We start from the raw sequence: 72089 nt of genomic DNA on the forward strand, positions 1-72089 counted from the left end.
AAAACATCTCCATCAATCAGTAGGCATCTAGATTCACAAAATCCCAGGGCTGGACTGGAATTCAGAGTTCATGTGGTTCAGTGATTCTTTAGCACATCAGGGTCACCTGAGGAGTGTTTTCAGAATACAAGTGTCTGATTCCTTCACCATAGTCTGGGTTCGTAGATCCAGGGTGGGATTTGGAAGGAGAGTAGTCAAACCTGGTTTGTAGCCTTTCTCAGCCTCAGAGAAGTCTGAGGTTTGACCCTCAGTCTAATCTCCTTTGCAACTAATTCAAAAACTATATAGGTGTACACTGCATCCAAGATACATGACAGTCCTGCTAAAATGGCTTTGCAGTGACTCGAGCACTTGTATGTGTTTGTTAAAATTGGTTATGGAGGAATCTGTAACTGATGAGTAACCTGTATTTGCTGAGATGCAGCTGCACCAGAAAACGGGTGGTAGTCACATACCTCTGAGGGGGCTGTCAATAAGCACGGCATAGTGCCTAAGGAACCCCAGAGCTGAAGATTCCCTGAACACAGGTGGTCCACACCACTCAGCACTCTCTCTCATGACCATGCACTTTCCAAGTATGGAATGATTGGGATATTTAGAAGGTGTGGCTGGGAATCATAGGACCTTTACTCCGCTGTCACTGTGTGTGTTGTGGGACTCTCCTGGTTTTTTTCATAAAACTCTCTTAAAACTTGATTCTTGGTGTATCTTGTGAGTTTAACCGCCGAGCTAAACCCAAGACCCTTGCAGCTGGTTGAGTAGAGAAGGCTTCACAAGGTCTGAGGATGTGAATTTTGAAAAAGTTCCTCCAAGTAATTCTGATGTACACCCTCACTTGGAAGCAACTTGGACCAATGGCCTCATTTTATAGATGAGAAAATAGGCTTAAGAGTGTGAGCTGACATGCTCAAAGTCTCACAGCTACCTGGGGACAGGGTCAGAACCAGAACTGATGTCTTCCATATGCATGCTCTCTGCTTTTCCATTGAAATAACGTTTATGAAAATGTGGTTTCACAACACTCGACCCATGAGCCACTCTGTGATGAATGAGGCTCTGTATGATTGAATGAGTTTAGTTTTCAGAAATGCTGCATACCATCTTACCCTCCTGGAGATTTATACTACACTAAAGGCTCTGAGAAGTTGTCTAGGTAAGACATTTTACTTCATTTAACTCAGACTTGCCCCAAACTATTTGAATATCAGATCCTTCATTTTTATAACTGTTAAACATCTCACTGAATAGTACCTTGGTGAAACAAACTTTGATAAAAGCTGACCTAGAGAAGTCTAGATTGAATAAAGGAATTAGTAATAATTGTCTTCAAAGCTGTAAAAGCTGGACTGTAGGTACAACATGCACTTGTTATTGTCTAAGTTATAAACACTTTGCACCAAAGATTGTAGTAACATAGATTATAAAGAGGTGTGTCATTGTTGTGACTTTACTATGGGGGTTAGAGTTCTTGCTTCCAAGAACAGAGCTATGTGCAAAAGCCCCAATGCCTCAGAAGTTGGAATAGAAGGCAGATATCTGAAAGTTCATCAAAAGCTGAACCATCACAACTATGCCACAAACTTTGGGCGGAATCATCCATCTGGTTATAGCGATAAAAGGAATTTAAATGCCTAGGGCATCAAAGGGAGGAAGATTTTCCTACTGATGAGCTTCCTCAGAGCACATTTCATGTCCTTGTTCCTCAGGCTATAGATGAAGGGGTTCACCATTGGTGTCACCACAGTGAACGCTACTGCACCAATCTTATCTCTGTCATCATGGTGAGTGGATGAAGGGAAAAAGTAAACCCCTACAATGGTTCCATAGAAGAGCAATACAACTGTCAGGTGAGAGCCACAGGTGGAGAAGGCTTTCCACTTTCTCTCTGCGGATGAGATTCTCAGGACAGCTCTGACAATGCAGATGTAGGAGAAGAGGATGAGGGCGAAGGGGAAGGTAATGACTGATAAGCCCACAATGAACAATGCAAGCTCATTGATCACTGTGTCTGACCAGGACAGTTTGAGCAGAGGGGCCAAGTCACAGAAGAAATGTGGGAGAGTATGGCTATCACAAAAAATCAGTCTAAGGAACAGAAGGGTGTGTGTCAGGGCAACAATATTGCTGAGGACCCATGGGATGACTGTGAGAAAAATGCAGATCCTAGGTTGGATGATGGTCATATAGTTCAGAGGGTGGCAGATAGCCACAAAACGGTCATAGGCCAGGACCCCCAAGAGGAAATTGTCAATGACAACAAACACAATAGCAAAGTACATCTGTGTGATGCAGCTTTCATAGGAGATGGATTGACTCTTGGTGTGAATATTCATCAGCATTTTGGGGACTGAGGTGGAAATAGAGGAAATATCAGCAAAGGATAGATTGGCAAGGAAGAGATACATGGGAGTGTGAAGGTAAGAATCCAAGCCGATGGCCAGAATGATGACCCCATTCCCAACCACAGTGACCAGGTACCTACCCAGGAAAAGCACAAAGAGGAGCTTCTGCTGCTCAGGTTGGTTGGAGAGTCCCAGGAGAAGGAATTCAGAGATGGTGGTTTGGTTTCCTTGATGCATGTTTCTGCTGATCTGAGGAAAGGAACACAGGTCTTCATACCCCTACAGGAAACCCCAATATGGTACCATTCAGTTGCAGCGATTGCAAGGAGGTTGGCATTCCTTCTGGGATGAAGGAGAATGAAGGGTGGAAAGGGACCACTTAATAAGGAACTATGTCAACAGTGCAGAGACTCAGGAAATGCTTTAGAAAGAAAAGACAGAGACACGATAGATACTTCTCATTGAACAGGTTTTAAACCTAACATGATTCTGAATGTGATTTTTACAGTTGGCTCCAAATGTAGTTAAATGCCCCAAATTGAGGACAATAGGTGAGGTGTACTCTGTATTCTAAAGATACTAGATACCTGAGGAGGAAATACTAAAAATTACCAAAATGTCCCTAAGACTTTTACCACCATTCACCTTCATCTTTTAAATCTAAGAAGATAGAAATTTGAAGAGTTATTAATGTGAAGAGTTTGTGGAAGTAGAAACAATGGAGGGTTAGTAATGCATATAGGAATATACAGTTGTGTGGTGCTTCTTCCCACTCAAGTTAGTGGGAGGACTCCAAAAGAATTGTTTTTGGAAAACATTCAAGAAGAGGAGACCAGAATTTTACTTCCTTTACGGCTAGATGTTAGGTAAACAGAGAAAGTTTAGGGGACATACAAAAACCTAAAGACTTGTGTTTGCCTCTCAGTTTTAAAAGTAGAAGCCTCACTGGATTAGCCCACTATGGCAGGGGTATGAGTAAAACCTGGTAGGGCAATCCTGCATCCTCATCCATAGCATAGTATGAATATGTGAGCTTCCTATAGGCGAAGTGAATGCTGTAGAAGGTGGTTGGGCTCAAGCCACCTTGTTAGGACTCCAACCAAGGAGCAGCCTGCTAGAGTGGAGGAGGCTGTAGCAGTAAGAGGTCATGGAGCGGTTCTCTTATGAAAGAGAGGTCATAAAGAGATGAGGGAGAAAATTCATTGCCCTTGTCAGGGAAGTGCTTAAAGGAGCAGTCCCCTGAGAGGGAGGCTCTGAAGAACCCAAAATGGTTTCATGACAGAGTACGCATGTCACACATAACTCATCGATTGCTAGTATTCCATGGCAACAGACTTGAAGACTTTAGCCTTTTTCCCCACTCCCATTCTTCTTCATTACTGCTGCACATCCCCAAGCTACCCTGGCTCAGTAGGGAGGACACATGTTTTGAAGGATGCAAAATGCAAGTTTTAAATTGGGCTGGGCTTTTGAACACCTGGAAGTCGCTCTTTAGCACCAAGGCAAAACTTATTTTTAAAACTAAAAGTGACCAGAAAGTTATGGGGACCAGCCAAGCTGTTGCCTGGAGGCAGAGAAGGGATATTGGGCCAAGTATGGTTTTCCTTGAGGCTTATTGGAAAGAATATTGGCTTGAGAGCCAAGATGTTTTGGTTTCTGTCTTTGTACTCTTCTGGCTTCGTCTCCTTCTCATTTTTTTCTCTCTCTTCTACATCTCCAAAACCAGTTTTCTCTCAAAGATTAGAGATAACCAAGTTTCCAAAGGGCATTTCTTTCCATGAAGAGGCCAGAAAATAGGAAACCTCCACCTCTGGGATTCTGGAAAACTGAAGGCAGTGGAGACTGGTGCAGTAGCTCTTGAGGTCTGTTTGCCCCTGAGAAACTTGGCTTACAAATCAGAGAAAGGGGAAAACTTATATGAAGAAGGGAGATTCCAAGGCAAAACTAAAATGAGATAAAGGATTGGCAAGCATCTATATCTAAACCTCAGGAAAAGATACAGACTGACCTTAGAGGGTCCTGTGATCTCTAAGTCCTGGGCTGACTTGGGATGGACCGGTATGGGAGAGTGAGTATTTTCGAGTGACGATTTCTAATCTTACTTTTCTGTCCCACCTCTCACCATACCAGCAGTCCCACAAAAATTCTTCTGTGTCCCTGATGCATCTGCCTCACTGTCTAAGAGCAGCACTGAAGTCTAAACAGGCTCACCTCTGCAAGGTGGGAAGATCTCAGGAAGTCACTGGAATCTGGACCCAGTAGCTTAACTTGTGGTTGACAGGGTAGCAGGGGGGAGACTGAAAGCAGCTCTTACATATTTTTCAGACCCAGAGTCTTTTCTCCAGCACCAGAGTTAAGAGAATCATGGTGCTGGGCTCACATGGGAGGCTTCTAACTCCTTTGGGATAACATCCCTGAAGAGCTTTCCTCAAGACAGGCAGTTGTCTTCACACCCCAGTCTCAATGAGGTAAATGGGGAATAGATGGGCAGCTCTGCTGTTTTCTTTGCTTCTTCATATCAGATGCCTCTTCCTACTTGTGATTTTCTGTTTGTAACTTAGTTGGTTACTGCTCTAGGTAGCAAATGAGTTGTTTGCTGTGTGTCTTATGTTCCCAGGGAGAGAGTAAACATTTTGAGAGTTCCTTCTCTGTTTTCTCTCTAGTGCCTAGTAGTGGGGAGCAGCCAGTAAACACCTCAAGAATTGAGTTAAATTCCTGCACTAGGGATTGTGGCTCCAAAAAGATGCCATCTCTAGTGGAAGGGGATCGGTTACAGCCATCTGTACCACTTGAACAATTGTCAGCATTGGAAGGTAATCCGGAGACCCAGTGATTCAGCACTCAGGGCTCTTAGTTGCAAACTAAAGAAACAAATTCTGGCTTTTTAATATTGAAAAGAAACATACTGAAATGATATTGAGTGGTTCACAGGGACATTGTGAAGGCTAGAAAAACAGACCCTGAAATAGGCAGGAGCAAGGGGGGCTGTATAGCCAGAGACACATCCAAAATCAATACCTCCCTTCTTTGAATGCTTACATGTGCTTCATAATATAGTGCAGTTATTTCTCAGGCAAATCAAGAAAACTCACCCCATTCTCAACAGGAAACTACTTAACCTATGGACTAACTGTGTAGTTATTCACGAATAATATTTAAAATACATGGGTAATGGAGAAGAAAGAAAAGGTAAGTTATACTATCTATCTATCTAGTCACAGCTAGGAAGAAAATGTGGGTGGAACCAGAATCCTTATTTCTGAAACTTGTCCATGAAGCATACTTATGAGTTCCTTCACCTACTACTGCTATGTTCTGAATGTTTGTGTCACCACCACCCCCAATTCATACGGTATTAGGACGTGGGGATTTTGGGAGATGATTAGGTCATGAGGACAGAGCCCTCATGAATGGGATTAGGAACATTATGAAAGAGGCCTGAGAGGGCTCCTTTGCACTTTCTGTCATGTGAGGACACAGCAAGAAGTTGGCCATCTATTAACTAGCAGGACGGCTCTCACCAGATGCCCAATCTGCCGGCCCCTTCATCTCAGACTCTAGGCTCCAGAAATGTGAGAAATGCATTTTTGTTGTCTATAAGCCACTGAGTTTTTGGTATTTTGTTATAGCAGACTGAAGGAACTAAGACAACTACTGTCTTAGCGTGCTTCTTCTAGAAAGCAGAGCCTGAAGCAAGAATTTATATCTTGACATTTTATTTGGAAGATAAAACCCCAGGGAGGCAAAGAGGAGGGCAATAGAGGGAATTGAGGCTAGGCTAGATGCAAAACAATGCAAAATTGCATTACTTCAAAAGTGATTGTTCACAAGCACGGAAGAGCCAGAGATTACTTATCAGATATGGACACTCAGCAGGTGGGATTCTTCTGGAAGGAGAAATCATGGCTAGGAGCAGTTCAGGGAGGAGAGAGACTAAGGGATACTTATACGTCCTGTTCCTTCTCACCTCTTGCTTCCCATCAGCCAAGGTTCATCCCATGAAGACTTGATTCTTCTGAACTTCCAGGTTGCATCACATGGCCCCTTGGTGGCCACACAGGAAGTCAGTAAAGAAGTTCCACAATATGGCTATTAATCTGAGCCTAGAAGAGGAGGGAAACTTTCTGTGGGCAGGTTTGGCACATAGGTTCAATGTGGATGTCTGCTAGCTAAGAGACCTTAGAAATTGCAGCAGAGTTTGGGAGGTGAGCAGAGTCATTTGAAAGAAGGAGATAATAAAAGGTTTACGTTTAATACAATTCACTTCTTGTGCTACTCAGATCTACTCATGCCCTCTCATTATCTCTAGATTGTATACTACAGTATATTCTATTCTATTCTATACTACTATACTGCCTCTATTTTTCCAGGAGAATGAAAATACTCTGAGGAGAAAAGTATAAGTCCAGTTGATCTAGAGTAGTTTTTCTCAACCTTTTATTCATTATTGCCCAGGCAGCCCCTTAAGGATCCTTTGTGGATACTTTATCCTCAATTCTCTCCACCTAACATGAAATTAAATACTCTGGAATACTATGGATTTTGTCACATAGGATTGAGCTTTAAAGAGCCAAAAACCATTAAAATATCTAAGATTTTTTTTTCGCCACCCCCCCCAACCAAGTACTAATTTTTGCCTTAATGAGACCCCTTCAAAGTTGCCCTGAGGTTTTGGGTAGGTTGTTGTAATTGCTCATTACAGTATTTCCTCCAAAGTTCAGAATTACCCTGGTTCAAGGTTTCAAGAATAGGAAGCCCATTTTCCCTACCATGCTGTGAAATTGTGGAGATACAGCCTGAGTGCTGGCCCTATCTAAAGAGAAAGACTTGGAAAAATCTCCTGAGTCTCTGACTGAATTTTATCTGTCCAAAGTTTATTAACGAAACATTACTTAGGCTTTACTCTATATCCTGTTCTAGCCTAAGTTTAATGGGGAAGTCATGAGGGCTAATACTTAGGTTCTATCCTCCAAGAACCTCACAGCTGACTTGCAGATATAAGATGTAAACAAGAAGTAAGAGCTTGTAGTTTCCAATGGCAGGTGGAGATAGGTGCAATGGTTGTCGTCAGATATCAGGCATGGTAGACGAAATGCCACAAGAATTCAGGCTAGAGAAAGATATCTGTGGATGGAATAATAAGAAAATATTTCATTAAGGAAGGGATCTAGAGCCTTTGTTTTAAAATGAGTAGAGTTTATGTAGGTGGGGAGACACAGAGAAGGATTTTGAAGCAGGTGGACGGTATGAGCAAAGACAAAGTGGTAGGACCACACATGGCACTTTCTGGGTTCAGTAAAGAGACCAGCATTGTTAAGATTGCGGTTCGTATAAAGAAGTAAGAAATAAAGTTGTAACTTGGGCAGATGCTGGTACACTACTAATGTCAAGATAAAGTATTTGGCTTTGCATTTATCAGTTCCCTACCAAACACTTCCTAGTCATTCATAAATTATATAATATAGAGTAATTCCATGAGCAGAGTCATAGAATCTAGAGCTGGAGGGCACCACACAGGCCAACGAGAACATCACTCATTGTACAAATGGGTAAATTAATCCCCAGTTGGATGGGTGACTTCTTAACATCAGTTGATTAGTTTTGGGAGAACCAAAACGAGAACCCAAGTGAGTTGCTCCTGGTGCACTACTCTCTGGTTCATGCTTTTTCAGGTTGATGTAGTAGAAAGAGAAGGGATTTTGAAATGAGACAGACCTGGGTTTGAAATTCAGCTCTACCACTTAATGGGTGTGTGACCTCGGGCATTTCACTTAACTCTTTAGAGACCTGTTTCTATACCAATAAACTGGAGATGAAGTTTGCAAAACACCTAACTTGGTCCCTAGAAAAAAGCTAGCAGCTTAACAGATATCAGCTTCTCCTCTTTTGTTTACTCCAGAAGGGTCATCCTCCTATGGAGTATAATTTAAGAGCTCCACAATCCCAACCTCCTCTCTTAGCTGGTTTGAGGTAAACATGAATAAAATCACTAAGGGCTCAGAAAACAAAATATCTCCAGAAAGACCTGGTTGATACACAGTTGTGTTAGGATATGGAACAGCGAGGGATGGGAGCAGAGAAGAACTGGATTATGGGGATCAGTCAGATCAGTCAGATCACTCATCCAATGGTGAGCAGCCATTTCATGCATCAAGCATGAAGGACCAAGAAAAAAGAGTGTGGAGGAGACATTAAAGTCAGGCTCACATTGGATAAAGAAACTGGGTTAACAAATTGTGGTATATTCATACAATGGAATACTATCCAGGAATTGAAAAGAACGAACTGCTGTAATACTCAACCACTTACATGAATCTCAAACACATTGTGTTAAGTGAAAGAAGTGAGACTAAAAAGAATACATATTGTATGAGATCCATTTACACGATAGTCCCGAACAGGCAAAACTCATCTACAGTGACAGAGGTCAGAAGAGTGGTTGATTGGGCAGGGAGAAGAATTGGTTGGAAAGGAGCACAAGAGAACTTTCTGGGGTGATGAAAATATTTCATTATTGAATATAATTGCCCAAACACATCCAACTGAACCAATTGAGATCTATGCATTTGATTGTGTGTTATTTACACTTCAATTAAAATATAATAAAAGCAAAACAAGCTCACCACTTTCTCCTTTTTGTTTCAAGTAGAATTTGAATCTATTAGCACATCAACTAAATGGAACATCTTTTCTTGCCTTATCTTTTCTCCCAGATAAGCAAAGGTTGAGATGTTAAATCTTTGCTAGGATTCTGGAAGCAGAAGCTGGGAGGCAAAGCGGAGCCAAGGATGTTCCTACATATCTTAACATCCAGAGTGAAGCTGTCATCCTCCCACACAGTCTAATAGGAAGTTAATCCACACTAGACAAGAAAAGAGAGACCAGATATCTGGCCTTTCTCAGGAATACATATTTTTCAGGATGACATATGTGGCGATACTTTTAGGAAAGAATAAGCCAGTGGGGGACACTTATGTATAACCACAGAGATTTACTGGGAGCTTGTGGCCTCATATGTACATGTGGGATGGAGTTGTCAATTTAGACATTTTGGAACTAGGGTTCCGAAGACCTCATCTGTCATAGAAAAAAGTGTAAACCCTTTTAGAGGAACACACAGAATAACTTACCAAAACTTATGTTGAGGAAGACGATGACATATCTTACACCATGATCTTCTTGTATATATTATTCTCATCTACTCTAGATAAAAAAAGATTGACTTATAATTGTTTTGTGTTTATTTTCCCAATAGTTTTTAGACTTGAAAGCAAATATCTGGTGTTTTTTTTCTATGAATTCCAAGCAGATAACCCAGCGCCTGGCATATAATATGATCTCTTCCTCATCCTCAAGTCACTATCCTTCAACATTTTCCTTCTTATCCTAAATTCATGCACACCCCACCACTCTTCTGCTTATTTTCATAGCATTTTCCTTTTTTTTCATCTCTTAACCCCTCGTGAACATTGAATCCAGGGAGTCAGAGATTTTGGTAAATAGTACTAGATTCTGTTTGAATATATGTTTCAAAATGAGTAAATATACAGCATGGTAACTACAGTTAATAATACCATATTGCATATTTGAAGTTGCTAAGAGAGTAGATCTTGAAATTTCTCATCACAAGAAAAAAAATTCTGTAACTACACACAGTATAGTGACGAATGTTAACTAGACTTATTGTGGTGATTGTTTTGCAATATATACCAATATAGAATCATTATGTTGTACACCTGAAACTAACATAATGTTGTATGTGATTTATACCTTAATAAAAAATACATAAATGAATGTCCATAATAAATATTTATTGAAGGAATTGTTACATTATAGCATAAAGAGGTCTTTATAAATAGTCTAAAGATGACCAAATATGTTGTCTATGGTCTCTGGGGATGGTTATACAAAACTGTCCCCCATCTCTGTTGAGTAGCCTCTTTTTACCAGTGCTAGGAGCACCATTATTTTTCCTTTTTATGACACTGGATTGGAACCCAAAAGAGGCAACTAGGACAACTCTCAAACTAGTGAGAGTGAGAGCTAGTGGGCAAAGAGAAGCCCAAGCAATAATCACCATCATATTTCAAGCTTCTACTGGTTTTCACTAGAATCTGTAATCTTACAATGTGGTTTTCAAAGTCACTACTGAAAGAGAGAGAGCAAGAGACAGAAAAAAGAGGGAAGGTCGTCATCATAATGAAAATAATTGTTGAGATTCTTGATGATGTGGCATTGCAGGTTATTTTTGACCCATCGAATATCCATAAAACAAGCTGTCTGCCCAGCATGTGTTGTTGTATAACAATCTCTCTCATTCTATCATTTCCTTATCTAGCCATCTCTCCATCTACACTCACTAGTTGTAATTACACAACACAAAAATGCACACACACACTCCCCATATGGTTTCCTTAATCTTCAACATGTGGGAATGAAAAATAAGAATTCCTGGGAACTTTCAGGAATGCATGAAATTATAAGTTACTCTTAAAATATTTTCAATGTTCTTTGTACTCTTTACTCATTATTATAAGTATCCAAAATCTGTTTGATAATTATAAATGTTAGATGTATTAGTACATACAAAGTACTGAAGACTACAGCGAATAGCCAAACACTGGAAAGCACCCAATGAACATTATTGGGTAGTATTTGAACAACTAAACATTCAGATCCCCCAATAAGATTAATGATACTACACAGAAGCACATATCAAAATTCCCAATTTATGGAATTATTTGCTTCCAAAACTTGTTATTTCTTGGAACATCACCCAGAGGATGTGTATAAAGTATCCTAGGCATATAAACTTAACAATATTTATTTTACTTGCAAGAATGACTCACTGTTAGCAGCAGATGGGGCCATGAATCCATAGCTGGAAACAGCTACAAGAAAGACTGATTAGCTCATGACTGCTTCTCTCCCAGTGCTTCTTGTCCTAGTTCCAGAAGTGTAGACTTAACCTTTGACTCCACATGTCATGTTTCCTGCTCTAGCTTTCCTCTTGACATGAGTGGATTCCTCTGAACCAGTAACCTCTCTATGTTGGTTAGTATGCTTTAATTTTTGCAGGAGAATTATAGCACTTATTCTAATTTTTCTGATTTCTCAACTACTTCCTTCTCAGAATTTGGATATCAAAATAAATTATTTGTTGAGAAATGCTAGGAAGTAATTCCCACATGAAAACATTACTCCCACTGCTGTTACTAATCCATCCTTTCGTCCACCAGTTAAATAGTAAGGAAAGAAATGGAGAAATCCACCATCACAACTTACCAGGGATATTTTCGTCATGTATTCTGGCCTTAAGGTACATGTTGATTAGCAGTGGAGACATGTGCTCAATTAAATACATTACCTGATAAGGTATATTTTAATAAAATTCAATGAGAGAGGCATAGACAGAGGATGTCAGTGGGGAGAGAGGTTGCTTTCTGGGCAAGTTCGTCTCTGTAAGGCAGTCGATACCAAGGACAGACTCACAAATCCAAACGGCTGCATGAAGCGGATGAGCAGGATATTGAACGATGTGGTAAAGACGCAGGAGAGGAAAAGTGGAGGAAACCTAACGTAGTTTTACAAGTTCTGACTTCCGTTTATGCTACCAGGAGGCTACCTTGTTAGGAGAGGATCATCGTTTTCTCAAGGGAAACGTTGATTGACATTTCAGTGCCATCATTGAACTCATGATGTGCTGATATTCCACTCAACAGTCTAATTCCAGAATGTAATCATTACATGGGAAGACTCTTATATTAAGAGAATAACCTTTCATTAAGAAGGAGGAGCTCATTCTATGCAGGTAAAATATGTACAGGAAGATACCTGGGAGAGCCCAGTAATTCAGTTGAAAGGATCAATCAACCCTTTAGAGCCATCTTCTCAAAAGAGTAACATTTCACCCACTTCTTTGAGAGTTCTGGGATAATTTTCCGTATGATTTGTGACATTAAATAAAAATGAAAGGAGGCATGAAAATGCAGTTGCAAACTTTCCTTTTGTTGGCATTCCAGACAATGTTTAGCACAGTGAACATTTAATTGATTGATTATGTTCTGATGTGACTTGGCCTGGATATGTTGATAAGCAACTTGCCAACCAGAGAGTTCTGTTCCTCTCCTCCAACAGTTAGTTGGAAGTGAAGGCATTTCAAATATATTGTTGAACCCATGACTGTTCCCAGAATAAGCAACACTTTGTAGTTCCTCTCCTTATCCCATGTGAAATCAACTCAAAAAATTAAAAGCATCAAATGTAGTTTTAAAGAGAAAAAGAAGTAACCAAAACAAAAAATGTTAATCTAGGAAAAATATGAAAAGTGGAGGAGAATCAGGCTGTGAGAATGGGAGGTTTACATACCAAATAAATCTATATGAGCCTCAGAATCCTTTGAGAAATTATCATTTTTCTGATTATAGAAGTAACATAATCTTATCTTAAAAAATGTGGAAAATGCATAAATGCATAAATTCTAATCCTAATTCTAAAAACCACAGATAACCACCTTTAATTTTTTGGTGTATCTCTATTCATCATTGTGTGTGTGCATTTTTACAAAAGTGGGCTCCTATTCTAAATAACAGTTTGTACCTTGCTTTTATCCTCTATAGTTATGACAATAAATATTGCCCCTTATTACTAAATATTAATTGAAATATGATTTCAAGTATGCTGTATTATATATCTGATATTGGCAGTTAGATTTTAATAAATTTTCATTTTATAAATAAATATAAGAAACAATCATAGATTTTCAGCTTTGTTTGATTCTGTTAATTTTTTGAGGTCATGATTTTACAATAAGAATTATTGAATCAAAGAATAGAAACTTTTCTAGGCCTTTGGTATACTTAGCTATACGACATTCAGAAGGGTTATACCAATTTCTTAGATCAGTTTTCATATCCACTGGCAGATACTCTCACTCTTTTCCTGGAGTCGCTAACTAGAGTCAGTTTTATGGGCTGGATCCAGACCCATGCCTGATAGGTTGTACCACCCTCTAGTGGTTCTGGGAGATTTGATTCCTGTTAAGAACTGTCTCTGGAGCCCTCTTCACCTCATTGTTCCTCAGGACATAAATGAGAAGGTTTAGCAGTGTGGTGTCAGCTGTTATCACCAGAGAGGGAAGCCGATTCTACTTGAGGATTTATCTGTGGTTGGGGCACAGGTGCAGGAAGATGTTACAGCCATCCAGCAGCGGATGGGAGGAACAGTGGTGTCACCTGTTGAGTGGATCTACGAGCAGCAGCCATTATGAAAGCAGGAAGAGGTGAGGAAGGAGGAACAGCAGAGCCTTATTGAAAGCCACCAGCAAAGACGGCTCATGCAGGCAGTGCTGGCAGCAACCAGAGGCAGTTTTCAATACTCTAGCATGGCCGACACATAGTAGGTGCTTAGTCAATGAATGCTAATTCCTGACCACTCCCTGACATGGCAGAATGAAAGAAAATGAAGGTGATCAGTTGGGATATATGGAATGAGGGAAATTGATGCACTAAATAAGCTATTGTTTGCCATATATTGAAATCTAAAACAATAATAAAATATATTTCTTTGAGTAAAGTATATGTCTTTATGAATAGTCCTTATTTAAGGCACTTTTCACAGACTAAATTAATATTACTGTCTCCTCAGAAAGCAGGATTTCTAAAGATAACAACCTTTATTCTCAGGGTGTATGGGGTGTTCCTAGTAGAGCAATTGCCCTGAGTGTGACCACGGTGAGCTGTGGTCTTTAAAGTAGCGCTAGGACACTAGAGTCCTGCATTGGAAGTTTTGTCCAAGTTTCAAATCTTATTTAAAGCACTTCAAGAAAATGAGTGCAAATTGTGGACAGGGGACACATACGGCAAAACAGAAATATCAACTGCAAAGTGTGGTAAAGTATTATAATTCTGTATTTGTTATTTGAGTTTATTATTATGGCAAATGACAGACACCCACCCCAGGCCCCCTAAGCCTTCAACAGGTGTCAGAAGCTGCCTTACCGATGATGGCATTCCTCAGAGCGGCTTTGACATCCTTGTTGCGCAGAGTGTAGATCAGGGGGTTAAGTAAGGGGGTGACAAAGGTGTAGACCAGAGCAATTTGGCGGTCCTCGTCCTCTGAGGTGTTTGACCGGGGACGCAAGTAGACCAGGCTGCAACAGCCGTACTGCAGCAAGACCACGGTGAGGTGGGAGGAGCAGGTGGAGAAGGCCAGGTGGCGGCCCTCAGCAGAACGGATACGCAGGATCGCGCAGGTGATGAACACATAGGAGACACAGATAAGCAGAAAGGGGACAGTCAGCACCAGGATGCCCACGACATAGAGGACAGCCTGGTGCACACGGATGTCGGCGCAGGCCAGCCGCAGGACCGGAGGCACATCACAGAGGAAGTGGTTGATTTCGCGGTGGTGCCCGCAGAAGGGCAGGGTGAGGATTAAGGAGGTGAGCTGCAGGGAGAGGAAGAGGGCCAGGCCCAGGGCGCTGGCCACCATCTGGACGCACAGCTTCTGGGTCATGACGAAGGTGTAGTGCAGTGGGTGGCAGATGGCCACGTAGCGATCGTACGCCATGACTGCCAAGAGGAAACAGTCCGTGCTGCCAAGGGTGACAAAAAAGAACATTTGGGCCCCACAGCCCACCAACGGAATGGGCTTCTGGGCCCCCAAAATGTTAGAAAGCATCAAGGGCACCACAACGGTGGTGTAGACGATCTCTACAAAGGACAAATTAGAGAGGAAGAAGTACATTGGGGTGCGGAGGAAGCTGTGTGTGCACACCACCCAGATGATGGCTGTGTTGCCGCAAAGGATCATCAAGTAGAGGAGGAGGAAGAGGAGGAAGAGGAGGATCTGGAATTCAGGGACAGCTGTGAACACACGGAACACAAACTCAGTGGGGCCGGATTGGTTGAGGGCAGGGCTCCCAGCAAACATGTCTCCTGCAAAAGAAGAACAGAAAAGTGCTATATATCCATTTACTGTGTTGCTTTATCGCCTGACGAAAAGCATGCATTTTAAATTCGATGTTTTATCTGGAATTACCCACTTGGTATCCAGTTTCCGATCTCAGTGCTTGGAATGAATTCACAATAGAGGGTATGGTACATTTATCTGTGGAAATCTTCATGAATAGGATAGATACTCATCTGCAGAAGTTTCTGCTGGCAAACACATGTAGATGTTCCCAGAGAAGTGTGTTTTTTTACTCTGGTATTTTAAATCCGCTTGACATGGGCTAATTCTTTGCTTGTATTTAATTAAACTAAAGAGTTGTACAGTTGTAGATATATTCAAAATGAGATAAATGGATGTGTTGTTCACTTCTTGGGTAAACATTCTTCTTGAAATATGCATACAGAGAAGTTCACAAATCCTAAGTGTACAGCTTTATATATTTTTTACACGGTAAATACACCAGTGTAACCACTACCAAGATTTAAGAAATAGAACAATTCCAGTAACCTACAAGCATCCTTCATGTCTTCCCTCAGTCTTTTTCCCTCTTTTGACTTTTATCACTGCAGATTAGATTAACTATGCTCCAATTTATATATGTAATAATAAAGTATGTACTTTATTGTAACTGGCTTCAACATCGTGTCTGCAAAGTTTCGTCTTGCTGTTCTGTGTAGCAAGACTTTGTTCTTTCCATTGTTTTGTAGTATCCCATTTTATGACTATACTATAATTTGTTCATAAGTTATTCACTTTTCATCCAGTTTTGAGTCCATTTAAAACTAGGCACTTTTTATTCCAATCGTTTCTTTTTCTTTTTTTGTGAGGAAGACTAGCCCTGAGCCTACATCCGATACCAATCCTTCTCTTTTTACTGAGGAAGATTGGCCCTGGGCTAACATCCGTGCCCAGCTTCCTCTACTTTATACGGGATGCTGCCACAGCATGACTTGACAAGTGGTGCATCGGTGCCTGCCTGGGATCAGAACCTGCGAACCCCAGGCCATGGAAGCAGAGCACATGCATTTAACCGCTGCACCGCTCGGCCAGCTCCCAATCATTTCTGATATATACTCTTTATACATTTACTCTCATTTGAATTTTTTTTTCTAAATTTCCAAGCATGTACCTAAACGTAGGACTTTGACAGATTCAAATGAAAGAAACCTATAAGAGAGTCAGGTAAAAATGAAAGTAGACCTGCCTGAGATGAGAAAAGACAATAAGGAACCTAAAAATGCAAGAGCAGAATTGAAATAGACACTGAAACAACCAGGTGAATCAGAAAGAATTTTATAAGCATCTGGGAAGGGAAAAATACCTATAAGTTAAGCACTTCTACATGTCGGACTACAACTTTATTTTCAATATAAAAACCCAACACACAATACAGCAATGACTACAGAGTTTTAAAAGAAACAAATTCTTGTGAAAGAATTCTATACCCAGGCTTTAGTGATTTATGTTTAAAAGCAACAGAAAGACTTTCTCAGATTTACAAGAGCTTAGGAAATATGTCATTCTAAATATAATTAAAACAATTCCTCAACAAAGACTCTGGGTTACTGAGTGATTAATCAGAATGTATAGTTCAAGATTGCAAAAATTGTAATGTAAAAACTTGATTTGAAAAATCAAATAGTAAAATATGTATTTAACACTAAATGGTTAATTCAAATGTTATTAAAAGCAAAAAAATCCAAAAATAATTCTTGAAAACATACATAACATAAAATGCAAAAATTAAAGTAGATATGCATATTTAAAACACCAAATTATGTCATTGGAAAATTTATAGAGAAGGATGGGAGAAATTAAAATATACTAATTTCCTCAATCTATGTCAGGAAGGATCCAGGAAATATTTCATGTAGATGTGACTAATTAGAGAAATATCTATTCAAATGTTTATTCTGAATAATCATCATCAGTAGAATAAAACTCAGCATATCCATTCCAAATGATCTGATTTAAAAGAGTAAATTACTACAGAGAGCAAAAGGTTGAAAACAAAGGAAACTGTGAGCAAGTATATAAGATAAAATAACAAAATAAGCTAAGTAAATTTCATTTCTGAAAATAAGTTTAAATGAGGTTTATGTTCTATTAAAGACAGAGTCTCACATTTACATAAGAAAAAATCCAACCAGGTGTACGCATAGTGATGTAGAAAGGCTGGCATCACTTCTGTTTAGCATTGTGTTCCATGATGTAGCCAATGCAATAACACAGAAAAAGGATGCAGAAGGTTTGATTGGCTAACTGAAAACATAACAGAACCAATTGAAAAATTAAGACCAATAAGATACTCATTGCGGTGGTTAGTTCAAATGAAATGTAGTAGAGGGTCTCTTAACTAATCTTCACTTAATGGATGTGTCAGATTAACCAATGCTCCTCATTCCCTCTGTTCAACAAGCTAAATGATACATTGAACGCAAGAGACCTAGAGCTGACTCTCTAAAATGTCTGAGCATTCCTATACCCAGAAGTTGAGTTCTATGCCTTTAAGTCAGCTGGATTTACCCCAAATCTACTTATCCTATTTGTATTCATTTTTGTAACTATGTAATTTTAATAAATATTACAAAATATGATAAGATGTTATTGTAAATATAAAGGTATTAATGAAAATTAATAGTTGAGTGTTTGAGAAATACTTGATAATTATGAGTTGCTAAAAACCTCTGTAACCATTGAGATGATCATGTGATTTTTGTTCTTCATTTTATTAATGTGGTGTATTACGTTGATTGATTTGCGAATGTTAAACCATCCCTGCAGAGGGGAAGGGGGGAGGGAGGAGGGTGAAAGGGATAATTGGGTACATGTGTGTGGTGATGGGTTGTAATTAGTATTTTGGTGGTGAACATGATGTAATCTATGCAGAAATAGAAGTACAATGATGTACACCTGAAATTTTTACAATGTTATAAACCAATGTTACTGCAATAAACAAAAAATTAAAAAAAAAAATAAAAAAAATAAATAAATAAAAACCTCTGTAGAATAAGATATGAGTCAGACGACTATAAATGACTAAGAGGAAAAATGATAAAACTTTGAGCAATTTTACCTTCCTATTTGACATGGGTCTAAATGTTCACTCCATGTCACAAAAGCTAAAACTGGAATTAATATACGAGGCATGAAAATAAATGTTTTGATTTCAGGCAACAAAAATTTAAAGTAAAGCCCTTGGCTTTATATCAAAAGGTTGATGAATACATGTCCATTTGTATGTTTTAATTTAAAGTAAAATGAATAAGTGAGTAGTTTATGCTTTCAATCACAGGGCTTTTTTTTTTTTTATCAGTGATACCAGTTTGAATGCCCTTCCCCCAAATAACAACCAAAATGAATGAATAATAAATAACATGCCAGTGAATAAACTTATTAATGAACAAATAGGAACACTTTCAAAAAACTACTAAGCTTTGTTACATATGTGCCTGGATGGAAAATCCGAATATTTTAGTGTTAATTGACACTGAAATAATGTGTGATTTCCTGTAATTCCTATCAAAATCCCTAGAAGAATAAACAAGTGAAAAGACAAGAGAATATTAAAAGAAAAAAAAAAAGAGTGCCACATTGGAGCAAAACTTGCATCACAAGACATTAAAATATGTCACAAATAATTATATGTTATAAAATATATTATATATTATATCATAAATCAACATAGTGTGCTAGAGATCCAGCACACTAGAACAGGAAGAGTCATTAATAATAGTTAATTGTTCTATAGCACTTATTGTGTCAGACATTATGCTGTGCACTTTACATTTATTAATTCATTTCATAACAGCCCTGTAAAAAGGGGCTCATACATTTTACAGATGAGAAAATTAAAAAACAGAGAGGTTAAGTAATTTTCCCATGATCACACAGCTAGCAAGTGTTGAGACGGGAATTTAAATATAGGCTGCCTCCAGAGGCCCTTGCCTTAGTCACTGCGTTATATTGTTTCTGTCTACTATGTGCATCAGTTTCATTATCTGTAAAATGGAACTGAAAAAATGTGTATCTACGTTCCCAGTTGTTGTGAGACTCACGTTATTCTGTGAAAGTGCTTAGAACAGTCTGGGCATAGAGTACAAATTCAATGTATATTAACTATTGTCACTATTTCAAATCAATTAGAAAGAATCAGTTTTCTAATATGGTGCTAGGACAATGGGCTAACCATTTTTTAAATTAACTCCCTAATGCATTATACATCAAAATTTATTTCTGACAGACTTAATATTCAAATATTTTAAAAAGTAGAAGAAAACTAGAAAACAGTATAAATGAACATTTTTCAGATCTCAGAGTACAACCAAATGACTTACATGCAAATGAGCAGAGTCCATAAAAATATTGATATTTTGACGAGAAAAATTTAAAAACAAATAAGCAAACTAAATAGAAAATGAAATTTTAAATCCAGCAAAAAAAAAAACTCCATCATTAGAAAAAAAGGCAATTCAAAAAGGAAATATGCAAAAGCAAACAAATATATAAAAATTCAAATTCATTAGTATTCCAATAAATATAAAATTAAACAAAATTGGATACTATTTCTGTTTAAAAACTAACAATAATGGGAAAAAAAGATAATACTCGGTGTTGTCAAAGTTTCAAGGAGAGATATATTCCCAAATACTGGTCCTGGGAGGATAAAGTGCTATAAAAATGTGTGGAGTGCAATCTGGTAATACATAATGAAGACTTGAAATGCAAACACTTTGATTCAGCAATATTGTTTTAAGGAATTTATTCTTATAAACTAACTATGAGTATGTGCATAAAATTGTTGACAGGAAGGTTCATCTCAGTTTTCAATATCATGGTGAAAAATTGTATCGACCTAATATCAATAATAAGAAAATGCTTAAATTAATTGTGGTCTATCCATATGAAGGAACATGTAATCATTTAAAAATGATGTTGCAGAAAAATGTTTAATAAGATTAGGAGGGCTAATGAAAAAGCAGACTATAAAGAAGCATTATTTCATAATTCAATTTAAAAAATGATTATATCTCTTCATAAAAAATAAAAGAATATACCTCAAAATGTTAACAATGGGTATTACCAGGTTGGTGTGATTGTGGCTCTTTTTGTTTGTGGCTTATGCTTTTCTGTATTTAAAAATTCTAAAATGAAAAAACACAATTTTGCAATCATATGATAAAATTATTTCTTTATCTTTGGTATTTCAACATAGTGTAGAGAAGGAAGAATGGTAGAGTGTCAATCATTTGGATTTTTGTAGTCGATTAGATCTGAATTTGAAACCTAGTTCCCTTATTTTCTAATTTTTTTTTATATTAATTATGTTATTTGATGAGCCTCGATTCCCTAACGTGTGATTGCAGGTGTGACTATGGAGACTTATACGGAATTTATGAAGATTAAATGTTTCAAATATAATATCGTGTGTCTGACACACAACAAGTCTTCAATGAACATAACTGCCCTCCCCTCTCTTATCCCATGAAGCTGAGTTTCCCTTGGATATTTACTTTTCAATTCTTACCTTTCCCAGAATGGGTGATGAGGCTCCTCTAGAGCTATATCCTCCCTGGTCTTGCAGTTGCTCTGCCAAACCTTGAATAATGATAAGCATAAAAGAGAAAAAGAAGAAGAAGAAAACAAAATGGAAGACAGATTTCAGAAAAATAATTGTAATTATGTGTCATCAAAGCCAAATAAGATAGACCTTGACTCAGGAAAACATTTAAAAATGATTCTGTCTTGAGAGGAAGTCAAGATGGCGGCGTATGCAGACTCTGAACTCACCTCCTCCCTCGGACACAGCCAATTTACAACTACTCGTGGAAAAATTACCCCTGAGAAAGAACTGAAAACTGGATAAGAGGAACTCCTGCAACAACGGACAATCCTAACTGAGGTAGAAGTGGCAGAAACTCCCTTCTGGAGAGGAAAAATGCCACCTTCACAAGCCGCCAGTGTCACGGCCGCCTGGGAGCAGCCCACAGGTACGCAGCCCTCCCTGGAGGAGCAGGGCGCTGAGCTGGGGAGCACCCCCATTGTGGGCATTTTATGGACCCAGCACAATCTAGACGAGTGGCAGAATATCTGACTTTGCCTGCTACTAAAACGTTGGTGAGTACCCCCAGAAAAGCTGGTTCACAAAGAAAGTAAAACCAGTTCTTAAAGGGCCCACAGGAAAACTCACCTATTTCAGAAAGCAACCTAAAATCACCAGAAAGAAAGGTGCACAGTGCTTTGGTGAAAAGAGACTCACCTGATAGGCCCTGAGTGCATCTCGGTGAGAGGTGAGACCTCTCCAGGGACGGGGACATTGGCTGCGGCCATTGTTGTGGCCTGGTGTGGGTGTGCTGACACAGACACCATTAGAGTTCTCCCTGAGGCCTGCTAGCAGGGTCTGCCCCACCCACTAGAGCACCTATTTAATCCAGCTCAGCCAGGGCAGGCAACCCACCCTAGAGACTAGCCCCACCCAACAACAAGCCCTCAGGCAACTTGTGGGCCTGCATAGATTGGTGACTGGATTCTCTGAAGCCTAGCAACTGAGTCGACTTCAGTAGGGCAGGGCGTGCACAAAAAGCAGATGGAGAGTGTGGGGCGGTGGTGGAGTGTGTGGGGCTCCCGCTATGGAGACACTGGGTTCGCATCGGGAGGTTGGGGCATGCACACGGGGCAGGACTGTGTTGACTGTGTGTGTGGACCTGTGGACTGCAGGGCTTGTCAGCTGCAGAAGACTTGTGCTTCTCAAAGACCCACATAGAGGGTTTGCCCCACCTTACAAAGCCTGAAACAATTGGGTGCTCCCATGCCCGAGGTGAGCCGCACCCAGCTGCAATCCTCAGAGAGCAGAAAGAGACCTAAGGGCTGGAGGCTTAGGCCCTGAGCCTAACACCCTGTCACGGTGGGGGCCTACTCACTTAAAAGAAATACTGCAACACAAACGTGGTATTAGAACTTGCAGCCAACTGTGCTGGGGCTCCCCGCACCTGATAAAGAGACTGAAGGACCCACAACAACTACAAGCAGCTGAGCATTACAACAGCTGGCCAGGAGCATAACTCAGTCTCCCTGGGCGCCTACAGGGAGAGCAAACAGGCCACAACAGAAGGACACACGTAGCCCACATAGGGGTCACCCCTGGAACATTGAGAACTGAGGGAAGCACACTGCAGGCCTCCTAAGACATCAGTTACATAAGGTCACCTATCCAAGAGCAGGAGACATAGCTGACCTACCTAATACGTAGACACAAGCACAGGGAAAGAGGCAAAATGAGGAGGCAAAAGAATACATTCCAAGTAAGGGAACAGGACAAAACTCCAGAAAAGGAACTAAGTGAAACAGAAATGAGCAACCTACCAGACAGAGAGTTCAAACTAAGAGTGTTAAGGATGCTCACTGATATGGGGAGAAGAATAGATGAACTCAGTGAGAATGTCAACAAAGAAATGGAAGATATAAAAAAGAAACAATCAGAAATGAAGAATACAATACTGGAAATGAAAAATTCACTAGAGGGACTCAAAAACCGAGTAGAGGATACAGAAAAACAGATCTGCAAGCTGGACGAAAGACTAGAAGAAATTATCCAAGCTGAAGAGGTAAAAGAGAAAAGAATTAAAAAGAGTGAGGACAGTCTAAGGGACCTCTGGGACAACATCAAGCACACTAACATCCGTGTTATAGGTGTCCCGGAAGGAGAACAGCGAGACAAAGGGGCAGAGAATCTATTTCAGGAAATAATAGATGAAAACTTCCCTAACCTAAGGAAGGAAACAGACATCCAGGTACAGGGAGCACAGAGAGCCCCAAACAAGATAAACCCAAAGAGGCCCACACCAAGACACATCATAATCAAAATGTCCAGAATTAAAGATAAAGAGAGAATCCTAAAAGCTGCAAGAGAAAGACAAGTTACATATAAAGGAAGCACCATAAGGTTATCAGCCGACTTCTCAGCAGAAACCTTACAAGCTAGAAGAGAGTGGCATGATATATTTAAAGTGCTAAAAGGAAAAAACTTACAGACGAGAATACTCTACCCAGCAAGGTTATCATTCAAAATGGAATGAGAGATCAAAAATTTCCCAGACAAGCAAAAATTAAAGGAGTTTGTCACCAAGAAACCAGTGCTACAAGAAATGTTAAAGGGACTGATTTAAGGCGAAAAGAGAAGACCACAAATAGGAAAAATTATCTATTTCCATGATGAGGGTAATGGATAACAATGCACACAAAAGATCTTAGATATGTATCAAAAACATAAAATGAGGGAGGAGGGGAGTATAAGAGTAGAGCTTTCAGACAGAGGTCAAACTAAAGAGACCATCAATTCTGCATAGAAGGAGAAAGGAACAGAGAAGGACTACTAAAACACTGAGGAAAAAAACAGTTAAAAAATGGCAGTAAGTACATACTTATCAATAGCTACTTTAAAAGTCAATGGAGTAAAAGCTATAATTAAAAAGTATAGGGTGACTGATTGGATAAAACAGCAAGACCCATATATATGCTGCATACAAGGGACATACTACAGACCTAAAGACACTCACAAACTGAAAGTGAAGGACTGGAAAAAGATACTCCACGCAAATAGCAATGAAAAGAAAGCTGGGGTAACAGTATTCATATCAGACAAAATAGACTTTAAAACAAAAACTGTAAAAAGAGACAAAGAGGGGCGCTACACAATGATCAAGGGAACAATCAAACAAGAGGATATAACACTTGTAAATATCTACACACCCAATGTAGATGCACCTAAATATATAAAGCAATTATTAAAAGGCATAAAAAGAGAAATAGACAGTAACACAATAATAGTAGGGGAATTTTACACTCCATTTACACCAACGGATAGATAATCCAAACAGAAGATCAATAAGGAAACATTGGCCTTAAATGACACATGAGAACAGACGGACCTAGTAGATATATACAGAGCATTCCATCCAAAAACTGAAGAATACACGTTCTTTTCAAATGCACATGGAACATTCTCCAGGATTGATCACATATTAGGCCGCAAAACAAGTCTCCATAAATTTAAGAAGATTGAAATAATACCAAGCATCTTTTCTGAACACAATGGTATGAAACTGGAAATCAACTATAGGAAGAAAATCAGAAAAGCCACATATACGTGGAGATTAAACAAAATGCTACTGAACAACGACTGGGTCAAAGAAGAAATCAAAAAATACCTGGAGACAAAGGAAAATGAAAATACGACATGCCAGAGTTTATGGGATACAGCAAAAGCGGTTCTAAGAGGGAGTTTTATAGCAATACAGGCCTATGTCAACAAACAAGAAAAATCTCAAATAAACAATCTAACAATGCACCTAAAGGAACTGGAAAAAGAAGAACAAACAAAGCCCAAAATCAGTAGAAGAAGGGACATAATAAAAATCAGAGCAGAAATAAATGAAATAGAGACTAAAAGAATAATAGAAAAAGTAAATAAAACCAAGAGCTGGTACTTTGAAAAGATAAAAAAAATTGACAAACCTTTAGCTAGACTCACCAAGAAATAAAGAGAGAAGGCACAAATAAGTAAAATCAGAAATGAAAAAGGAGAAGTTACAACAGACACCTCCAGAATTCAAAAGATTATAAGAGAATACTATGAAAAGCTATATGCCAACCAATTCGACAACCTGGAAGAAATGGATAAATTCTTAGAATCATACAACCTTCCAAAACTGGATCAAGAAGAAGTAGAGAATTTGAATAGACCAATCACCAGTAAGGAGATTGAAACACTAATCAAAAACCTGCCCAAAAATAAAAGTCCAGGACCAGACGGCTTCCCTGGTGAATTCTACCAAACATTCAAAGAAGACTTAATACCTATCCTTCTCAAACTCTTCCAAAAAATTGAGGAGGGGGGGAATTTCCCTAACACATTCTACGAAGCTGACATTACCCTGATACCAGAACCAGACAAGGACAACACAAAAAAAGAAAATTAGAGACCAATATCACTGATGACCATCGATGCAAAAATCCTCAACAAAATACTAGCAAATCGCATACAACAATACGTTAAAAAGGTTATACCATGATCAGGTGGGATTTATTCCAGGTATGCAAGGATGGTTCAACATTCGCAAATCAATCAACGTAACACACCACATTGATAAAATGCAGAAAAAAAATCACATGATCATCTCAATAGATGCAGAGAAAGCATTTGACAAGATACAGCATACATTGATGATAAAAACTCTGAATAAAATGGGTATAGAAGGAAAGTACCTCAATGTAATAAAGACCATATATGAGAAACCCACAGCTAATATCCTCAATGGTGTAAAACTGAAATTATCCCTCTAAGAACAGGAACCAGACAAGGATGCCCACTCTCACCACTCCTATTTAACATAGTACTGCAAGTCCTAGCCAGAAAAATCAGGCAAGAGAAAGAAATAAAAGGGATCCAAATTGGAAAGGAAGAAGTGAAACTGTCACTATTTGCAGATGACATGATTTTATATAGAGAAAACCCTAAAGAATCCACCAGAAAACTTTCAGAATAAACGAATATGATAAAGTTGCAGGATACAAAATCAACATACAAAAATCAGTTGCATTTGTATACACTAACAACGAAGTAGCAGAAAGAGAAATTAAGAATACAAGCCCATTTACAACTGCAACAAAAAGAATAAAATACCTAGGAATAAACTTAACCAAAGAGGTGAAAGGGCTGTACACGGAAAACTATAAAACATTGCTGAAAGAAATGGAAGAAGACACAAAGAAGTGGAAAGATATTCCGTGCTCTTGGATTGGAAGAATTAATATAGTTAAGATGTCCACACTTCCTAAAGCAATCTATAGATTCAACGCAATCCCTATCAAAGTTCCAACAACATTTTTCACAGAAATACAACAAAGAATCCTAAAATTTTTATGCAACAACAAAAGACCCCGAATAGCTAAAGGAATCCTGAGAAAAAAGAACAAAGCTGGAGGTATCACACTCCCTGATTTCAAAATATACTACAAAGCTATAGTAACCAAAACAGCATGGTACTGACACAAAAACAGACACACAGATCAATGGAATAGAATCGAAAGCCCAGAAACAAACCCACATATCTATGGACAGCTAATCTTTGACAAAGGAGCCAAGAACATACAATGGGGAAAAGAAAGTCTCTTCAACAAATGGTGTTGGGAAAACTGGATAGCCACATGCAATAAAATGAAAGTAGACCATTTCCTTACACCACACACAAAAATAAACTCCAAATGGATTAAAGACTTGAATGTAAGACCTGAAACTTTGAAACTTCTAGAAGAAAACATAGGCAGTACGCTCTTTGACATCGGTCTTAGCAACATCTTTTCAAGCACCATGTCTGACCAGGCAAGAGAAACAATAGAAAAAACAAACAAATGGGACTACATCAACAAAAAAGCTTCTGTACAGCAAAGGAAACCATCAACAATACGGAAAGACAACTTAACAATTGGGAGAAGATATTTGCAAGCCATATATCTGATAAGGGCTTAATCTCCAAAATATATAAAGAACACATGCATCTCAACAACAAAAAAACTACCAACCCAATTAAAAAATGGGCAAAAGACCTGAACAGACATTTCTCCAAAGAAGATATGCAGATGGCCAACAGACACATGAAAAGATGTTCAAAGTCATTAACTATCAGGGAAATGCAAATCAAAACTACAATGAGGTATCACTTCACACCCATCAGAATGGCTATAATTAACAAGACAGGAAACAACATGTGTTGGAGAGGATGTGGAGAGAAGGGAACTCTCATACACTGCTAGTGGGAGTGCAAACTGGTGCAGCCACTATGGAAAACAGTATGGAGATTCCTCAAAAAATCAAGGATAGAACTCCCATATGATCCAGCTATTCCACTGCTGGGAATTTATCCAACGAACTTCAAAACACCAGTGCGTAAAGATACATGCACCCCTGTGTTCATTGCAGCGTTATTCACAATAGCCAAACTTGGAAGCAACCTAAGTGCCCATCAAGGGACGAATGGATAAAGAAGATGTGGTATATATACACAATGGAATACTACTCAGCCTCAAGAAACGATGAAATCCAGCCATTTGTGACAACATGGATGGACATTGAGGGTATTATGCAAAGTGAAATAAGTCAGAAGGAGAAGGTAAAATACCATATGATTTCCTTCATTAAGTAGTAGATAATAACAACAATAAAAAAATACATAGAGACAGTCATTGGATTGGTGGATACCAGAGGGGAAGGGGGGAGGGAGGAGGGCGAAAGGGATAATTTGGCACATGTGTGTGGTGATGTGTTGTTATTAGTATTTGGGCGGTGAACATGATGTAATCTATGCAGAAATAGAAGTCTAATGATGTACACCTGAAATTTACACAATTTTATAAACCAATGTTATTGCAATAAAAAAATTTAAAAAAAAATAAGGTAAACCTAAAAAAAAAAATGATTTTGTCTTATCAAGATATGAACATTAAATGAAAAGCATTGTACTTAAGTGGGAATAGCCAAGATTTGGTGCAAAATATACTTAATCTATGGATAAAGGGAGACATGGAGTATTGGAACCTGACGTCTGCCAGGACAAGTCATGATAAGGCTATTTCAAGGAAAAAACTAGCACATGTATCCAAGGTGAGGTTATAGTCTATGAAAATATTAAGCACATCAGCATTTATCCTTACAAATTAGGGTTTTCCCTTCCAATGGTAACTTTTGAAGGTTTTTCACTTACTCTAATGGTGTTTCTTTCAAACCATTTTTGGAGATCAAAAGTTGAAGATCTCCAGTTGTGACATATGTTCACACTTGGAGGATACATTTGATTTTTTTCTTAGAAAACATTTGAGGTACTGTGAAGTGAAATACAGTCAATAAACTAGGTGGTCACATTTTGCACTACAGAGTTTGATAAAATAGGAGTTGGTAGAGGTTTATGCACTGCTATGTTCATTGCAGCATTACTCACAATAGCCAAGACATGGAAGCAACCCAAGTGCCCATCAACTGGTGAATGAATAAAGAAGTTGTGGTATGTATACACAATGGAATACTAAACAGTCATAAAAAAAGACAAAATCATCCCATTTGCAACAACATGGATGGACCTTGAGGTTATTATGTTAAGGGAAATAAGCCAGACAGAGAAAGACACACACCACATGATTTTACTCATATGTGGAAGATAAACACATGGACAAAGAGAACAGATTAGTGATTACCAGAGTGGAATAGGATGGGGGGAGGGCAAATGGAGTAAAGGGGCACATGTAAAAGGTGACAGATGAAAATTAGACTATTGATGGGGAGCAAGATGCAGTATACACAGAAACTGATAAATAATAATGTACACCTGAAATTTCACAATGTTATAAACGATTGTGACCTCAATAAAATCAAATTTTAAAAAGCAGGAGTTGGTGAGGCCCTTATTGTTGTGCAGTAGAAGCATATGTTTTATTTTCTGCTTTTATGAAATATGAGAATAAATATTATCATTGCTATTAGGTTTATCATTCAAAACGTGTGGTACAATCTTTGCGAAAATTTCTGTCACAATCAAGTTTTCAACTCTAAGTAATTGATTCTGTCATTCAAATTCAATTCTTTTGTCTACTGACTTTGAAGTAATCTGTCCATTTGCGCAAATGGAATATTTGACCATTTCAACAATTTCATCTGGCTAATGATTAAGAGTTTGATTGCATCTAAAAAAGTTCTTAATAGACATCTTCTCTGTGACAGCTCTTTATTGCATGTCCAAAAGAGCTCTGTGAAAATAAATGTTTCTGTTCTGAGTCTTCATCATCCTATAGTATGACTTGAGCATCAAAATTTCATTTCCTCATCATCTGACAGTCCATGCAAACACAGAAGCTGCGTTTATTATTCTCAGTCTTCTACTACTCTCCCCAAAACTGTTTTTGGAGAAACTCCCAGCCCTGTTATCATCGCTATCCCCAGAATTTACTTGATTTCTGGGTGCCCATACTGCTTCCTCAGGGAGCTGATGCTTAAAACACTCAACTCCTGGCAATGCCAGTTTGATAAACATTACATTCAGGGATATATTTAAGCTCCGCGAGAGCAAGAATGACTGTCTTGTTCACCAGTATATCCCTCTCACAACTGATTTGATTGGAACTAAATTGAATTATTTTGTAGTTAAATTTCATGTCCTTTAAACTTCCTTTCTTTTTTTTTTAAATTTTTTGTTTATTGCAGTAAGATTGGTTTATAACATTGTAAAAATTTCAAGTGTACATCATTATACTTCTATTTCTGCATAGATTACATCATGTTCACCACCAAAATACTAATTACAGCCCATCACCACACACATTTATCGAATTATCCCTTTCACCCTCCTCCCTACCCCATTCCCTTCTGGTAACCACCAATCCAATGTCTGTCTCTATGTGTTTGTTTATTGTTGTTATTATCTACTGCTTAATGAAGGAAATCATATGGTATTTGACCTTCTCCCTCTGACTTATTTCACTTTGCATAATGCCCTCAATGTCCATCCATGTTGTCACAAATGGCTGGATTTCATCGTTTCTTGAGGCTGAGTAGTATTCCATTGTGTATATATACCACATCTTCTTTATCCATTCGTCCCTTGATGGGCACTTAGGTTGCTTCCAAGTCTTGGCTATTGTGAATAATGCTGCAATGAACACAGGGGTGCGTGTACCTTTACAAATTGGTGTTTTCAAGTTCTTTGGATAAATTCCCAGCAGTGGAATAGCTGGATCATATGGTAGTCCTATCCTTGATTTTTGAGGAATCTCCATACTGTTTTCCATAGTGGCTGCACCAGTTTGCACTCCCACCAGCAGTGTATGAGAGTTCCCTTCTCTCCACATCCTCTCCAACACATGTTGTTTCCTGTCTTGTTAATTATAGCCATTCTGACGGGCGTAAGGTGATATCTCATTGTAGTTTTGATTTGCATTTCCCTGATAGTTAATGACTTTGAACATCTTTTCATGTGTCTGTTGGCCATCTGCATATCTTCTTTGGAGAAATGTCTGTTCAGGTCTTTTGCCCATTTTTTAATTGGGTTGGTAGTTTTTTTGTTGTTGAGATGCATGAGTTCTTTATATATTTTGGAGATTAAGCCCTTATCAGTTGTATGGTTTGCAAATATCTTCTCCTAATTGTTAGGTTGTCTTTTCATTTTGTTGATGATTTCCTTTGCTGTACAGAAGATTTTTAGTTGATGTAGTCCCATTTGTTTATTTTTTCTATTGTTTCTCTTGCCTGGTCAGACATGGTGCTTGAAAAGATGTTGCTAAGACCGATGTCAAAGAGCATACTGCCTATGTTTTCTTCTAAAATTTTCATAGTTTCAGGACTTACATTCAAGTCTTTAATCCATTTGGAGTTCATTTTTGTGTATGGTATAAGGTAAGGGTCTACTTTCATTTTTTTGCATGTGGCTATCCAGTTTTCCCAACACCATTTGTTGAAGAGACTTTCTTTTCCCCATTGTATGTTCTTGGCTCCTTTGTCAAAGATTAGCTGTCCATAGATGTGTGGGTTTATTTCTGGGCTTTGATTCTATTCCATTGATCTGTGTGTCTGTTTTTGTGCCAGTACCATGCTGTTTTGGTTACTATAGCTTTGTAGCATATTTTGAAATCAGGGGGTGTGATACCTCCAGCTTTGTTCTTTTTTCTCAGGATTCCTTTAGCTATTCGGGGTCTTTTGTTGTTGCATAAAAATTTTAGGATTCTTTGTTCTATTTCTGTGAAAAATGTTGTTGGAACTCTGATAGGGATTGCGTTGAATCTATAGATTGCTTTAGGAAGTATGGACATCTTAACTATGTTAATTCTTCCAATCCAAGAGCACGGAATGTCTTTCCATTTCTTTGTGTCTTCTTCAATTTCTTTCAGCAATGTTTTATAGTTTTTGGTGTACAGATCTTTCACCTCTTTGGTTAAGTTTATTCCTAGGTATTTTATTCTTTTTGTTGCAACTGTAAATGGGCTTGTATTCTTAATTTCTCTTTCTGCTACTTCATTGTTAGTGTACAGAAATGCAACTGATTTTTGTATGTTGACTTTGTATCCTGTAACTTTACCACATTCGTTTATTACTTCTAAAAGTTTTCTGGTGGATTCTTTAGGATTTTCTATATATAAAATCATGTCATCTGCAAATAGTGACAGTTTCACTTCTTCCTTTCCAATTTGGATCCCTTTTATTTCTTTCTCTTGCCTGATTGCTCTGGCCAGGACTTCCAGTACTATGTTAAATAGGAGTGGTGACAGTGGGCATGCTTGTCTAGTTCCTGTTCTTAGAGGGATAGCTTTCAGTTTTTCACCATTGAGGATGATATTAGCTGTGGGTTTCTCATATATGGTCTTTATTATGTTGAGGTACTTTCCTTCTATACCCATTTTATTCAGAGTTTTCATCATAAATTGATGCTGTATCTTGTCAAATGCTTTCTCTGCATCTATTGAGATGATCATGTGATTTTTATTCTTCATTTTATTAATGTGGTGTATCACGTTGATTGATTTGCGAATGTTAAACCATCCCTGCATAACTGGAATAAATCCCACCTGATGATGGTGTATAATCTTTTTAACGTATTGTTGTATGCGATTTGCTAGTATTTTGTTGAGGATTTTTGCATCGATGGTCATCAGTGATATTGGTCTCCAATTTTCTTTTTTTGTGTTGTCCTTGTCTGGTTCTGGTATCAGGGTAATGTCAGCTTCGTAGAATGTGTTAGGGAGATTCCCCCCCTCCTCAATTTTTTGGAAGAGTTTGAGAAGGATGGGTATTAAGTCTTCTTTGAATGTTCGGTAGAATTCACCAGGGAAGCCGTCTGGTCCTGGACTTTTATTTTTGGGCAGGTTTTTGATTAGTGTTTCAATCTCCTTACTGGTGATTGGTCCATTCAAATTCTCTACTTCTTCTTGATCCAGTCTTGGAAGGTTGTATGATTCTAAGAATTTATCCATTTCTTCCAGGTTGTCGAATTGGTTGGCATATAGCTTTTCATAGTATTCTCTTATAATCTTTTGTATTTCTGTCTGTTGTAACCTCTCCTCTTTCATTTCTGATTTTACTTATTTGTGCCTTCTCTCTTTTTTACTTGGTGAGTTTAGCTAAAGGTTTGTCAATTTTGTTGATCTTTTCAAAGAACCAGCTCTTGATTTTATTAATTTTTTCTATTGTTTTTTTGGTCTATTTCATTTATTCTGCTCTGATTTTTATTATTTCCCTTTTTCTATTGATTTGGGGCTTGGTTTCTTCTTATTTTTCCAGTTCCTTTAGGTGCATTGTTAGATTGTTTATTTGAGATTTTTCTTGTTTGTTGACATAGGCCTGTATCGCTATAAACTTCCCTCTTAGAACCACTTTTGCTGTATCCCACAAATCCTGGCATGTCATATTTTCATTTTCATTTGTCTCCAGGTATTTTTTTATTTCTCTTTGATTTCTTTGTTAACCCAGTCGTTGTTCAGTAGCATTTTGTTTAATCTCCATGTATTTGTGGCTTTTCTAATTTTCTTCCTATAGCTGATTTCTAGTTTCATGCCGTTGTGATCAGAAAAGATGCTTGGTATTATTTCAATCTTCTTAAATTTATGGAGACTTGTTTTGTGGCCTAATATGTGATCAATCCTGGAGAATGTTCCATGTGCATTTGAAAAGAACATCTATTCTTCGGTTTTTGGATGGAATGCTCTGTATATATCTACTAAGTCCATCTTTTATAGTGTGTAGTTTAAGACCAATGTTTCCTTATTAATCTTTTGTTTGGATGATCTATCCGTTGGTGTAAGTGGAGTGTTAAAGTCCCCTACTATTATTGTGTTACTGTCTATTTCTGTTTTTATGTCTGTTAATAATTGCTTTATATATTTTGGTGCACCTACATTGGGTGCGTAGATATTTACAAGTGTTATATCCTCTTGTTGGATTGTTCCCTTGATCATTATGTAATACCCTTCTTTGTCTCTTTTTACAGTTTCTGTTTTAAAGTCTATTTTGTCTGATATGAGTACTGCTACCCCAGCTTTCTTTTCATTGCCATTTCCGTGGAGTATCTTTTTCCATCCCCTCACTTTCAGTCTGTGAGTGTCTTTAAGTCTGAAGTGTGTCTCTTGTATGCAGCAAATATATGGGTCCTGTTTTTTTATCCAATCAGCCACCCTATGCCTTTTAATTGGAGCATTTAGTCCATTGACGTTTAAAGTAGCTATTGATGAGTATGTACTTACTGCCATTTTTTCTCAGTGTTTTAGTAGTCCTTCTCTGTTCCTTTCTTCTTCTATACAGAATTGATGGTCTCTTTAGTTTGACGTCTGTCTGAAAGCTCTACTCTTTAACTCCCCTTCTCTCTCATTTTATGTTTTTGATATCATATCTAACCTCTTTTTTGTGCATTTGTATCCATTACCCACTTATCAGGGAAATAGATAATATTTCCTATTTGTGGTCTTCTCTTTTCCCCTTAAATCAGTCCCTTTGACATTTCTTGTAGCACTGGTTTCTTGGTGACAAACACCTTTAATTTTTGCTTGTCTGGGAAATTTTTGATCTCTCATTCCATTTCGAATGATAACCTTGCTGGGTAGAGTATTCTTGGCTATCAGTTTTTTCCTTTTAGCACTTTAAATATATCATGCCATTCTCTTCTAACCTGTAAGGTTTCTGCTGAGAAGTCAGCTGATAGCCTTATGGGGTTTCCTTTGTATGTAACTTGACATTCTCTTGCGGCTTTTAGGATTCTCTCTTTATCTTTAATTCTGGACATTTTGATTATGATGTGTCTTGGTGTGAGCCTCTTTGGGTTTATCTTGTTTGGGGCTCTCTGTGCTTCCTGTACCTGGATGTCTGTTTCCTTCCTTAGGTTAGGGAAGTTTTCATCTATTATTTCTTGAAACAGATTCTCTGCCCCCTTGTCTCGTTCTATTCCTTCTGCGACACCTATAACATGGATGTCAGTGGGCTTGATATTGTCCCAGAGGTCCCTTAGACTGTCCTCACTCTTTTTAATTCTTTTCTCTTTTACCTGTTCATCTTGCGTAATTTCTTCTAGTCTTTCATCCAGCTCACAGATCCATTCTTCTGTATCCTCTACTCTGCTTTTGAGTCCCTCTAGTGAATTTTTCATTTCCAGTATTGTATTCTTCATTTCCGATTGGTTCTTTTTTATATCTTCCATTTCTTTGTTGACATTCTCACTGAGATCATCTATTCTTCTCCCCATATCAGTGAGCATCCTTAACACTCTTTGTTTGAACTCTCTGTCAGGTGTGTTGCTCATTTCTGTTTCACTTAGTTCCTTTTCTAGGGTTTTGTCCTGTTCCCTTACTTGGAAGGTATTCCTTTGCCTCCTCATTTTGCCTCCTTCCCTGTGCTTGTGTCTACATATTAGGTAGGTCAGCTACGTCTCCTACTCTTGGATAGGTGACCTTATGTAAGTGATGCCTTAGGAGGCTTCCAGTGTGCTTCCCTCAGTTCTCAATGTTCCAGGGGTGACCCCTATGTGGGCTATCTGTGTCCTTCTGTTGTGGCCTGTTTGCTCTCCCTGTAGGCGCCCAAGGAGGCAGAATTATGCTCCTGGCCAGCTGTTGTAATTCTCAGCTGCTTGTAGTTGTTGTGGGCCCTTCAGTCTCTTTATCAGGTGTGGGGAGCCCCAGCACAGTTGGCTGCAAGTTCTAATACCACATTTGTGTTGCAGTATATCTTTTAAGTGGTTAGGCCCCCAGCGTGGCAGGTTGTTAGGCTCAGGGCCTTACAATTGCTGTAAGCCTCTAGCCTATTATGTCTCTTGTCAGCTCTCTGAGGATTGCAGCTGGGTGGGGCTGGCCTCAGGCACAGGAGCACCCAATTGTTTCAGGCTTTGGAAGGTGGGGCAAACCCCCATGTGGGTCTTTGAGAAACACAAGTCTTCTGCAGCTGACAAGCCCTGCCACCCACAGGTCTACACACACAGTCAACACAGTACTGCCCCTTGTGCGCACCCCGAGCTCCCGAAGTGGACCCAGTCTCTCCACGGCAGGAGCCTCACACACTCCGCCACCGCCCCACACTCTCCACCCGCTCCTTGTGTACACCCTTCCCCGCTAAAGTCGGCTCAGTTGCCAGGCTGCAGAGAATCCAGTCACCAATCTATGCAGGCCCACAAGTTGCCTGAGGGCTTGTTGTTGTGTGGGGCCAGTCTCTAGGGTGGGTTGCCTGCCCTGGCTGAGCTGGATTAAATCGGTGCTCTAGTGGGTGGGGCAGACCTGGGCTAGCAGGCCTCAGGGAATACTCCAATGGCATCTGTGTCAGCTCACCCACACCAGGCCACAACAATGGCCACCGCCAATGTCCCAGTCCCTGGAGAGGTCTCACCTCTCACTGAGATGCAGTCAGGGCCTATCAGGTGAGTCTCTTTTCACCAAAGCACTGTGCCCCTTTCTTTCTGGTGATTTTAGGATGCTTTCTGAAACTGGTGAGTTTGTGCGCGGGCCCTTTAAGAGCCGGTTTTAGTTTCTTTGTGAACCAGCTTTTCTTGGGGTACTCCCCAATGTTTTAGTAGCAGGCAAAGTCAGATATTATGCCACTGGTCTCGATTGTGTTGGGTCCACAAAATGCCCACAGTGGGGGCGCTCCTTGGCTCAGGGCCCCGCGCCTCCATGGAGGGCTGCCGTACCTGTGCGCTGCTCCCGGCGGCCGTGAAGCTGGCGGCTTATGAAGGCAGCGTTTTTCCTTTACAGAAGGGAGTCTCTGCCTCTTCCACCTCAATTAGGATTGTCCTTTGTTGCAGGAGTTCCTCTTATCCAGTTTTCAGTTCTGTCTCAGGGGTAATTTTTCCACAAGTAGTTGTAAATTGGCTGTGTCCAATTTACACAGTGAGGAGGTGAGTTCAGAGTCTGCTTATGCCGCTGTCTTGAGTTCGCCCCCTACACTTCCTTTCAAAGCCAATATTCAGTGGCTCATTCTACAACGCAATTATGTCTCAACTCCTTTAGCCCCACATCGATAGGGGCTTTCTCAGCCCAATTATTATTTTATATATGTTTGTCTGCTATGTGAAATAAAGGAGGGCTAGGATGGGATGGACTCAGCTGATAAATAAATGGTCAGAAGCATAGTGATTAAACTATTGATGTGCTTGTTGAACCAATAAGTTTGATAATGTTGGGAAACTTGTCTAGGTAGCAATTATTGCTCAACAGCTGATGAAGCAGTATTTCAATGTGTAATGTATGCAGACTGCTAATTCATAAACACTGTGCATTTAAACCCAGAAAACTTTTTAAAATATCAGGGAGCCATGAAACAATAGACAGCCCAGTCATAGGTCATTTATATGCTCATTTATAAAATATATATAAAGTTTAGTCCCTATATCTGGGAACTGCAAGGGAACTTAAGAGGCATCTAGTTCTATCCTCTCATAACCTACATGCAAAAACTGAGGTCCACCAAGATTGAGCCTTGTTTAAAGGCTTATGGCTAGTTAGGAGCATACCTGAGGCCAGAATCCACATTCAATTTGATAAATTAAATAGAATGGAGTGTAGTCTACATACAGCCTTTAACATATCTCACTTTTCATCTACATCAAAGGCTATGTAACTTAGTTAAGAGAGTGTAAACTTCCAGGCAGAAAGGACACTTAGCACGAGTCTGGAAGTGCTCTTGAAAAACATGCCCACACTCAGTCTGGTGCTATGCACACAGGTAAGGGAAGCAACATCTTTTGTAGAAATATTTGAGAGCTCTTTAAAACAACTCCTGCCCCAAACGATTTCCCCTAATGGTGACCACTGTGCCATTTCCAAGTTAACTACACCTTTAGGAGACATTTGATCTCTAAATAAGAATATGGGTTCTAGATCTGCCCTATGCTAGATTTAGAACCATGGACAGTTACTTTTAACCTCTGTGAATCACAGATATTTAGCTGCAAAGTGTATATACTATAGTTACCAACAGAGTTACTGTGAGAATTAACTTTAATGCGAGTAATTAACAGTAATGTACATCAAGTGCTCTGCCTGACTTCTAATTGTTTTTTTTTTCCCATTCTCCGTGTTGCACCTCAACTATAAGGCAACTGTGCCTTATCAATAAATAAAACATTTATTGAGTATCTGTTATGGACTCTAGTCTTGGGCTCAGCTATGTGGAGAGATATAAGAAAATTATAAGACATGATTGCCAACTTCAGCCTCATAAGGGAACAGGACATATTAAAAGAATTTAAACATCCTCTGAGGAACTAGTTCCTAAATTGGGCTCCTCCAAACAGAACAGAATTCCTCAGGACACTCCAGAAATAAAAGATTTATGTCAAGTAAGAAAACATTTACACTTTTTCTCAAGATTCACAATGCATATTAGCAGAATAAAGTTCTGTGTGTTCCTGTTGTAAAGTAAACAGCTTAATTTTACCTCAAAAAAATGTTGAACTCTATTTCACCATAAAATACTTTTTTTCACACAGCGCTATTAAATGCTGATGACTTGATGCTACTTGAAAAAAGTGAGGTCCATGCCATACTCTCTAGGATAGTTCTGTGAGGAAATATTGAAAGAAAAGGCAAAAGACCCAAGTTACATCCTAGCTTTATACTTATTACGTACATGATGCTGGATAATTCATTCATTTATCAGAATTCTCTCTTCTGTATCTGTAAACGTGGATAATAGTACCTACTCTGATAACTCATTTGTTTTACATAATTCAATACTGATATACATGAATATTCTTCCCCAATTGTAAAGCATTATAGAAATTAGCATTTTATTATGTTTAAAAATAAAATTAAAATCAAATCAATTAAAGAAATTAAGTCTCTTGAGATGCTTCCTCACCACTTTGAAGTTTGCTTCATTCCATCAGCCACCTTCACTAAAGAGCAAGCTAACTTTCTTATCAAGATGCTAAGAGTTCCTGCCAGAGAGGATAGAGGAGCTCTTCCATAAAGCTCATTGACGCTACTGATCCTCTTCTTACAGCATAAAACTGAATGAGGACCATGAACTTCGTGTTGTGCAGTATCTCATAAAGAGAACAAGTAAACAGTATATGATACCTTTATAACATCCGGATGAGATTGGATAAGTGTCTTTTGCATACCAAAATTCAGGAGAAGAGACACTTCTTAGAAATTTGTTATCAAGGTGTAGCAGGGTGAGAGGGACATCCTTTGAAAGGATGATACTTGGAATAATCCTAAACCAAATGCTGAATGAGAAGACTTGTCTTCTACTTAATGATAGAAAATAGATTCTGATACATCCACTCAGAGTCCAGGCTTGGCTGATTTAGTCAGGCAATTTAGTGTCCTTTATGAAATCTTTTTTAAATTAATGGGTCCCCACAGAGGAGGAATTTCCCCAGTGGTTCCCCTTAAACTGAAGCCAACTAGAGAAAATATTTGAGAAAAATTTCCCAAGCTGATTAACTAAGCAAGATTAATGGGCAACTTTTCTGCATGGTCACTGTAGACAATTATTATCTGGGAATTCCAGATGGGCATCCTTGTTCCTTTCCTATACCCTGCAGGCAACGAACTGATGTTGTGTTCCAGACAATCTCCCAGTGAGCATTGTTGAAGGCACACATTCATTTCAGCTTGAGCTCATGGAAAATGTGTAATGCACAAGCTCAACACTAGTCTACGCATCTGGAGATCTGAGGTCTGTTTATGGCTTTGCCATGTGGTAGCTGTCGACCTCAGGCAAGTAGTGCAAGTCTTATGTGGGCTTCCTCATTAGTGTTATGAGATGTTGAATTAAATGGACTCCCCGTATGCTTCCAGCTCTAAAATTCTATGAACTGTGTCTCTTTCTTGATAAGCAAAAATTTTATGAAGAATTTTTCCATAATCATTCCTTCTCATCTTTGGGTTCATGTTTCCTTATCCTACTTATTTCTGTTTCTCTCTTTTTTTTTTCTTTTTTTTGGTGAGGAAGACCAGCCCTGAGCTAACATCCAATGCGAATCCTCTTCTTTTTTTTTTTGCTGAGGAAGACTTGCCCTGGGCTAACATCCATGCCCATCTTCCTCTACTTTATATGTGATGCCACCACAGCATGGCCTGCCAAGCAGTGCTTCAGCACGCACCCGGGATCCGAACCGGTGAACGCTGGGCCGCTGCAGCGGAGCGCTCGCACTTAACCGCTTGTGCCACCAGGCCGGCCCCTTATTTCTGTTTCTTGGTCAAGTTTTCCCTCTGCTGATACTTTCCAAGTCCATAAGATATACATGTATTTTTTTTTTTTTTTGTAATTGTAACTGTATTCCCAAGTCTTAGCCTAACCATGTTTTTTATTTGTTTCTTCCTTTCCAACTCCCTCCAGACCTCATGTACTTAAAATCACATACTTTCTCCTCATTGCTGCCATTAATTTGGAGCCACATTCAGCCTTTTTGTCTCATGTCCATTATCAACAATTAATCTTTATTCAGTATTTAACAAATATTTAATGAATTCCTACTATGAGAGAGGTCCTATTTCCAATGCTTGGGATAGTTCAGGGTACAAAATAGACAACAATTTTGCCCTTATAGAGATTATATTCTTGGAGGGGGGAAGACAGATAATAAGCAATAAATAAGAGTAAGAACATTTAATAATATCTAACAGGGGTGAAAGCTACTGAGAAAAGGCAGAACAGGGTAAGGGCACTGGGGAGTGAGTGTGAGAGAGCGATGTGACAGATATGATAGGGGCAGAGGGCTACTTTGTGTTCCGGGGAGACATCTCTGAGGCCATACACTGTGATTTCAGAGATGACAGGCCGGCCAGGAGAAGGGAAGGGAAAGTGTTTTAGCGCAGAGGCAAGAATGGGTGAAAAGGTCACTTCTGAAGCCAAAATAAGCATGTCAAATTTATCCATAAAGTTCCAAAATATCTAAAAGTCAGGTGAGTGAAGACAGCTTGCCTTTTAGATTCATGGCAATGGTCACTTAAAAGAGTCTGTGCTGGTTCTTATAATTGAACATGTGGTTAAGTGCATATGGAGGATATATTCAGTCTTATTTTCCTGTCTTCCCTCCACACAGATATATTTATTTGTTCAGATGACCTCATTCTTACAAACATATTTTACACTCTTACAATGAAAGCATACAGTATTTCCATCTCATAGCAGGTCATAAATGTTTTTCATCTTAAATTTAGTGTTCACAGTTATACTTTTGTCACTACTTAATGTGAATAGTATTGATGTTCCACAATTTTTTTTTCTGTGAGGAAGATCAGCCCTGAGCTAACATCTATGTCAATCCTCCTCTTTTTGCTGAGGAAGACCAGCCCTGAGCTATGATGTTCCACAATTTATTAAGCTGTTCCTTAATACTGGACATTTAGGATTCTTTTTTTTATTTTTTACTACTGTTGATAAATATATAGCTAATTTAGACCATTTGATTCGGTTAGTCATCCTAGACAGTGCTTTTAAAAAGTACACTTTCTTATTGTCTCTGTTTAATTTACTTAGATTTTTTTATGATTTAGAAGGTAATTAAAAGGTATTGTACACAAAAATTATCAAGAGGATAGATCTCATGTTAAGTGTTCTTATCACAGTAAATTTTTTCTAAAAAGTGCAGCAAGAGTATTTTTAAAATATAAATGAAAGGTATTTTTTATTATTGAGGTAACATTGATGTATAACATTATAAATTTCAAGTGTACATCATTATATTTCAATTTCTGTGTAGACTACGTCAAGTGCACCACACAAAGATTAATTACCATCCATCACCGTACACATGTGCCTTATTTCCCCTTCTTCCTCCTCCCTCCCCGCTTCCCCTCTGGTAACCACCAATCTAAACTCTGTATCTACCTATTTCTTGGTGGTGGTTGTTATTTTTATCTTCTACTTATGAGTGAAATCATATGGTATTTGACTTTCTCCATCTGACTTATTTTGCTTAGCATAATACCCTCAAGGTCCATCCGTGCTGTCGCAATTGGCAAGATTTCATCTTTTTTATGGATGAGTGGTATTCCATTGTGTATATATACCATAACTTCTTTATCCATTCATCCATCAATGGGCATTCAGGTTGTTTCCAAGTCTTGGCTATTGTGAATAATTCTGCAATGAATGTAGGGGTGAAAATATCTTTACACGTTTGTGTTTTTGTGTTCCTTGGACAAATACCCAGAAGTAGAATAACTGGATCGTATGGTAGGTCTCTTCTTAATTTTTTGAGGAATCTCCACACTGTTTTCCACAGTGCCTACATCAGTTTGCAGTAGTGTATGAGAGTTCCCTTTTCTCCACATCCTCTCCAACACTTGTTATTTCTTCTCTTGTTAATTATAGCCATTCTGACAGAAATGAGGTGATATCTCATTGCAGTTTTGATTTGCATTTCCCTAATAATTAGTGATGTTGAACATCTTTTCACGTGCCTGTTGGACATCTGTATATCTTCTTTGGAAAGATGTCTGTTCATATCCTTGCCCATTTTTTAATTGGGTTGTTTGTTTTTGTTGTTGTTGAATTGTATGTGTTCTTCATATATTTTGGGTATTAACCCCTTATCAGATCTATGGTTTGCAAAAGTCTTCTCTCAATTGTTAGGTTGTCTTTTTCCTTTTTTGATGGTTTCCTTTGCTGTGCAGAAACATCTTAGTTTGATGTTGTCAAATTTGTTTACTTTTTCTTTTGTTTCCCTTGCCTGACTAGACATGGTATTTGAAAAGATGTTGCTAAGACCAATATCGAAGAGTGTACTGCCTGCCTTTTCAGGAAGTTTTATGGTGTCAGGTCGTACATTCAAGTCTTTGATACATTTTGAGTTAATTTTTGCATATGGTGTAAGATGATGGTCTACCTTCATTCATTTGCATGTGGCTGTCAAGTTTTCTAAACACCATTTATTGAAGAGACTTTCCTTTCTCCATTGTGTGTTCTTGGCTCACTTGTTGAAAATTAGCTGTCCATAGATGTGTGGGGCTTTTTCTGGACTTTCGATTCTGTTCCCTTGATCTGTGTGTCTGTTTTTGTGCCAGTACCATGCTGTTTTGATTACTATAGCTCTCTAGTATATTTTGAAGTCAGGGATTGTGATGCCTCCAGCTTTGTTCTTTATTGTCCGGATAGCTTTGGCTATTTGGGGTCTTTTGTTGTTCCATATAAATTTTAAGATTCTTTGTTCTATTTCTGTGAAAAATATCATTTGGACTTTGATAGAGATTGCATTGAATCTCTAGATTTCTTTAGGAAGTCTGGATTTTTTAACTATGTTAATTTTTCCATCCATGAGCATGGGAAATCTTTCCATTGTTTGTGTCTTCTCTGATTTCTTTCGAAAATGTTTTGTAGTGTTCAGTGTACTGGTTTTTCACCTCTTTGGTTAAATTTATTCCTACTTATCTTATTCGTTTTGTTGTGTTAGTAAATGGAATTGTATTCTTAATTTCTCTTTCTTCTATTTCAATTCAGTGTATAGAAACATGATGAATTTTTGTATGTTGATTTTTTACTCTGCAAATTTACTATATTTGTTTATTTTTTCTAAAAGTGTTTTGGTGGCTTCTTTAGGGTTTTCTACATATAAAATCAAGTCATCTCAAATAGTGACAGTTTTACTTCTTCCTTTCCAATTTGGATCTATGTTATTTCTTTTTCTTATCTGATTGCTTTGACTAGGACTTCCAATACTACGTTAAATAAGAGTGGTGAAAGTGGGAATCATTGGCTGGTTTCTGTTCTTAAAGGGATAGTTTTCAGTTTTTTACTGTTGAGTATGATATTAGCTGTGGGTTTGTCATACATGGCTTTTATTATTTTGTGGTATTTTCCTTCTATATCCATTTTATTCAGAGTTTTTATCATAAATGGATGCTGTATCTTGTCAAATGCTTTCTTTGCATCTATTGAGATGATCATGTGATTTTTATTCTTCATTTTGATGTGGTGTATCACAATGATTGATTTGTAGAGGGTGACCCATCCCTGCATCCCTAGACTAAATCCCACTTCATCATGGTGTATGATCTTTTTAATGTATTGTTGTATTCAATTTGCTACTATTTTGTTGAGAATTTTTGCATCTGCGTTCCTCAGAGATATTGGCCTGTAATGTTCATTGTTTTTCTTTTTTTTTTTTTTTTTGGTGAGGAAGATTAGCCCTGAGGTAACATCTGTTGCCAATCCTCCTCTTTTTTCTGAAGAAGATTAGCCCTGGGACCACATCCATGTCCATATTTCTCTACTTTATATCTGGGATGCCTGCCATAGCATGGCTTGATAAGCCGTGCATAGATCTGCGCCCAGGATCCAAACCCATGAACCCTGGGCCGCTGAAGCAGAGTGCACAAACTTAACCACTATGCCACTGGGCTGGCCCCTGTAATTTTCTTTTCTTGTGTTGTCCTTCTCTGGTTTTGGTATCGGGGTAATGTTAGTCTCATAGAATGAGTTAGGAAGCTTCCCTTCCTCTTGACTTGTTTGGAAGAGTTTGAGAAGGATAGGTATTAGGTCTTCTTTGAATGTTTGGTAGGATTCACCAGGGAAACCATCTGGTCCTGCACTTTCATTTTTTGAGAGGTTTGTGATTACTGTTTCGATCTCCTTGCTAGTGATTGGTCTATTCAAATTCTCTATTTCTTCTTGATCCAGTTTTGGAAGATTGTATGATGTTAAAAACTTACCCATTTCTTCTAAATTACTCAATGTTGGCATATAGCTTTTCATAGTATTCCCTTATAATCTTTTGTATTTCTGAGGTGTCTGTTGTGATTTCTCCTCTTGCATTTCTCATTTTATTTATTTGAGTCTTCTCTCTTTTTTTCTTGGTGAGTCTCACTGAAAGTTTGTCAATTTTGTTTATCTTTTCAAAGAACTAGCTTTTAGTTTCATTGAGCATTTCTTATTTTTTGTCTCTGATTCATTTATTTCTGCTCTGATTTTTATTATTTCCTTCCAGCCTCCTAGTAATTTTCAACTTTGTTTGTTCTTCTTTTTCTAGTTCCTTTAGGTGTACTGTTCGATTGTTTATTTGAGATTTTTCTTGTTTGTTGAGGTAGGCCGGTGTTGCAATAAGCTTCCCTCTTAGTGCCACTTTTGCTGAATCCCATAAATTTTGGCATGCTGTGTTTTCATTTTCGTTTGTCTCCAGGTATTTTTTTATTTCTCCTTTGATTTATTCTTTGACCCAATAGTTGTCCATTAGCATTTTATTTAATCTCCACATATTTATCATTTTTCCAGCTTTCTTCTTGTAGTTGACTTCTAGTTTCATACCATTGTGGTCAGAAAAGATGCTTGGTATTATTTTAATCTTCAAAAATTTATTGCAACTTGTTTTGTGGCTTAATATGTGATCAATCCTGGAGAATGTTCCATGTGCATTTGAAACTATGTATTCTTCAGTTTGGAGATGGAATGTTCTGTATATATCTATTAAGCCCAGCTGGTCTAGTGTGTCATTTAAGGCCAATGATTTCTTATTGATCTTCTGTTTGGATGATCTATCCATTGGTGTAAGTGGAGTGTTAAAGTCCCCTAGTATTGTTGTGTTACTGTCTATTTCTCCTTTTATGTCTGTTAACAATTGCTTTATAAATTTAGGTGCTCCTGTGTTGGGTGCATAGATATTTACAGGTGTTATATCCTCTTGTTGGACTGTTCCCTTGATCATTATGTAATGCCCTTCTTTGGCTCTTGTTACAGTTTTTGTTTTAAAGTCTATTTTGTCTGATATGAGTATTGCTACCCCAGCTTTCTTTTCATTGTCATTTGCATGGAGTATCTTCCATCCCTTCATTTTCAGTTTGTGAGTGTCTTTAGGTCTGAAGTGTATCTACACAGAATCCAGGCAACACCCCATGCAGGCCCACAAGTTGCCCAAGGGCTTGCTGTTTCGTGGGGCCAGTCTCTAGGGCAGGCTGCTTGCCATGGCTGAACTGGATATAATCAGTGCTCTGGTGGGTGGGGCAGAACCTGGGCTAACAGGTCAGAGGGAGAACTCCAATAGCATCTGCCAATATCTGTGTTGGTACACCTGCATCAGGTCACACCAATGGCTTCTGCCAATGTCTCAGTCCCTGGAGAGGTCTCACCTCTCACTGAGATGCACCCAGAGCTATCAGGTGAATCTCTTTCCACCAAAGGACTGTGCACCTTTCTTTCTGGTGATTTTAGTCTGTTTTCTGAAATGAGTGAATTTGTGCATGGGCCCTTTGAAAGCCAGCTTTACTTTTATTATGTCCCAGCTTCTCTGGGAGTATTCCCCATTGTTGTTAGTAGCCAATAAAGCCAGATATTATGATGCTCATCTCAGTTGTTCTGGGTCCAAAAAATGCTTATAACAGCAATGCTCCTTGGCTCAGGTCCCCCACTCCTCCAGGGAAGGCTGCAACCTTTGGATTGCTCCCAGGCAGCCATGAAGCACTGTGGCTTGTGGGGGTGGCTTTTTCTCCCAGAAGGTAATTTCTGCCTCTTCCACCTCAGTCCAGACTGTCATTGTTGCAGGGGTTCCAGTTATGCAGTTTTTGGTTCTTTCTCAGGAGTAATTGTTCTAAGAGTAGTTGTAAGTTCATTGTGTTCATGGGAGGAGGTGAGTTGAGAGTCCACGTATGCGGGCATCTTGACTTCTCTTGCTACAGAGTATTTTTAAGGTAGATATCTTAAAGACATCTACATCATTTGGTAGGCATATAGATTCACAAAATATCAGAACTTGACTGGAACTCAGAATTCATGTGGTTCAGTGATTCTTTAGCACATCAGGGTCACTTACAGAATGTTTTCAGAATACAAGTGTCAGATTCCTTCACTAGAGTCTGGGTTAGTAGATCCAGGATGGGATTTGGAAGGAAAGTAGTCAAATCTGGTTTGTAGCCTTTCTTTTTTTTTTTTTTTTTTTAATTCTACAACTATTAATTTATTTTATTGTTTGGTTATGTTTTTTAAATTTTTTTTTTTTTGCAGTAACATTGGTTTACAACATTGTATAAATTTCAGGTGTACATCATCAGACTTCTATTTTTGCATAGATTACATCATGTTCACCACCTAAATACTAATTACAACACATCGCCACACACATGTGCCAAATTATCCCTTTCGCCCTACCCCCTACCCCCTTCCCCTCTGGTAACCACCTATCCAATCTCTGTCTCTATGTGTTTGTTTATTGTTGTTATTATCTACTACTTAAGGAAATCATATGGTATTTGACCTTCTCCCTCTGACTTATTTCACTTTGCATTATACCCTCAATGTCCATCCATGTTGTCACAAATGGCTGGATTTCATTGTTTCTTATGGCTGAGTAGTATTCCATTGTGTATATATACCACATCTTCTTTATCCATTCGTCCCTTGATGGGCACTTGGGTTGCTTCCAAGTCTTGGCTATTGTGAATAACGCTGCAATGAACACAGGGGTTCATGTATCTTTATGCAATAGTGTTTTCAAGTTCTTTGGATAAATACCCAGCAGTGGAATAGCTGGATCATATGGTAGTTCTATCCTTGATTTTTTGAGGAATCTCCATACTGTTTTCCATAGTGGCTGCACCAGTTTGCACTCCCACCAGCAGTGTATGAGAGTTCCCTTCTCTCCACATCCTCTCCAACATATGTTGTTTCCTGTCTTGTTAATTATAGCCATTCCGACGGGCGTGAGGTGTTATCTCATTGTAGTTTTAATTTGCATTTCCCTGATAGTTAATGATTTTGAACATCTTTTCATGTATCTGTTGGCCATCTGTATATCTTCTTTGGAGAAATGTCTGTTCAGGTCTTTTGCCCATTTTTTAATTGGGTTTTTAGTTTTTTTGTTGTTGAGATGCATGAGTTCTTTATATATTTTGGAGATTAAGCCCTTATCAGATGTATGGTTTGCAAATATCTTCTCCCAATTGTTAGGTTGTCTTTTCATTTTGTTGATGGTTTCCTTTGCTGTGCAGAAGCTTTTTAGTTTGATGTATTCCCACTTGTTTATTTTTTCTATTGTTTCTCTTTCCCGGTCAGACATGGTGCTTGAAAATATGTTGTTAAGACCAATGTCGAAGAGTGGTTTGTAGCCTTTCTCAGGCTGAGAGAAGTCTGAGGTTTGACCCTTGGTCAAATGCCCTTTGCAACTAATTTAAGAATTGTATAGGTGTATGCTGCATTCAAGATACATGACAGCCCTGCTGAAATGACTTTGCAGTGACTCAAGCACTTGTATCTGTTTGTTAAAATTGGTTATGTAGTAATCTTTAACTGATGAGTAACCTGTATTTGCTGAGATGCTGCTGCACCAGAAAATGGGTGGTAGTCACATACCCCTGATGGGGCTATCAAGAAGCAAGGCATAATGCCTAAGGAACCCAAGAGCTGAAGTTTCCCTGAACTGAGGTGGTCCACAACCACTCAGCACTCTCTCTCATGACCATGCACATGCCAAGTATGGAATGACTGGGATATTTAGAAAGCGTGCCTGGGAATCATGAGACCTCTACCACACTGTCACGGTGTGTGCTGTGGGACTGTCCTGTATCTTTTCTTAAAGCTTTCTTAAAACTTGATTCTTGGTGTATATTGTGAGTATAATTACCAAGCTGAACCCAAGACCCTTCCAGCTGATTGAGCAGAGAAGACATTGCAAGGTGTGAGGAAGTGAATTTTGAAAAAGTTCTTCCAAGTAATTCTGATGTACACACTCAGTTGGAAAAAACTGGGACCAATGGCCTCATTTTATAGGCCAGAAAATAAGATTAAGAATGTGAGCTGACATGCCCAAAGTCTCACAGCTACTTGGAGACAGAGTCAGAACCAGAACTGATGTCTTCTATATACATGCTTTATGGTTTTCCATTGAAATACATTTCCAGAACTTGTTTTGTACAACACTGGACCCATGAACCACTCTGTGATGAATCAGGTTCTATATGATTGAATAAGTTTAATTTTGAGAAATGCTGTATACCATCCTGCCCTGCTGGAGATTTACACTATACTAAAGGCTCTGAGAAGTTGTCTAGGTAAGACATTTTACTTCATTTAACTCAGAGTTGTCCAAAACTATTTGAATGTCAGATCCTTCATTTTTACAGCTATTGAACATCTCATTGAATAGTACCTTGGCAGAAAAAGCTTTGAGAAAAACTGACCTAGTGAATCTAGATTGAATAAAGGAATTAGTAACAACTGTCTTCAAAGCTGCAAAAGCTGTACTATAGTTGCAACATGCACTTGTTATTGTCTAAGTTATGAACAATTTGCACCAAAGTTTGTAGCAACAAAAATTATAAAGATGTGCCTTATTGTTGTGACTTAGTACGGGGGTTAGAGTCTTTGTTTCCAAGCCCGGAGCTATGTGCAAAAGCCCCAACGCCTCAGAAGTTGGAATAGAAGGCAGATTTCTGAAAGTTCATCAAAAGCTGAACCATCACTACAGTGCCACAAATTCTGGGCAAAATCATCATCTGGTTATGGGGATAAAAGGAATTTAGATGCTCAAGGCATCAAGAGGAGGAAGATTTTCCTACTGATGAGCTTTCTCAGGGCACCTTTCATGTCCTTGTTCTTCAGGCTATAGATGAAGGGATTCATCATGGGCGTCACCACAGTGAACATTACTGCAGCAATCTTATCTCTGTCATCACGGTGAGCGGATGAAGGGAAAAAGTAAATCCCTATAATAGTTCCGTAGAAGAACAATACAACTGTCAGGTGAGAGCCACAGGTGGAGAAGGCTTTCCACTTTCCCTCCGTGGATGAGATTCTCAGGACAGCTCTGACAATGTAGATGTAGGAGAAGAGGATGAGGGCAAAGGGGATGATAATGACTAATAAGCCCACGATGAACAATACAAGCTCATTGATCATTGTGTCTGAACAGGACAGTTTGAGCAGAAGGGCCAAGTCACAGAAGAAATATGGGAGAGTATGGCTGTCACAGAAGATCAGTCTAAGGAGCAGAAGGGTGTGTGTCAGGGCAACAATATTACTGAAGACCCATGGGATGACTGTGAGAAAAATGCAGATCCTGGGTTGCATGATGGTTTTATAGTTCAGAGGGTAGCAGATAGCCACAAAACGGTCATAGGCCATGACTCCCAAGAGGAAATTGTCAATAGCAACAAACATAATAACAAAGTACATCTGTGTGATGCAGCTTTCATAGGAGATGGATTGACTCTTGGTATGAATATTCATCAGCATTTTGGGGACTGAGGTGGAAATGGAGGAAATATCAGCAAAGGATAGATTGGCAAGGAAGACATACATGGGAGTGTGAAGGTAAGAATCCAAGCCGATGGCCAGAATGATAAGCCCATTCCCAACGACAGTGACCAGGTACGTACCCAGGAAAAGCACAAAGAGGAGCTTCTGCTCTTCAGGTTGGTTGGAGAGTCCCAGGAGGAGGAATTCAGAGATGGTGGTTTGGTTTCCTTGATGCATGTTTCTGCCAATCTGAAGAAGGGAACACAGGTCTTCATACCCCTATGGGAAATCTCAATATGGTACTATTCAGCTGCAGCCATTGCAAGGAGGAAGGCATTCCTTCTACGCTAAAGAAGAATGAAGTGTGGAAAGGGACCAGTTAATAAGGATCTATGTCAGCAGTGCAGAGACTCAGGAAATGCCTTAGAAAGAAAAGACAGAGACATGATAGATATTTCTCAATGAACAGGTTTTATACTCTAACATGATTCTGAATGTGATTTTTACAGTTATCTCCAAATGTAGTTAAATGCCCCAAATTGAAGACAATAGGTGAGGTGTACTCCGTATTTTAAAGATGCTAGATACCCCTGAAGGAAATACTTAAAAATGACCAAACTGTTCCTAAGACTTTTGCCACCATTCATCTTCGTTTTCTAAATCTAAGAAGATGGAAATTTGAAGAGTTATTAAAGTGACGAGTTTGGGAAAATAGAAACAACTGAGGGTTAGGAATGCCTAGAGGAATACACTGTTGTGTGAGTGCTGCTTTCCACTCAAGTTAGGGGGAGGACTCCAAAAGAACTGGTCTTGGACATTGTGCGCAAGAAGGGGAGACTAGAATCTTACTTCGTTTACAGCTAGGTGCTAGGTGAATAGAGAAAGTTTAGGAGACACATAAGAACCTAAAGACTTGTAGTTTGCCTCTCATTTTTAAAGATGGGAGGCTCACTGGATTAGCCCATTGTGGCAGGAGCATGGGGAAAGCATGGTAGAGCAACCCTGCATCCTCATCGATGGCATAGTATGAATAGGTGAGCTTCCTTTAGGCCAAGTGAATGCTGCAGAAGGTCACTGGGCTCAAGCCACCTTGTTCGGACTCCAGACAAAGAGCAGCCTGCTAAGGTGGAGGAGGCTGTAGCAGTAAGAGGTCATGGAGTGGCTCTCTTATGAAAGAGAGATCCTAAAGAGATCAGGGAGAAAATTGCATTGCCCTTGTCAGGGAAGTGCTTAATGGAGCAGTCCCTGAGAGGGTGCCTCTGAAGAACCCAAAAGGATTTCAAACCAGAGCATGCCTGTCACACATAACTCACCAATTGCTAGTATTCCATGGCAATGGACTTAAAGACTTTAGTCCTTTTCACCACTCCCATTCTTCCTCCTTACTGCGGCACATCCTGAAGCTACCTGAGCTCAGGAGGGAGGAAACATGTTTGAAGGATGTACAATTGAAGTTTTAAATTGGCTGGGCTTTTGAATACATAGAAGAGAGTCTTAGTACTAAGGTAAACTTATTTTTAAAACTAAAAGTGACCAGAAAGCTATAGGGACAACCCAAGTTGCTGCTTATAGGCAGGGAAAGGAGATTGGACCGAGTATGGGTTTCCTTGACTTTCGGAAAAATATTGGCTTGAGAGCCAAGATGCTTTGGTTCCTGTCTTTCTACTCTCCTAGCATCATCTCCCTCTCATTTTTTTCTCACTCTTCTACTTCTCCAAAATCTCATCTCTCAAGACTAGAGATAGCCAAGTTCCCAAAGAGCTCTTCTTTCCATGAATAGGCCAGAAAAACAGGGAACCTCCACTCTGGAATTCTGGAAAACTGAAGACAGTGGAACCGGGAGCAGTAGCTCTGAGGTCTCTTTGCCCCAGAGAAGCTTGGCTTACAAATCAGAGAGAGGGGAAAACATATGTAGATGGGAGAATCCAAGGCAAAATTAAAGTGAGGTAAAACACTGGCAAGCATCCACATCTAAACCTCAGGGCAAGATACAGACTGACCTTAGAATATCCTGTGATCTCTAAGCCCTGGTCTGGTTTGGGCTTGACCAGAATGGGAAATTGTGTATTTCTGAGTGACAGTCTCTAATTTCACCTTCCGGTCCTACCTCTAACCCCACCAGCAGTCCCACACAAATTCTTCTGAGTCCCTGAGGCACCTGCCTCACTGTCTAAGAGAAGCACTAAAGTCTAAAAAAGCTCACCTCTGCCAGATAGTAAGATCTCAGGAAGTTCCTGGAATCTGGACATAGTAGTTTAACTTCTTGTTGACAGGCTAGCAGCAGGGAAACTGAGATCAGCTCTTTTTCAGAATGAGACTCTTTTCTTAAGCACCATAGTTAAGAGAGTCATGGTGCTGGGCTCACATGGGACATGTAGCTTCTTCAAAGTCCTTCAGGATAACATCCCTGGAGAATTTTCCTCAAGACAGACAGTTGTTTTCACATCCCTGTCTCGATGAGGTAAATGGGGAATAGATGGGGAGCTCTGCTGTTTTGTTTGCTTGTTCATCTTCAGGTGCCTCTTCCTACTTGTTATTTCCTGTTTTGTAACTTAGTTGGTGATTCCTCTTCATAGCAAGTGAATTGTTTGCTGTGTGTCTTATGTTCCCAGGGAGACAGTAAGTATTTTGAGAGTTTTTTCTCTGTTTTCTCTCCAGTGCCTTGTAGTGGGGAGCACTCAGTAAACACCTCAAGAATTGAGTTAAATTCCTGCACTAAGGATTATGGCTCCAAAGAGATACCATCCGTAGTGGAAGGGAACACGTTATTGCCTTCTGTACCACTTCAGTGAATGTCAGCATTGAAGGGAATCTGGAGACCCAGTGATTCAGCACTCAGGGCTCTAGGTTGTAAACTAAAGAAACAAATTCTGGCTTTTTAATATTGAAAAGAAACATACTGAAATGATATCGAGTGGTTCACAGACACATTGTGAAGGCTAGAAAAACAGACCCTGAAATAGGCAGGAGCAAGGGGGGCTATATAGCCAGAGACACATCCAAAATCAATACATCCCTTCTTCTAATGCTTACATGTGCTTCATAATAGAGTGCAGTTATTTCTCATCCAAATTAAGAAAACTTATCCCCTCTCAACAGGAAACTACTTAACCTTTGGACTCTGTAGCTATTCATGAATAATATTTAAAATACATGGGTAATGGAGAAGAAAGAAAAGGCAAGTTATACTATCTACCTAGTCACAACTAGGAAGAAAATGTGGGTGGAACCAGAATCCTTGTTTCTGCAACTTGTCCATGAATCATATTTATGAGTTCCTTCACCTACTACTGCTATGTTCTGAATGTTTGTGTCACCACCACCCCTAATTCATACAGTATTACGAGGTGGGGCTTTTGGGAGAGGATTAGGTCATGAGGATGGAGCCTTCATGAATGAGATCAGTAACCTTATGAAAGAGGCCTGAGAGAGTTCCTTTGCACTTTCTGCCACATGAGGACACAGAGAGAAGATGGCCATCTATGAAGTAGCAAGTTGGCTCTCACCAGATACGAAATCTGCCAGCCGCTTCATGTCAGACTCCAGACTCCAGAACTGTAAGAAATATATTTTTGTTGTCTATAAGCCACTCAGTTTTCAGTATTTTGTTACAGCAGAGTGAAGGAGTTAAGGCAAGAACTGTCTTAGCATGGGTCTTCTAGAAAGCAGAGCCTGAAGGAAGAGTTTAAATCTCCAAATTTTATTTAGAAGATAAAACCCCAAGGAGGTAAGGAGGAGGGCAATAGAGGGAGGGCAATTGAGGATAGACTAGATGCAAAACAATGCAAAGACATGCATTACTGCAAAGGTGATTGTTCACAAACATTCAAGAGCCAGAGGTTACCTATCAGATATGGTCACTCAGCATGTGGGATTCCTCTGGAAGGAGAAATCATAGCTAGGAGCAATTCAGGGAGGAGAGAAACTAAGGAATATTTATATGCCCTGTTCCTTCTCACCTCTTGCTTCCCATCATCCAAGGGTCATCCCATGAAGACTTGACTCTTCTGAACTTCCAGGTTGCATCATCTGGCAACTTCGTGGCCATACAGGAAGTCAGGAACCATGTTCTGCAATATGGCTATTAATCTGAATCTGGAAGAGGAGGGAAAACTGTTTGTGGGCAGGTTTTGCATATAGGTTCTACGTGGAGGCCTGCTAGCTGAGACACCTTGAAAAGAGGTAGCAGAGTTTGGGAGGTTATCAGGGTCATTAGAAACAAGGAGGTAATGTAAGGTTTACGTCTAATACAATTCGCTTCTTGTGCCCCTCAGATCTACTCAAGCCTTCTCATTATCTCTAATTTCTATACTATTGTATGGTGTCTCCATTTTTCCAAGAGAATGAAAATACTCTGAGGAGAAAAGTACGAGTCCAGTCAATCTAGAGCAGTGTTTCTCAACCTTTTATTCACTATTGCCCAGGAAATCCTTTAAGGAGCCTTTGTGGATTTTGTCACTTAGGGTTGAGCTTTGAAGAGCCACAAACCATTAAAATATCTAAAGTTTTTTGCCCCACGACAGTACTGATTTTTGCCCTGTTTTGACCCCTTCAAGGGGGTGGCCAGTCTTGATCTCTTGGAAAACTAATACAAGAGTGATAGCAAAACAAGTCCTCATGTCTGTGGCTGGCCCTGAGGCTCTTATTGACACTCTTCATCTCCCTCGTCCATCCTCGTTAGACTTTCTCATTCTTGGGCTCACACGTTGGCTATCTTGCTTGTTTTCTGTGGGGTCCAGAACTTTTTCCCTGAGGAGTATGAATTCTTAGTTGCCCTGAGCTTTTGGGTTGTGGTTGCTGTAATTGCTCATTATAGTCTTTCCTCCAAATTTCAGAATTACCCTGGTTCAAGGTTTCAAGAATAGGTAGCCCATTTTCCCTACCATGCGGTGAAATTGTGGAGATAGAACCTGAGTGTTAGCTCTATCCAAAGAAAAGGACTTGGAAAAATCTCCTGAGTCTCTGACTGCATTTTATCTGCCCGAAGTTTATTAATGAAACATTATTTAGGCTTTACTCTGTATCCTTTTCTAACCTAAGTATTATGGGGAAGTCATGAGGGCTAACACTTAGATTCTATCCTCAAGAAGGACACCGTTGTCTTGCAGACATAAGATGTAAACAATATGCAAAGCTTGTAATTTCCAACGGCAGGTGGAGATAAGTGCAATGGTTGCCGTCAGATATCAGGCATGGTAGAAGAAATGACACAAGAATTCAGGCGAGAGAAAGATATCTGTGGACTGGAATAATAAAAAAATATTTCATGAAGGAAAGGAGCTAGAGCCGTTCTTTCAAAATGAGTAAGGTTTATGTAGGTGGGGAGACACAGAGCAGGATTTTGAAGCAAGTGCATGGTATAAGCCAAGACCAAGTGGTAGGACCATACATGGCATGTTCTGGGTTCAGTAAAAAGACCAGCATTGTTAAGATTGAGGTTCACATAAAGAAGTAAGAAATAAAGTTGTAACTTTGGCCTGATGTTGGTACACTACCAGTGTCAAGATAAAGTGTTTGGATTTGCATTTACAAGTTCCTTTCCAAACACTACCTACTCATTCATAAATTACGCAATGTAGAGTAATTTCATGAACAGAGTCATAGAATCTAGAGCTGGAAGGCACTACAAAGGTCAACAAGAACATCACTCACTGTACAAATGAGGAAATTTATCCCCAGATGGAAGGGTGACTTCTTAATATCAGTTGATTAGTTTTGGGAGAAACAAAACGAGAACCCACATGAGTTGTGCGTGCTTCACTTCTCTCTGCTTGATGCTCTTTCAGGTTGGTGTAGTAGGAAGAGAAAGGACTTTGAAATGAGACAGACCTGGGTTTGAAATTCAGCTCTACCACTTAAGAGGTGTGTGACCTTAGGCATGTCACTTAACTCCTTAGAGCCCTGTTTCCATATCAATAAACTGGAGATGATGTTTGCAAAACACCTAACTTGGTCCCTAGAATAGAGTTAGCAGCTTAGTTGATAACAGCTTCTCCTCTTTATTTTACTCCAGAAGGGTCATCCTCCTATGGAGTATAATTTAAGAGCTCCACAATCCCAACCTCCTCTCTTAGCTGGTTTGAGGTAAACATCGATAAAATCACCAAGGGCTCAGAAAACAAAATATCTCCAGAAAGGCCTGGTTGATACACAGTTGTGTTAGGATCTGGAATAGCGAGGGATGGGAGCAGAGAAGAACTGGATTATGGGGATCAGTCAGATCACTCATCCAATGGTGAGCAGCCATTTCATGCATCAAGCATGAAAGACCAAGAAAAAAGAGTGTGGAGGAGACATTAAAGTCAGGCTTACATTGGATAAAGAAATCGGATTAACAAATTGTGGTATAGTCATACAATGGAATACTATTCAGGAATTAAAAAGAACGAACTGCTGAAATACTCAACCACCTATATGAATCTCAAACACATTATGTTAGGTGAAAGAAGTGAGACTCAAAAGAATACATGCTGTATGAGATCCATTTACACGATAGTCCCGAACAGGGGAAACTCATCTACAGTGACAGAGGTCAGAAGAGTGGTTGATTGGGCAGGGAGAAGAATTGGTTGGAAAGGAGCACAAGAGAACTTTCTGGGGTGATGAAAATATTTCATTGTTGAATACAATTGCCCAAACACATCCAACTGAACCAATTGAGATCTATGCATTTGATTGTATGTTATTTACACTTCAATTAAAACACAATAAAAACAAAACAAGCTCACCACTTTCTCCCTTTTGCTTCAAGTAGAATTTGAACCTACTATCACGTCAACTAAACGGAACATCTTTTCTTGCCTTATCTTTTCTCCCACATAAGCAGAGGTTGAGATGTTAAATCTTTGCTGGGATTCTGGAAGCAGAAGCTGGGAGGCAGAGCAAAGCCAAGGATGTTCCTACAAATGACAACATCCACAGTGAAGCTTTCCTCCTCCCAGACAGTCTAATAGAAGGTTAACCCACATTAGACAAGAGAAGAGAAACCAGATACCTGGCCATTTCTCAGGAATAGGTATTTTTCAGGACCAGATATGTGGTAATATTTCTAGTATAGAGTAAGCCAATGGGAGGCACTTATGTATAACCACAGGGATTTACTAGGGGCTAGTGGCCTCATATGTACATGTGGGAGGGAGTTGTCAATTTAGACATTTTGGAACTAGGGTTCCAAAGACCTGCTCTGTCATAGAAAAAAATATAAACTCTTTTTGGAGAACACACATAATAATTTACCAAAACTTTATGTTGAGGAAGACATTGACATATCTTAAACCATGATCTTGTATATATTATTCTCCTCTACGCTAGAAAAAGAAAAGATTGACTTATGATTGTTTGTGTGTTTATTTTCCCAATAGTCTTTCAACTTAAAAAGCAAATATCTTGTGAATTCCAAGCAGATAACCCAGTGCCTGGCACATAATATGGTCCCTTCTTCATACCCAAGTCGCTATCATTTGACATTTCCTTCTTATATTGAATTCCTGCACACCCCACAACTCTTCTGCTTATTTTCATAGCATTTGCCTGTTTATTTATTGTTTCTTTTCCCCTCATGAACATTAAATCCAGGGATTCAGAGACTTTGGCAAATCACATTCTGTTTGAATATATGTTTCAAATGAGTAAATGTACAGCGTGGCAACCATAGTTAATGCTGTATTGCATATTTGAAAGTTGTTAAGAGAGTAGATCTTAAAATTTCTCATCCCAAGAAAAAAAATTTTCTAACCACACAGTATAGTGACAAATGTTAACTAGACTTATTGTGGTGATCGTTTTGTAATATATACAAATATAGAATCATTATGTTGTACACCTGAAACTAATATAATGTTGTATGTCATTTATACTTTAATAAAAAAAATACATAAACGAATGTCCATAATAAATGTTTATCGAAGGAATTGTATTATGGTATAAAGGGGTCTTTCTAAAATAGTTTTATAAAGATCACCAAGTATGCGGTCTCTGGGGACGGTTATGCAAAATTGTGCCCCACCTCTGTTGAGTACCCTCTTTTTTTTTTTTTTTGGAGGAAGATTGACCCTGAGCTAACGTTTGTTGCCAATCTTCCTCCTTTTTTCTCCCAATGTCCCAGTAGATAGTTGTAGGTCATAGTAGTACATCCTTTTAGTTGCTCTGTGTGGGACACCGCCTCAGCATAACTTGATGTGTGGTGCATAGGTCCAAGACCAGGATCCAAACCAGCGAACATGGGGCCGCCTAAGTGGAGCGCACAAACTGAAATGCCATGCCACTGGGCCGGTCCCAAGTAGTTTATTTTTACCAGTGCTAGGAGCACCATTCTTTTTCCCTTTTATGAGACTGGATTGGAACCCAAAAGACGCAACTAGGACAATTCTCAAATTGGAGCTAGTAGGGCAAAGAAAAGCCCAACCAATAATCACCATCATATTTCAAGCTTCTACTGATTTTCACTAGAATCTGTAATTTTACAAGGTGGTTTCAAAGTCACTACTGAAAGAAACAGAAAGCAAGAGGGAGAGAAAAAAAAAGAGGAGGGAACACTGTCATCATTATCAATATATCCATTGAGATTCTTGATGATGTGGCATTGCAGGTTATTTTTGACCCATCCAATATCTATAAACAAACTGTCTGCCCAGGATGTGTTGTTGTATAATAATGTCTCTCATTTTGTCATTTCCTTATCTAGCCATCTCTCCATCTATACTCACTAGTTGTAATTACACAACACAGAAATGCACAAACACACACTCCCCCTATGGTTTCCTTGGACTTCAACATGCGAGAATAAGAAATAAGAGTTCCTGGGAATTTTCAGGAATGCATGAAATTATAAGTTATTCTTAAAAGATTTCAATGTTCTTTATACTCTTTACTCATTATTATAGGTATCCAAAGTCTGTTTGAGAATTAGAAATATTAGATGTATCAGTATATACCAAGCAATGTAGATTATAGCTAATAGCCAAACACTGGAAAATGTCTCATGAACCTTATTGTGTAGTATTTGAATAACTAAACATTCAGATTTCTCAATAAGATTAATGGCACTATACAGAATCACATATCAAAATTCCCAATTTAAGGAATTATTTGCTTCCAAAATTTGTTATGTCTTGGAACATCACCCAGAGGATTTGTATAAAGTATCCTAGGCATATAAACTTACCAGTATTTATTTTACTTGCAAGAATGACTCACCATAAGCAGCAGATGGGGCCATGAACACATACATGGAGACAGCTACAAGCCAGACTGCATAGCTCGTGACTGCTTCTCTCCCAGTGCTTCTCGTCCTAGTTCCAGAAATGTAGACTTAACCTTTGACTCCACATGTCATGTTTCCTGCTCTAGCTTTCCTCTTGACATGAGTGGATTCCTCTGAACCAGTAACCTCTCTATGTTGGTTAGTATGCTTTAATTTTTGCAGGAGAATTATAATACTTTTTCTAATTTTTCTATTTCTCAACTACTTCCTTCTCAGAATTTGGATATCAAAACAAACAATTTTTTGAGAAATGCTAGGAAGGAATTCTCACATGAAAACACTACTCCCACTGCTGTTACTCATCCATCCTTTCGTCCACCAGTTCAATAGTAAGGAAAGAAATGGAGAAATCCACCGTCACAACTTACCAGAGATATTTTCATCATGTATTCTGGCCTTAAGGTACTTGTTGATTAGCAGCGGAGACATGTACTCAATTAAATACATTACCTGATAAGGTATATTTTAATAAAATTCAATGAGAGAGGCATAGACAGAGGATGTCAGTGGGGAGAGAGGTTGCTTTCTGGGCAAGTTCGTCTCTGTAAGGCAGTTGATACCAAGGACAGACTCACAAATCCAAAAGACTGCATGAAGCGGATGAGCAGGATATTGAACGAAGTGGTAAAGACGCAGGAGAGGAAAAGTGGAGGAAACCTAACGTAGTTTTACAAGTTCTGACTTCCGTTTATGCTACCAGGAGGCTACCTTGTTAGGAGAGGATCATCGTTTTCTCAAGGGAAACGTTGATTGACATTTCAGTCCCATCATTTAACTCATGATGTGCTGATATTCCACTCAATGTTCTAATTCCAGAAGGTAATAATTACACAGGAAGACTCATATTAAGAGAATAACCTTTCATTAAGAAGGAGAAGCTCATTCTATGCAGGTAAAATATGTACAGGAAAATACCTGGGGAAGCCCAGTAATTCAGTCGAAAGGATCAATCAACCCTTTAGAGCCATCTTCTCAAAAGAGTAACATTTCACCCACTTCCTTGAGAGTTCTGCAATAATTTCTGTATGATTTGTGACATTAAATAAAAATGAAAGGAGGCATGAAAATGCAGTTGCAAACTTTCCTTTTGTTGGCATTCCAGACAATGTTTAGCACAGTGAACATTTAATTGATTGATTATGTTCTGATGTGACTTGGCCTGGATATGTTGATAAGCAACTTGCCAACCAGAGAGTTCTGTTCCTCTCCTCCAACAGTTAGTTGGAAGTGAAGGCATTTCAAATATATTGTTGAACCCATGACTGTTCCCAGAATAAGCAACACTTTGTAGTTCCTCTCCTTATCCCATGTGAAATCAACTCAAAAAATTAAAAGCATCAAATGTAGTTTTAAAGAGAAAAAGAAGTAACCAAAACAAAAAATGTTAATCTAGGAAAAATATGAAAAGTGGAGGAGAATCAGGCTGTGAGAATGGGAGGTTTACATACCAAATAAATCTATATGAGCCTCAGAATCCTTTGAGAAATTATCATTTTTCTGATTATAGAAGTAACATAATCTTATCTGAAAAAATGTGGAAAATGCATAAGTGAATAAATTCTAATTCTAATTCTAAAAACCACAGATAACCACAGTTAACTTTTTGTTGTCTCTATTCATCATTGTGCATATGCATTTCTACAAAATTGGGCTTCTATTCTAAATAGGAGTTTGTACGTTGCTTTTATCCCCTATAGTTATGACGATAAATATTGTCCTTATTACTAAATATTAATTTATTTTTTTAATTTTTTGTTTATTGCAGTAACATTGGTTTATAACATTGTAAAAATTTCAGGTGTACATCATTATACTTCTATTTCTGCATAGATTACATCATGTTCACCACCAAAATACTAATTACAACCCATCACCACACACATGTACCGAATTATCCCTTTCACCCTCCTCCCTCCCCCCTTCCCCTCTGGTAACCACCAATCCAATCTCTGTCTCTATGTGTTTGTTTATTCTTGTTATTATCTACTACTTAATGAAGGAAATCATACGGTATTTGACCTTCTCCCTCTGACTTATTTCACTTTGCATTATACCCTCAATGTCCATGAAATTTAAATATGATTTCAAGTATGCTGTATTTATATACATCTGATACTGAAAGCTAGATTTTAATAACTTTTCACTTTATAAATATAAGAAATTATAAATCATATATTTTCAGCTTTGCTTGATTCTGTTAATTTTTTGAGGTCATGATTTTAGAATAAGAATTATTGAATCAAAGAATAGAAACTTTTCTAGGCCTTTGGTATACTTAGCTATATGACATTCAGAAGGGTTATACCAATTTCTTAGATCAGTTTTCATATCCACTGTCAGACACTCTCACTCTCTTCCTGGAGTGGCTAAGTAGGGTCAGGTTTATCGGCTGGATCCAGACCCATGCCTGAGAGGTTGTACCCTCCTCCAGTCATTCTGGGAGACAGAATTCCTGTTAAGAACTGTTTCTGGAGCCCTCTTCACCTCATTGTTCCTCAAGACATAAATGAGAAGGTTTAGCAGTGTGGTGTCAGCTGTGAACACCGGAGAGAGAAGCTGATTCTACTTGAGGATTTATCTGTGGTTGGGGCACAGGTGCAGGAAGATGTTACAGCCATCCAGCAGTAGGTGAGAACAGGGGTGCCACCTGTTGAGTGGATCTACGAGCAGCCATTATGGAAGCAGGAAGAGGTGAGGAAGGAGGAACAGCAGAGCCTTACTGAAAGCCACCAGCAAAGACGGCTCATGCAGGCAGTGCTGGCAGCAACCAGAGACAGTTTTCAATACTCTAGCATGACCGACACATAGTAGGTGCTTAGTCAATGAATGCTAATTCCTGGCCACTCCCTGACATGGCAGAATGAAAGAAAATGAAGGTGATCAGTTGGGATATATGGAATGAGGGAAACTGATGCACTAAATAAGCTATCGTTTGCCATATATTGAAATCTAAAACAATAATAAAATATATTTCTTTGAGTAAAGTATATGTCTTTATGATATAGTCCTTTTTTAAGGCACTTTTCACAGACTAAATTAATATTACTGTCTCCTCAGAAAGCAGGATTTCTAAAGATAACAACCTTTATTCTCAGGGTGTATGGGGTGTTCCTAGTAGAGCAATTGCCCTGAGTGTGACCACGGTGAGCTGTGGTCTTTAAAGTAGCGCTAGGACACTAGAGTCCTGCATTGGAAGTTTTGTCCAAGTTTCAAATCTGATTCAAAGCACTTGAAGAATATGAGTGCAGATTGTGGACATGGGGCAAATATGGCAAAAGAGAAATATCAACTGCAAAGTGTGATAAAGTATTATAATTCTGCATTTGTCATTTAGAGTTTATTATTATGGCAAATGACAGACACCCACCTCAGGCCCCCTAAGCCTTCAACTGGTGTCAGATGCTGCTTTATGAATGATAGCATTCCTCAGAGCAGCTTTGACATCCTTGTTGCCCAGAGTAGAGATCAGGGGGTTAAGTAAGGGGATGACAAAGGTGTAGACCAGAGCGATTTGGCGGTCCTCATCCTCTGAGGTGCTGGACCGGGGACGCGGGTAGACCAGGCTGCAATAGCCATACTTCAGCAAGACCACGGTGAGGTGGGAGGAGCCGGTGTACAGAGCCCGGCGGCGGCCCTCAGCAGAACGGATGCGCCGGTGATGAACACATAGGAGACACAGATAAGCAGAAAGGGGACAGTCAGCACCAGGATGCCCATGACATAGAGGACGGCCTGGTGCACGCGGATGTCAGCACAGGCCAACCGCAAGACTGGAGGCACATCACAGAGGAAGTGGTTGATTTCGCGGTGGTGCCCGCAGAAGGGCAGGGTGAGGATTAAGGAGGTGAACTGCAGGGAGAGGAAGAGGGCCAGGCCCAGGGTTCTGGCCAGCATCTGGACGCACAGCTTCTGGGTCATGACGAGGGTGTAGTGCAGTGGGTGGCAGATGGCCACGTAGCGATCATACGCCATGACCGCCAAGAGGAAACAGTCCGTGCTGCTAATAGTGACAAAAAAGAACATTTGGGCTCCACAACCAGGCAACGGAATGGGCTTCTGGGCCCCCAAAATGTTAGAAAGCATCAATGGCACCACAACTGAGGTGTAGCAAACTTCCAGGAAAGACCGATTGGAGAGGAAGAAGTACATTGGGGTGCGGAGGAAGCTGTGTGTGCACACCACCCAGGTGGTGGCGGTGTTGCTGCAAAGCATCATCAAGTAGAGGAGGAGGAAGAGGAGGAAGAGGAGGACCTGGAATTCAGGCACAGCTGTGAACACATGGAACACAAACTCAGTGGGGCCGGATTGGTTGAGGGCAGGGCTCCCAGCAAACATGTCTCCTGCAAAAGAAGAACAGAAAAGTGCTGAATATCCATTTGCTGTGTTGCTTTATTGCCTGAAGAAAAGCATGGGTTTTAAATTTGATTTTTTATCTGGAATTGCCTGTTTAATATCCAATTTCTAGTCTCAGTGCTTGGAATGAATTCACAATAGAGGGTATGGTATATTTATCTGTGGAAATCTTCATGAATAGGATAGATACTCATCTGCAGAAGTTTCTGCTGACAAACACATGTAGATGTTCCCAGAGAAATGTGTTTTTTTACTCTGGTATTTTAAATTTGCTTGACATGGGCTAATTCTTTGCTTGTATTTAATTAAACTAAAGAGTTGCACAGTTGTAGATATATTCAAAATGAGATAAATGGATGTGTTGTTCACTTCTTGGGTGAACATTCTTCTTGAAATATAACATACATACAGAGATGTTCACAAATCCTAAGTGTACAGCTTTATTTATTTTTTACATGGTAAATACACCAGTGTAACCACTACCAAGATTTAAGAAATAGAACAATTCCAGTAACCTACAAGCATCCTTCATGTCTTCCCTCAGTCTTTTTCCCTTTTTGACTTTTATCACTGCAGATTAGATTAACTATGCTCCAATTTATATATGTAATAATAAAGTATGTACTTTATTGTAACTGGCTTCAACATTATGTCTGCAAAGTTTCGTCTTGCTGTTCTGTGTAGCAAGACTTTGTTCTTTCCATTGTTTTGTAGTATCCCATTTTATGACTATCCTGTAATTTATTCATAAGTTATTCAATTTTCATCCAGTTTAGAGTCCATTTAAAACTAGGCACTTTTTATTTCAATCCTTTCTGATATATACTCTTTATATATTTTGTCTCACTTAAATATTTTTTGTCTAAATTTCCAACCATGAACCTAAACTTTAGGGCTTTGACAGATTCAAATGAAAAGAACCTGTAAGGGAGTCAAATAACAACGAAAGTGTAGCTGCCTGAGATGAGAAAAGACAATAAGGAACCTAAAAGTACAAGAGCAGAATTGAAATAGGCATTGGAATAATCAGGTGAATAAGAAAGAGTTTTATAAGCATCCAGGAAGGGAAAAAGACCTATAAATTAAGCACTTCTACAGATGGACTACTACTTTATTTTCAATACAAAAACCCAACACACAATACAGCAATGACTCCAGAGTTTTAAGAAAAACAAATTCTTGTGAAAGAATTCTGTACCCAGGCTTTAGTGATTTATGTTTACAAGCAACATAAAGACTTTTTCATATTTACAAGGGCTTGGGAAATATGTCATTCTAAATACAATTAAAACAATTCCTCAACAAAAACTCTTGGTTACTGGGTGCTTAATCAGAATGTATGTTCAAGATTGGGAAAGTTGTAATGTAAAAACTTGATTTGAAAAATCAAATAGTAAAATATGCATTTAACACTAAATGGATAATGCAAATATTATTAAAAGCAAAAAAATCCAAAAATAATTCTTGAAATCATACATAATATAAAATGCGAAAATTAAAATACGCATATTTAAAACACCAAATTATGTCATTGGAAAATTGATAGAGAAGGATGGGAGAAATGAAAGTATACTAATTTCCTCAATCTATGTAAGGAAGGATCCAGGAAATATTTCATGTAGATGTGACTAATTAGAGAAATATCTATTCAAATGTCTATTCTGAATAATCATCATCAGTAGAATAAAACTCAGCATATCCATCCAAATGATGTGATTTAAAAGAGTAAATTACTACAGAGAGCAAAATGTTGAAAACAGAGGAAAATGCAAGCAAGCATATAAGATAAAATAACAACATAAGCTGAGAAAATTAAATATTTCATTTCTGAAAATAAGTTTAAATGAGGTTTATGTTCTATTAAAGACGGAGTCTCATATTTACACAAGAAAACATCCAACCAAGTGTACGCATGGTGATGTAGAAAGGCTGGCATCACTTTTGTTTAGCATTGTGTTCTATGATGTAGCCCATGCAATAAGACAAGAAAAGGATGAGGAAGATTTGACTGTCTAACTTAAAACGTAACAGAACCAATTGAAAAATTAAGACCAATAAGATAATCACTGTGGTGGTTAGTTCAAAAGAAATGTAGTAAAGGATCTATTAACTAATTTTCATTTAATTGATGTGTCCTATTAACCAATGCTCTTCATTCCCTCTGTTCAATATACTAAACGATTCTCATGATACACTGAACACAAGAGACCTAATGTCTGAGCATACGTACACCCAGAAGTTGTGTTGTATGCCTTTAAGTCAGTTGGATTTCCCCAAATCTGCTTATACTATTTGTATTCATTTTTGTAATTATGTAATTTTATTAAATGTTACAAAATCTAATAAGATGTCATTGTGAATGTAGAAGTATTTAATGAAAATTAATAGTTGAGTGTTTGAGAAATACTTGATAATTATGAGTTGCTAAAAATTTCTGTGGAATAAGATATGAGCCAGATCACTATAAACGACTAAGAGGAAAAATGGTAAAACTTTGAGCAATTTTAGATTCTTATTTGACATGAGTCTAATGTTCACTCTGTGATATAAAAGCTAAAAGTGGAGTTAATATATGAGGTATGAAAAGAAAAGTTTTGACTTCAGGCAACACAAACTCAAGTAAAGCTCTTGGCCTTATATCAAAAGATTGATGAATACATATCCATTTTTATGTTTTAATTTAAAGTAAAATGAATAAATAAGTGAGTAGTTCATGATTTCAATCACAGTGCTTTCTTTTTTTTTAATCAGGGATACTAATTTGAATGCCCTTCCCTCAAATAACAGCCAAAATGAATGAATGATAAATAACATGCTGGTGAATAAACTTAATAAGGAACAAATAGGAACTCTTTGAAAAAACTACTAAGCTTTGTACATATGTGCCTCGATGGAAAATCCGAATATTTTAGTGTTAATTGACACTGAAATAATGTGTGAATTTCATGCAGTTCCTATAAAAAATGCCTAGAAGAATAAACAGGTGAAAAGACAAGAGAATGTTAGAAAAAGAAAAAGAAAAAATAAAAGAGTGCCACAATGGAGCAAACTTGCATCACAAGACATTAAAATATGTCATAAATATTATATGTTATAAAATATGGTATATATTACATCATAAATCAACATAGTGCGCTAGAGATCCAGCACACTAGAACAGAGTCATTAATAATAAATTGTTCTATAGCACTTGTTGTGTCAGACATTATGCTACGCACTTTACATTTATTAATTCATTTCATAACAGCCCTGTAAAAAGGGGCTCTTATACCTGTTTTACAGATGAGAAAATTGAGACACAGAGAGGTTAAGTAACTTGCCCATGATCACACAGCTAGCAAGCATTGAGATGGGAATTTAAATATAGGCTGCCTCCAGAGTCCCTTGTCTTAGTCACTGTATTATATTGTCTCTGTCTACTATGTGCATCAGTTTCATTATCTGTAAAATGAAACTGAAAAAATATGTATCTACTTCCCCAGTTGTTGAGAGACTCAAATTATTCTGTGAAATTGCTTAGAACAGTCCAGAGGCAGAGTACAAATTCAATGCATATTAACTATTCTCACTATTTCAAATCAATTAGAAAGAATCAATTTCCTAATATGGTGCGAGTACAATGGGCTAACAATTTTTAAAATTAACTCCATAATGCATTATACATCAAAATTTATTTCTGACAGACTTAATATTCAAATATTTTAAAAAGTAAAAGAAAACTAGAAGATAGTATAGATGAACATTTTTCAGATCTCAGACTACAACCAAATGACTGACAACCAAACGAGTGGAGTCCATAAAAATATTGATATTTTGACAATGAAAATTTAAAAGTTCTAGGTGTCAAAAACAAATAAGCAGACTGAATAGAAAATGAAATTTTACAATCCAGCAAGAAATAAACCCATCATTAGAAAAACAGGCAATTCAAAAAAGAAATATGCAAAGGCAAACAAATATATAAAAATTCAATCTCATTAGTATTCAAATAAATATAAAATTAAACAAAATTGGATACTGTTTCTGTTTACAAACTTATAGTAATGGGAAAAAAGATAACACGTGGTATTGTCAAAGTTCCAAGGAGAGACATATTCCCAAATACTGCTCCTGGGAGGATAAAGTGCTATAAAAATATGTGGAGTGCATTCTGGTAATATGTAATGAAGACTCGAAGAAATGCAAACACTTTGATTCACCAATATTGTTTTAAGGAATTTATTCTTATAAACTAAGCATGAGTATGTGCACAAAATTGTTGACAGGAATGTTCATCAGTTTTCAATATCATGGTGAAAAATTGTATCAACCTAAAGATCAATAATAAGAAAATGCTTAAATTAATCGTGGTCTAGCCATGTGAAGGAACATGAAATCATTTAAAAATGATGTTGCAGAAAAATATTTAATAAGATTAGGAAGGGTCAATAAAAAACAGATTGTAAAAAAGCATTATCTCATAATTACTTTTAAAAAATAATTATGTCTATTCATAAAAAATAGAAGAACAGGGGCGAGCCCGGTGGCTTAGCGGTTAAGTGCGCGCCCTCCGCTACTGGTGGCCCGGGTTCTGATCCCGGGCGCGCAACAACGCACCGCTTCTCCGGCCATGCTGAGGCCGTGTCCCACTTACAGCAACTAGAAGGATGTGCAACTATGACATACAACTATCTACTGGGGCTTTAGGGAAAAAAAAGGAGGAGGATTGGCAATAGATGTTAGCTCAGAGCCGGTCTTTCTCAGCAAAAAGAGGAGGATTAGCATGGATGTTAGCTCAGGGCTGATCTACCTCACAAAAAAAATAATAAAAAAATTAAAAAAAATAAAAGAACATACCTCAAAATGTTAACGATGGGTATTACCAGGTTGGTGGGATAGTGGTTCTTTGTGTTTGTGGCTTATGTTTTTCTGTATTTAACAATTCTAAAATGAACAAACACAATTTTGCAATCATAAAATAAATTAAAAATTTTCCTTTACCTTTGGTATTTCAACATAATGTGGAGAAGGAAGAATGGTAAAGTGTCAATCACTTGGATTATTGTAGTCAATCAGATCTGGGTTTGAAACCTGGTTCACTTATTTTGTTTTTTTTTTTCCAATTTTATTTATTTATTTATTTATTTATTTATTTATTTATTTATTTATTTCCCCCATAAGCCCCAGTAGATAGTTGTATGTCATAGTTGCACATCCTTCTAGTTGCTGTATGTGGGACGCGGCCTCAGCATGGCCGGAGAAGCGGTGCCTCGGTGTGCGCCTGGGATCCCAACCCGGGCCGCCAGAGGCAGAACGCGTGCACTTAACCGCTAAGCCATGGGGCTGGCCCCCCTTATTTTCTAATTTAATTTTTACATTGATTATGTTATTTGATGACACTCAATTCCATAATGTGTGATTGCAGGTGTGAATATGGAGACTTATAGGGAATTTATGAAGATTAAATGTTTCAAATATAACATAATGTGCCTGGCACACTACAGGTGTTCAATGAACATAACTGCCCTCCCCTCTCTTATCTCATGAAGCTGAGTTTCATTGGATATTTACTTGTCAGTTCTTATCTTTTCCAGAATGGATGGTGAGGCTCCTCTATAGCTGTATCCTCCCTGGTCTTGCAGTTGCTCTGCTAAACCTTGAATAACGATGAGAGTAAAAGAGAAAAGAAAGAAGAATAAAAGGAAATGGAAGAGAGGTTTCAGTAAAATAATTGTAATTATGTGTCATCAAAACCAAATAAGATGACCTTGACTCAGGAAAACATTTACAAATGATTCTGTGTCATCAAAACATGAACATTAAATGAGCAGCATTGTACCTAAGTGGGACTAGCCAAGATTTGGTGCAAAACATAATTAGTCTATGGATAAAGGGAGACATGGAGTATTGGAGCCTGACGTCTGCCAGGACAAGTCATGATGGGGCGATTTCAAGGAAATAACTAACGCATATATCCAAGGTGAGGTTATAGCCTATTGAAAAACCAAACACATTAGCATTTGTCCTTACAAATTAGGGTTTTCCCTTCCAATGGTCACTTTCAAAGGTTTTTCACTTACTCTAATGGTGTTTCTTTCAAACCGTTTTAGGAGATCAAAAGTTGAAGATCTCCAGTTGTCACATATGTTCACACTTGGAGGATACACTTGCTTTTTTTCTTAGAAAACATTTGAGGTACTGTGAGATGAAATACAGTCAATAAACTAGGTGGTCACATTTTGCACTACAGAGTTTGATAAAATAGGAGTTGGTAGAGGTTTATGCACTGCTATGTTCATTGCAGCATTACTCACAATAGCCAAGACATGGAAGCAACCCAAGTGCCCAACAACTGGTGAATGGATAAAGATGGAGTATATACATACAATGGAATACTACTCAGCCATAAAAAAAAAAGATGAAACCATCACTTTTGCAACAGCATTGATCGATCTTGACGGTATTATGTTAAGTGAAATAAGCCAGACAGACAAAGACAAACACCACATGATTTCACTCTTATGTGGAAGATAAAGACATGGACATAGAGAACAGATTAGTAATTACCAGAAGGCAAGGGGATCAGGGGGAGGGCAAATGGAGTAAAGGGGCACGTGTAAAAGGTGACAGATGAAAATTAGACTATTGGTGGTGAGCACGACGCAGTATATACAGAAACTGATAAATAATAGTGTACACCTGAAATATCACAATTTCATAAACTATTATGACCTCAATAAAATAAACTTTAAAAAGGCAGGAGTTGGTAAGGCTAATACTGTTCTGCAGTAGAAACATATGTGTTTTTTCTGCTTTTTATGAAATATGAGAATAAATATTATAATTGCTATTAGTTTTATCATTCAAGATGTGTGGTACAATCTTTGTGAAAATTTCCGTCACAATCAAGTTTTCAACTCTAAGTAATTGATTCTGTCATTCAGATTCAATTCTTTTGGCTACTGACTTTGAAGTAATCTGTCCATTTGCACAAATGGAATATTTGACCATTTCAACAATTTCATCTGGCTAATGCTTAAGAGTTTGATTGCATCTAAAAAAGTTCTTAATAGACATCTTCTCTGTGACAGCTCTTTATTGCATGTCCAAAAGAGCTCTGTGAAAATAAATTTTTCTCTTCTGAGTCTTTACCATCCTATATTACGACTTGAGGCATTCAAAATTTCATTTCTTTATCATCTAACAGTCCACACAAAGCCATAAGCTGCATTTATTATTCTCAGTCTTCTACTACTCTCCCCAAAACCGTTCTCAGAGAACCTCCCAGCCCTGTTATCATCACTACCCACAGAATTTACTTGATTTCTGGGCACCCATACTGCTTCCTGAGGAAGCTGATGCTTAAAACACTCAACTCCTGGCAATGCCAGTTTGATAAACATTACATTCAGGGCTATATTTAAGCTCCACGAGAGCAAGAATGCCTGTCTTGTTCACCAGTGTATCCCTCTCACAATTGATGTGATTTGAACTTAATTGAATTATTTTGTAGTTAAATTTCATATCCTTTAAACTTCCTTTCAAAGCCAGTATTCAGTGGCTTATTCTACAGCCCAATTATGTTTCAATTCCTTTAGCCCCACATAGATTGGGGCTTTCTCAGTCTAATGGTCATTTTGTTTATATTTTTCTGCTCCCTGCAGTAAAGGAGGGCTAGGATGGGATGGGCTCAGTTGATAAATGAATGGTGGGAAGCATACCAATTAAACTATTGATGTGCTTCTTGAACCAATAAGTTTGATAATGTTGGGAAACTCATCTAGGTAGCAATTATTCCTCAGTGGCTGATGAAGCAGTATTTCAAGGTGTAATGTATGCATACTGCGAATTCACAAACACTGAGTATTTAGAACCAGAAAACTTTTTAAAATGTCAGGGAGCCATGAAACCATAGACAACCCAGTTATAGTTCAAATATATATTCATTTATAAAATATATATGAAGTTGAATCTCTACATCTGGGAACTGCAAGGGAACTTAAGAGGCATCTAGTTCTATCCTCTCATAACCTACATGCAAAAACTGTAGTCCACCAAGATTGAGCCTTCTTCAAAGGCGTATGGCTAGTTAGCAGCATACCTGAGGCCAGAATCCACATTCTGTTTGATAAATTAAATAGAATGGAGTGTAGTCTACGTACAGCCTTTAGCATATCTCACTTTTCATCTACATCAAAGGCTATGTAACTTTAGTTAAGAGAGTGCAAACATCCAGGCAGAGAAGATACTTAGTATGAGCCTGGCAGTGCTCTTGAAAAACATGCCCACACTGAGTCTGGTGTTACGCACACAGGTAAGGGAAGCAACATCTTTTGTAAAAATATTTGAGAACTCTTTAAAACATCTCCTGCCCCAAACTATTTCCCCTAATGGTGACCACTGTGGCATTTCCAAGTTAATTACGCCTTTAGGAGACATTTGATCTCCAAACAAGGGTATGAGTTCTGGATCTGCCATTTACTTGTTTTAGATCCATGGGCAGTTACTTTTAACCTCTGTGAATCACAGATATTTAACTGCAAAGGGTATACTATAGTCACCTTACAGAGTTATTGTGAGAATTAACAGTAATATGCATTAAATGCTCTGTCTGACTTCTACTGTTATTTTTTTTTCCCCATTCTCCATGTTGCACTTTCCACCCTGGCTGTACTGAACCACTTTCATTTCCTTTCCATGGTCTCTCTTGCTCTGGGGACTTTACATCATCTATTCCAACTGCCTTGGACACTCTTCACCTCCACACTTCCTAGCTATGTCTTACTCCTCCTTCAGAGCTCAGTTTAGGTCTCATCTCCCGCAGAAAGCTTTCCCTGATTCTCATCTTTCCCCAATTCTAGTGATAGGTGCCCCTTCTATGAAGCTCCAAAAAGCCTTCTTCTCACCTCAACTATAAGGCCACTGTGTCTTATCAATAACTCAAAACATTTATGAGTATCTTCTATGAAGTCTAAGTCTTGGGCTCAGCTATGTGGAGATATATAAGAAAATTATA

General features: G+C 38.5%; 4 protein-coding genes across 4 annotated transcripts; all 4 read right to left on the reverse strand.

Annotated features, from left to right (window-relative positions):
- Positions 1 to 1631: 1631 nt before the first annotated feature.
- Positions 1632 to 2603, reverse strand: LOC101394497 (olfactory receptor 1S1-like). The gene has a single exon (XM_004437388.2). The coding sequence runs from the start codon at positions 2577 to 2579 to the stop codon at positions 1632 to 1634; it is 948 nt and encodes a 315-aa protein (XP_004437445.2). The 5' UTR covers positions 2580 to 2603.
- Positions 2604 to 14273: 11670 nt separating this feature from the next.
- Positions 14274 to 15275, reverse strand: LOC101394246 (olfactory receptor 10Q1). Its single transcript, XM_004437387.3, has one exon. It carries the CDS (start codon positions 15273 to 15275, stop codon positions 14316 to 14318), a length of 960 nt encoding a protein of 319 aa, XP_004437444.1. The 3' UTR covers positions 14274 to 14315.
- A 33479-nt stretch (positions 15276 to 48754) lies between these two features.
- Positions 48755 to 49740, reverse strand: LOC101394000 (olfactory receptor 1S1-like). Its single transcript, XM_004437386.2, has one exon. It carries the CDS (start codon positions 49714 to 49716, stop codon positions 48769 to 48771), a length of 948 nt encoding a protein of 315 aa, XP_004437443.1. The 5' UTR covers positions 49717 to 49740; the 3' UTR covers positions 48755 to 48768.
- Positions 49741 to 61765: 12025 nt separating this feature from the next.
- On the reverse strand, positions 61766 to 63076 carry LOC101398548 (olfactory receptor 10Q1-like). The gene is given in 2 exon segments (XM_014793105.2): positions 61766 to 62395; positions 62398 to 63076. Coding segments are annotated over 2 exon segments (948 nt in total). The 3' UTR covers positions 61766 to 62126.
- Between the last annotated feature and the right edge of the window lie 9013 nt (positions 63077 to 72089).

This window comes from Ceratotherium simum, chromosome 34 (assembly GCF_057802395.1).
Source record: "Ceratotherium simum simum isolate JZ-2026a chromosome 34, ASM5780239v1, whole genome shotgun sequence".
NCBI classification, from domain to species: domain Eukaryota; kingdom Metazoa; phylum Chordata; class Mammalia; order Perissodactyla; family Rhinocerotidae; genus Ceratotherium; species Ceratotherium simum.

Coding starts and splice junctions, on each gene's coding strand:
- LOC101394497 (XM_004437388.2), bottom strand. CDS start 2,579: ATGCATCAAGGAAACCAAACCACCATCTCTGAATTCCTTCTCCTGGGA.
- LOC101394246 (XM_004437387.3), bottom strand. CDS start 15,275: ATGTTTGCTGGGAGCCCTGCCCTCAACCAATCCGGCCCCACTGAGTTT.
- LOC101394000 (XM_004437386.2), bottom strand. CDS start 49,716: ATGCATCAAGGAAACCAAACCACCATCTCTGAATTCCTCCTCCTGGGA.